The 72089-nt window shown below is 40.0% G+C and overlaps 5 protein-coding genes and 1 pseudogene across 10 annotated transcripts; 3 read left to right on the top strand and 3 right to left on the bottom strand.

Annotated features, from left to right (window-relative positions):
• Nucleotides 1–23120: 23120 nt before the first annotated feature.
• Nucleotides 23121–23662, bottom strand: LOC127756385 (uncharacterized). Its single transcript, XM_052281729.1, has 2 exons — nt 23277–23662; nt 23121–23196 (listed from the first exon to the last, which is right to left on the bottom strand). The coding sequence occupies exons 1-2, from the start codon at nt 23660–23662 to the stop codon at nt 23121–23123; spliced, it is 462 nt and encodes a 153-aa protein (XP_052137689.1).
• Nucleotides 23663–41701: 18039 nt separating this feature from the next.
• Nucleotides 41702–45134, bottom strand: LOC127756384 (protein SPA1-RELATED 4-like; annotated as a pseudogene).
• LOC127758146 (FBD-associated F-box protein At5g60610-like) lies at nt 42552–48042 on the bottom strand. Its single transcript, XM_052283767.1, has 5 exons — nt 47222–48042; nt 46610–47122; nt 46392–46523; nt 45850–46262; nt 42552–44964 (listed from the first exon to the last, which is right to left on the bottom strand). Exons 1-4 carry the CDS (start codon nt 47510–47512, stop codon nt 45885–45887), a joined length of 1314 nt encoding a protein of 437 aa, XP_052139727.1. The 5' UTR covers nt 47513–48042; the 3' UTR covers nt 42552–44964; nt 45850–45884.
• Nucleotides 48043–50961: 2919 nt separating this feature from the next.
• On the top strand, nt 50962–56075 carry LOC127757749 (putative pentatricopeptide repeat-containing protein At3g16890, mitochondrial). Of its 6 annotated transcripts, none has more exons than XM_052283319.1 (4): nt 50962–53227; nt 53368–53484; nt 53830–53943; nt 54056–56075. In XM_052283319.1, the coding sequence occupies exon 1, from the start codon at nt 51048–51050 to the stop codon at nt 53136–53138; it is 2091 nt and encodes a 696-aa protein (XP_052139279.1). In that variant the 5' UTR covers nt 50962–51047; the 3' UTR covers nt 53139–53227; nt 53368–53484; nt 53830–53943; nt 54056–56075. The 6 variants fall into 6 exon arrangements, with proteins under 6 accessions (XP_052139279.1, XP_052139280.1, XP_052139278.1 ...); XM_052283320.1 differs by having other exon boundaries at nt 53368–53516; XM_052283318.1 differs by having other exon boundaries at nt 53368–53943; nt 54056–54750; nt 54891–55644.
• Nucleotides 56076–57858: 1783 nt separating this feature from the next.
• On the top strand, nt 57859–61370 carry LOC127758217 (uncharacterized). Its single transcript, XM_052283841.1, has 3 exons — nt 57859–58069; nt 58871–59087; nt 61102–61370. Exons 1-3 carry the CDS (start codon nt 57879–57881, stop codon nt 61324–61326), a joined length of 633 nt encoding a protein of 210 aa, XP_052139801.1. The 5' UTR covers nt 57859–57878; the 3' UTR covers nt 61327–61370.
• Nucleotides 61371–63947: 2577 nt separating this feature from the next.
• Nucleotides 63948–66440, top strand: LOC127756233 (uncharacterized). Its single transcript, XM_052281630.1, has 3 exons — nt 63948–64281; nt 64431–64650; nt 66014–66440. The coding sequence occupies exons 1-3, from the start codon at nt 64073–64075 to the stop codon at nt 66227–66229; spliced, it is 645 nt and encodes a 214-aa protein (XP_052137590.1). The 5' UTR covers nt 63948–64072; the 3' UTR covers nt 66230–66440.
• Nucleotides 66441–72089: the final 5649 nt, after the last annotated feature.

The following is a 72089-nucleotide window of genomic DNA, read 5'->3' as shown; positions in this document are numbered from 1 at the left end:
TTATTTGCTGAAACATGCGGATCACCGATACATTTCTAAAATAGTTAACTTAAGTTTAGGTACATCAGCCAAAGATAACGTAGGCTGTAGCAAGCTGGTGTATAGATGATGTGACATTGCTAAATGCCCTAGAAACAGAAACAAATAGCTGCAAACTGTAAAAATGAGGCAACATAAATTTTTTTTATATCAAACATAGAGCAAATCATATATGTTCGTTTTTTTTTAGCAAAATGAAGCGACATTCAACGAATGAAACCATTACGAAACATTGATTTTACCTCAATCTGTACTGCTGCGCACTTTTTTTCAGGTGAACAGATGAAATTATCCCTGCAAAGTTACTTTTTGATGAACTAAATAAATTATGCAGCTTTTGATTGATGCATTGAATCGGTAACCAAGGAAAATGCTGATCCAAAAAGCATAAAAAGTTTATACACATATACTTGTACACTATACTCAAGAAAAGTAACAATACCTCATGAGAACATAAAAGCGGGTTAATAGTTCTGAACTGAATAATAAGGAGTACCTTTGTAGTACTGTTGCAGATTGTTATCATGGTTGATCAAATCACATCATTGAATGAATATAATAACTGATATTGTGCTATAAAAAGGAAACAGAGTGGATTCTTCAAATGTTCTCGAACCACAGTATCATAATCTGAGAAAAGACAACATAATTCTCATTGCCGATAAACAAATAAAGTAGAAAGATTGAGAGCAAGGGTATTGTAAACTCGGTGGCTATTAAGGAAAATACATGTATTGAAAATCCAATGAGAAGTAAGAATGCATAATCTCGTAAAAGAGGAGAGTCTTCCTAGGGGAAAAAAAATACTAAACCTTGTGGGGGACAAAAAAAATCAGCTGATAAAAAAAAATCTGCTATCAGGAAGGAGTGAGAGAACCTTATGGTGGTGTTTGAATCTCCTGAAGATTAAGATGAAGATAAAGATTAAGTGTTTCACATAAAACGAAGTGATAATAACGTGTGATTAATTGAGTTCTAATTATTGTCTAACACGGTCGATGACGAAGCAACTGAAGCTCTCGAGCAAATTGGGCAGATGTTGAAAGGAAGAGCGCGCTATACTACAGAAGTAGAAAGATGGACCCCAAAATTCAAGCTATCCCTGGGGAGCTACTGAATATGTAGCTGTTAAAGCAGGGCTGTCATTAAGGTGGCCTTCTCAGCTGCCTGCTTCGGTTTCCTTTGATTTGTGGCACGCTAATTAGCATGGAGGCGAGAACGAAGCTGTTCAACTGTCAGGGCGCTAGGAGGTTGCATTATTTTCATCGGTTACAGGGGTTAGTGGAGCGATCAGAATGGAAGACCGAGAAAGAAAAGCCAGGGAGCTGCATGTCATCCGTTGTGTTTTCCACCAACGGAGGAATCAGAAACGACCTAATCTCCTGCCGTGCAATTTTAATCGAACGATCCAAAGCAATCTTAGTGACGTGGAGCAACCATATCACAGGAAAATCAAATTAATTGCACTTAGTGTGGATCAACTATATAGATATATATAGGAATATAGGATTCCAACTCACATTATTTTTCTGTTTTGAATCAGATCAGCTGTCATGACTCATGGTGATACCAGTATCATCCATATATTTTGAAGTGATTCATGCGATTGACGCTAGATTAATTCCATGTTGAATTGTTAAATTTGTTTTGAAACATCTTAAGAATTTACTTACCACCATAAAGTAGGCGGGATCCACGAAGACGGTAGCACTGCCCACACACCTCGTCACGTATCACTGCGAAGAGCTGCTTCTATCCCTCACAATCTCATTCCCTGAATTGAAGGTACGACCAATTTCTTTACCGCTCCCTTCTTAACTTTGCTATGGGATCTGAAGCTTTTAGTTTTTCCATAATGATTGGTTTCGAAACTAGATTTTGGGGAATACTGAAATGAAAGAGTTTGTTGGGGGCGCTGCACCATCAAGTACAACATCATGTTTGAGTTTCTTAGCTTAGCTATGTGCATCTTATTTAGCCATATGCAAAAATTCTTTGCGTGCTAATTTCGACCATGTGTTCCTTTCTTAGACCCTCTTGCTGATATAACAAATACAAGTGGTCTCGGTTTCACTAATAGACGGGGCAAGGGTAGAGCCAAGTCGTTATGTGTTGTTCGAAGAAACGACGAAGAGTGTCACGGCTCTAAAGAAAACACTCCAACTGCTTCAAATGGTATACTTATCAGATTGTTTGATTTCTAATAATTTAATTCAATCTCCATCTATATCCACCAACACCAATGTACAGACTATATGTGTGTGATGTGGGCTAGACTCAAAGCATTAGCTGGTTTCTTTCTGATCATGTTCTTTTTAACTGGTTAATGTGCAGCAAATTTTAATGCTTTTTATTTCAAAGTACAATAAAGTTTTTTTGCATGCTAATTTCAGACATGTGTTCCTTTCTTAGTCCCTCTTGCTTCTGGAGCGAGAAATACGCGGGCTAGGGGAGATAACTGTGACGCCTCTGAACAAAACACTCCAACTGCTTCAAATGGTATGCTTCATTAGAATGTGTGTTTCCTAATTTAATTTGATATATCCATCTGTATTAACCAACGCTGAATATATTCTTTTGATGTGGGCCATAAAGTTGTGCATCGTATAGTTACGCCTAATAGTCAGCCATTTGCGGATGACCGCGATACGTCCTTCAGTGCACCCAGCAATTTGCCCATGTGCACAGGTTCGCATGGAGATGTTACTAACCTTACCCATGCTGAAGTTGTAAGAAAGCGGGCTAGAAACTGGTACGCATCATTGACCCAGGAGAAAAAGGATGAGAGGAACAAGAAGGACCGTGAGAGAAGAAAACGGAAGAAGGAGGAAAGTCATGTTTTAAATAAGTCTGCTACCAATAGTGATGTAGGTAAGTACCTAAAAGGATCCAATATTTTGTTTTTAGCATCCGCTTTAGCTTGAGTTGTAATATATATATGTACTAATAAAAAATATCTTCGGTCGCTTTTTCGTCGTGTGAACAGCCCCACTTTGCGAGCTTTCCAAAAAAAGTGCTGCTGATTTAATGACGTGCCAATTGGAAGTGAACGATTCTTCTACATTGCATCAAGGTAAGACCAACTCATCTCATTATTGTTATATATGTACACCTTGGATGAACAGTGTATTATTCGACATAATGGAAATTGATATTATAAGCAATACATCTGGTTAAATTTTGACATTGACAAGTGAATTGCTTGTGTGGTAATTCCGATATTCTAGACTGACCGATAATCATTTCCTTTGAATAATTTTCACTGTTATTTGTTTAAGCAATAAACATTTGTTCTGCTATGGAAAAACACCTGGCCCTTGCGTACAGCAGGCTCAAGCTACGATGATCTTCATTTTATCTTGATGAACCTTAGAGCAAATAGGTGTACATGGCCACGATTTTCTAAAATACATGGAAAGAGTGGTTATTACCAGGAGGGAAAGTCTCCTACTACAGCATATCTGACTTAATCAATTCCCTGGAAGAAACAATGCATTTGATCTGTTCTTCACACGTCTTCCTGACCAATTTGTTAAACAATTCAAAGAAATACCTTCTTTACCTATATGCACACTCTTTTTCTGCTAAATATTAATTGCTATTGTATACGAGTAGTGCACTATACTTACTTTATACTCCATCATTCAGATAAACCATGAGCCAGTACTGTGTTTTACTACTCTGATTACCAGCTGTTTGGTTCCTTGATGTGAATGTAAACTGGAAGGAGCAATGCAAGAAGCTTCCTTATCATTGCCAATGGCACTGGTTGAACATGCTCTGTTGTCTTCCTGCAGAAGTGTTGCTGGCATTTGTGATTTCTGTAGTTGATTTTACTGATAAAAAGTGTGGATCATGCAATTTATTGATAGGGGCAATGTTTGCTGGTTGAAAAAATGAGATGTGATTTCTTAATTGTGATCGTTCGGGATTACATTTTAAACAGATAATATGCTTTCAGAAAGGAGATCAGGTAGGTTACATCAAAGGAATTATTCTCTTGTCATGAAAATGGGAATTAAAATGAACGTAGAATATTGTGTGTTCAGCTGGTAGAAAATGCTACCAGATAACTGATGAAACAGAAACAGTAGAGTTTCAAGAGCTATTAGTGTAAGAGTAATTGATATTGTGCAAGAAACTTGATTATCTCTGATGAATTTCAAAATAGAATTTTTAAAGCACCTTTGCCAAGAAGATCCCAGCACCGAGACTTTTGGTTCTGAGTTGAATGACAGCGAGAAGTTTGGTGTATGTCTCGACAGCAGTCCCTGAGTTAGCCCTGTGCAGCCTTGAGTTCTGGGTTTGGATCGCAATAAATCTCCTTGACTCCATTTCCCAGTCTGATCGAGAGCCGCATCAATAATGGTTTTAGCATCAGCAAACTGTGTCTGAGCAGATAGTATTCGAGCTAAAAGAAGCCGACTCCTCAATTCCTATCCAGCCTCTAATTTCACCAATTTCTTGGTATAAAAGGCTGAGACTGTACATTGCACGTGGATCTTTCCCATGCTTTTTTTTTTCAGCATTTTCAAGCACCTCCAGATCTTCACACTGCCAAGAAGCTCTCTCTGTATCAGATATGTGGCACTCCAAGCAGCAGATCTGCAACACCCGCCATGGAATATTTTGCCGCGCCATGGAATATTTTGCTTGGTTATGTGCACGAATTAATTAAGAAAGGAAACAAGCTATGGACCTTATGGGCCTAATCTCTGTGCACCCGTGGAATTAATTGAGAAAGGAAACAAACTATGGACCTTATGGGTCTAATCGGCCCGTATAACATCTGACTGTTACGGTTCAACTAAGCAACCAGCCAGCCAATGGATTCATTGTTTCGCTTTTGACGGCACGGCTCGATCATGTTAATGGTGATTAGTTACAATTATCAAATAAGTCGCAGCAGCAGCAACCGAAGCACTTTATTGGCAACTTTCTGTGACAAGTCGACAAGCACGATCATAGCACCTAAACGCCTTGCGGTGATCTTATAGTCGCCAACCACCTCGATATAGCCAAAGGGCCAAATCAAGATGGGTTTTGTAGAAAAACAGCTAAACCGGCTAGCGGAGTCGATTTAGAGATCAAAATCAGCCTCTAGGCCGATTTAGATCAATATGAGGATAACTACCCGTCTCGTGGGCAAAACGGAAGGTTTTCATGACAAACCTACAAAGAGGTATCGCACTCTCGCAGCGGCGGCGGACGGTTTACGGCGCAAACCGACAAAGATGGACTAAACTAGGGTAAAATAGAAAACATAGTAAAAGAAAGATTCAAGTAGATTGTATTCGGGGGTTTTACAATGAACCGGCGTTGTCCTTTAAATAGGGGTTGGTCTTGCCCTCTACAGACCCTTCTCCATGCCCAACTTGGGATAGAAACCAAAGGAAACACGAAACATGCCTTTTCGAACAAGGAAACCCGAGACTCGACGAAAACACACTCGGACTCGGACCCTGCCGGTCTGACTGCCCACATACCTGCGGTCAAATCTGTCCTACTAGCCGATCAGACCGCCCACATACCTGTGGTCTGACCGGCCCTAGTGAAGGAAACCCGGCACTTTCCAAACTTTGACAATTTTCCCTATTTCGTTCATAGGTGCCAAATTTGGGTGTAAACACATGCCCCCTGCCTTTTTGGTGAACATACGTGAACCTAAAAGCATAGAACATGTTATCTCAGGGCGATAATCCAATTACCGGCCATAGGACTTCCTAAGCATCTTACCAAATGCTCGGGAAGTATTTCTTCAAGCTATCTCCCATTAATTGCTCTCTTAAAACACCATCTTGAAGTGTCTTCATCTCCTTCAAAGTCTTCAAACGCTTGTCGATGACGTCTTCAAAATTGCTTCCCATCAAGGTCTTGTAATTTTCAACCGACAAGTCGTCTTGCTTGAAATACCGAAGAGAGCCAAGATTTACCTCAACTGGCAAAACGGCAATTTCAACAATGTTTTATTACTCGACTCGGCTTATCCATTAGCCTGAGCGTAGTAAAGAGAAGAACTCAATAATTTAATATCATAAGATTCGGCAAAACTTCTCATTTCCTTGGACATAAAGAAGCTCCTTTAACGTTTGAGGAATACCGAATCTATGAACAATATGTTTCAAAATAAAGTCAATTACCTCCGTACAAGTAATATTCTCGAGCGGCACGGCTTCGGCCCACTTAGTGAAGTAATCCATTGCAACTAGCACGAACCAATACCCTTTTGATGACGAAGAATAAATTTGACCAATAAAATCCAAAGCCCAACCTCGGAACGGCCATAGTTTAATGATAGGATTCAACACAGCGGTAGGCGCTAATTGAACATTGCCGATCCGTTAACAAGCTTCACTCCCTCTATAACATTTGAAACAATCATCAATTATTTTCGGCCAATGAAACCCCACTCTCCTAAGCAACCAATTTATCTTACGGGCCGATTGATGAATTTCACAAATCCCTTCATGTACTACTCTCCTAGCAACTTCAGATTGATCATTATCCAATTAATACTCCATTTATTTTTCGGCGATACAATATTTGAGCGCTTGCCGCCGAATCTTCCGATCAATCCCAAGACTAGGATCTTTCAAATATTCTTTTCGAAGGGATTCTCCAATCTATCTGACTTATGGGCAGAAATGTCCGAATTCACAATTAATCCGGTCTTTAAATCAATTGTAACGTGCCCCCTAGCTCTCTGCCCGAGATCGGTCAGACCGGACATGCAATGCCAGTCAGACCTCCCTGTCTGCCCGGTCTGACCGGCCAGGTCAGACCGGCCATGCAGAGCCGGTCAGACCGCCGGTACCACCGGTCAGACCGGCCGTGCAATGCCGGTCAGACCGCCCCTGGTCTATGACTTTGCCAACTTCGTCCAAACTTTTAAAATCAAGCATCGGCCTTTAGTATATAATTTTTCTTCACATAATAGCCAGATGCTTGGTGTATCAAATTATTGGATCAAAATTCCTTCTCTCTAGACATATGAAAAACTATAACATCCAACTAACATGTCTAGATGAATACTATTTCAAATGGCTTTTGAAACAATAATCATCATGGCATCAAAACACTTAGCCAATTGAAGTATGATCAATAATGAATCACCAAAGTCATATGTATCACATGCATAGATTCCAATAAACTACAAATGTAAGTAATCGGCTTGAGCATGTATGCAAAATATTAACAATGCCAATGTTCCTAAATAAAATAAGTCTAGAACAAATCATCACATTGACCATTGACATTAGCCGAATTACTAATAAGCAAAACTTTCATGGTGCAATAAATATGATATCTATATCTATATGGTGATCCATAAAAACACATACGATTTGGCTTTAAATAAATATTAAAGACTCATGAGCCAAATCATACTTGAAACAAATTATATGCCAACCTACCAATTCCATTACTTAGAACTGGCATTTGCAACATTTATGTATAATATGGATTTGATAAGCAAAACACACATGTGCTAAATATCAAGCAATGTTCTAACATGGCATAGGCATATAATATGATGATGAACACAATAAACCCATACCTTGCCTTAGCATCCAACAAACGGCGGCTCAAAGATGTGATGTTGTATCCATCGCCGTTCATCTTCTCTTGGTTTCTTCACGAGCATATTAATGTCTTGCCCCCAAGCAAAGTCGGCTTTCTTGATTGCAGGATTTCGAAGGCAAGACGAACACCGCACCAACATCCATAGCATCATGTGAAGGAGACTTATCTCTAATGACCGATGATTCTTCTCTCATCGAATTGAATCCATCGCTACTCTGTGAAATCACCGATCTTTTAACTTTTACTTCTTTAGGTCTCCACACTCGCTTAAGTGTCATTCGAGGCTCTAAATTATTACATGTTTTATTCTCTACATCTTCGGCCTCTTTTTCCTTTTGACCTATGGCTCAAAGACGCTGTAGCCTCCTCTTTTGAGAGTGAGATAAGCCGGAAGTATCCACTTCGGCTGTGGTTGTTTTCCAGGAGGTAAACAATGATTCTTAATATTTTTGGTCGAAGTAGAAGCTCCTGTGTTGCTCTCAATTTTCCCGCTCACTTTTAATGCCCCACGGTCTGATCGGCCTCTGGGCCCGGTCAGACCGGCTGCAAGCCGTCGGTCAGACCGGCCGTAGACTGGCGGTTAGACCGGCCAGCTGTCTCGGTTAGACCGCCAATGTTGACAGTAACGGCGCCAGCCTCAGTCTTCTCCACTTGTATAATTTTTGCCGCATCTCCGGTAGGTACTCGAACATCTTGAGACTTTTCCTTGATAGTAACAACCTCCGGAGCTTTAGCTTCTTTCCTCACCCACACCTTCTTCACCTTTTTCACCTTCGATTCGCCCAACCCGTCCTTTGCTATTCAAAACGTTAATAATCATTGTGTACATGCATATGCTACTTCTAGTTTTGCTCCTATACAATATGCTTATAATGCTAGGGGGGGAGTCAATGGGTGATTATACAGCCGATTACACAGGAATCGGCTATATGCAAAACCTAGCTAACGGTATGACCGGTCATGACACCGGTCTAACCGCATCCTATGCCGGTCAGACCGTGCCTACCATAGCCGGTCAGACCGTGCCCTATTCTGGCCAGATCGGACCTCCTGTGGCCGGTCTGACCGCACCACTGACCACCGGTCAGACCGGGCCATGGGCCGGTCAGACCGGTTCCCTGGGAGTTTCTCCAGGTTTTCATACCACGACTAGCAGTACTAATTTTAATTATTATTCATCACCTGTTAATACTGTTAGTCATGCTATTCCACATATCCCTAATGCCTACAATGATATTAATAGGGGATATCCTCCCGATACTAGGTATGGCCAATATAACAATATTGTGCCGTAACAACCACCTTTTAGGCCACCAAGTCCACCACCAGATCCACCAAAGCCTGAAACTATGGAGGATTGGTTTAGAAATACTATCAGGGAGAATTTCGCAAAGCTAAGGAATCGTGCTAGGGAGTACCAAAAGCCGTATCCTGATTTTTATGATATTATCCCATATCCTCGTGGTTATAAAATTCCTGAATTTACTAAGTTTAGTAGTGAGGATAGTAGGACCACATGGGAGCATGTAGATCAATTTTTAGCACAATGTGGTGAGGCTAATTGGGATACATGTAAATTGCGCTTGTTTTCTTTATCTTTGTCCGGTACTGCTTTTGCATGGTTTACTTCTTTACCGGCAAATTCTATTTCTTCCTGGGCTCAATTAGAACAAAAATTTCATGATTATTTCCACACTAGTGAGACTGAGCTTAGGTTGTCTGATTTAACATCGGTTAGGCACAAATACAATGAATCTGTTGCTGATTATATTGAAAGGTTTAGGGATGTTAAAAACCGATGTTTTAGTTTGAAAATAACTGACAAAGATTTGGCCAACATTGCATATGATGGATTGCTTGATTCTATTAAAGAGAGATTGAATGGTCAGATATTTCTTGATGTTGATCATGTGTTGAATGAAGCTCTGGCTCAGGAAAGCCGAGTGGATGACAATAGCTTACATGCTAGTTTAGATGATAGTGCAATATCATGTATAGCCGAATCAAGCGATGGTTCGGATTGTGTTAATAATTTGTGCAGTGATGCCATAACGATTATAGCCGAACCAAATGTTGGTTCGGATTGTCTTGCTAGCTTGGATAATGATGCAACAACCATTATAGCCGAACCAAGTGTTGGTCCGGATTGTGTTATTAATTTAGACAATAATGGAATAGCCAAACCAAGTGATGGTTCGGATTGTTCGGATTGTGTTGCTAGCTTAGAGAATAGCATCAATTTCTAAATATTTGCTACATACACACAGTAGCATACCGACGGAAATCAAGGACCGTATATTAATCTATTCGGTCAGCAATTTCGGCTATGAGTTATATGGCCGGCTTTAATCAAGGAATTTCTTCATCAACTATGACGAGCGGGAACGAGTTCAACGTGATTACTACACAATACATTAGGACTGATCAAGGCGTCATGAAAGGAAACGTCCCACTTTTTGGTCTTTCCTCACCCACACCTTCTTCACCTTTTTCACCTTTGATCGACCGGACCGATTCTTTCGTGGGAAACGGTCTTGTCTTTGGTACCGTCCTAGGTGATTGCTTCAATCCTTGATGACACGGCATAGGTGGTTGAGGCATCCATGGCATATAATACATAAAAGGATAACCATATAGTAACATTGGATATGGATACCATGGCATCACAACCGGAGGTTTATATGGAGTTGGTATAGTTGATGGCTCCGATTGCTTTGGTGTTTGACCAAATCTCTTCCAACGAGATGATCTTGGTATTTTTGAATCACTAGTTTGATTATCAAATCATTGACCGGCTAATCCTTTCTTGTACTTAGCCATAAGCATCTCAAAATCGTGTTGGCAACTTTTTGTGACAAGTCGACAAGCACGGTCACAGCACCTAAACGCCTTGCGGTGATCCTAGTCGCCAACCACCTCGATCTAGCCAAAGGGCCAAATCAAGATGGGTTTTGTAGAAAAACAGCTAAACCGGCTAGCGAAGTCACCAAAAATCGTGTTGGCAACTTTTTTGACAAGTGGACAAGCACGATCGCAACACCTAAACGACTTGCGGTGATATGGAGTCGCCAACCGCCTCGATCTAGCCAGACGGCCAAATCAAGATGGGTTTTGTAGAAAAACAGCTAAACCGGCTAGCAAAGCCTATTTAGAGATCAAAATCAGCCTCTAGGCCGATTTAGATCGATATGAGGATAACTACCCGTCTCGTGGGCAAAACGGAAGGTTTTCAGGACAAACCTACAAAGAGTTGTCGCACTCTCGCAGCGCGGCGGACGGCGTGATGCGTAGATTAATTTCGGCCGCTTGGCAGAAACTATTAATTCGACGAAACGACTAGGTTAAAGCAAATTCGGCCATAATATGTCCGAATAGATCGATTCCCCAGTGGAGTCGCCAAAAATCGTGTTGGCAACTTTTTGTGACAAGTCGACAAGCACGATCGCAGCACCTAAACGCCTTGCAGTGATCCTAGAGTCGCCAACCACCTTGATCTAGCCAAAGGGCCAAATCAAGATGGGTTTTGTAGAAAAACAGCTAAACCGGCTAGCGGAGCCGATTTAGAGATCAAACTCAGCCTCTAGGCCGATTTAGATCAATATGAGGATAACTACCCGTCTCGTGGGCAAAATGGAAGGTTTTCAGGACAAACCTACAAAGAGGTGTCGCACTCTCGCAGCGGCGGCGGACGGTTTACGGCGCAAACCGACAAAGATGGACTAAACTAGGGTAAAATAGAAAACATAGTAAAAGAACGTTTCAAGTAGATTGTATTCGGGGGTTTTACAATGAACCGGCCTTGTCCCTTAAATAGGGGTTGGTCTTGCCCTCTACAGGCTCTTCTCCATGCCCAACTCGGGATAGAAACCAAAGGAAACACGAAACAAGCCTTCCCGAACAAGGAAACCCGAGACCTGACGAAAACAGACTCGAACTCGGACCCTGCCGGTCTGACCGTCAAACCACCTCCAAACTCCGTCCATCCGTACTTCCGGACGTCTATTGGATTGCCCGATTTTTTTCCAGTTATCAACAAAATTTCTCATAGCAACGCACGGGTACCCTACTAGTAATTACAATAATCCATTGAATAATCATCTCGGCACAATATTGTGTCTTCATATATATGAATACATAAGATAGTAACAATCCAGTTTTCATTTAAATGAATATAACCCGGGACAATATTGTGTCTTCATTTATATGAATACATGAGATAGTGAAGATTACGTCTCGTAGCAATGATTAGGATGGGCGCCGTAGCATATGTGTATCGCTTTGTCATCCTCCGGTATCTCATCATACTAGCTAGTTCAAATGGCTCCTGAAAGAAATGGAGAATATATATAGCCTCTCATCACTTACAAGAAGATGATGTTTATCACTCACACCATAGATAGCAATAAACCCAGGCATAGTTATCATGCGTTTTTTAATGTAGCTGGACTAATGTGCATGAGTTCTATCTAGTATCTACCAGGCATAGTTATAATGTGTTTTTGAATATAGCTAGACTAATGTGCATGAGTTCTATATAGTATTATGTGGGACAACAACCGTACATGATATGATAAGAAAAGGCATGTGGTTAGCCCCGAATCGAGCAGAACATGTTCCTGCTTACCTTTCAACAACCATCAAAGAGATGAAAATACTGTGATCAGAAAACAAAAATTAAATAATAATCGATGTGAGGCACTGATAAAAACATGTATAAAAAATAATCGATGTATATTTACGAGGCACTGATAAAAACATGTATAAAAAAACTGTTATCTATCGCTGATGCATCTTTGATATATATGGAAGAAAAAAGTGTTATTTATATATCATTTGTGATTCCCGAATTCTGGTAACAGTTGAGAATAAAAAGGTCTAGCAGTGAATAACTACACCTCCCTGTAGAATGCCTAAATTGTCCCCTGTCTATGGACTACTTGCCGTTCAAGTCAAAAGAGATGGATAGGCAAACATGGATTTATATCATTTTGTTAACCAAAATGTCACGATCAGACTGGTGTGATGAACAGGGTAGGGTAAGGCTAATGGGCGGGTGATGTAGACTAAACAATCCCATGGTCTCGCCGCCAACACCTCCTCGCCGGCGGCTGGGGTTCCCGAATCCGATGGCTCCCTCATCAGATCCATCTCAGCTGCTGCTCGGTCGGCGACGGCCACAAAAACCTGTGGCGTTGTTGATGCTGTTTTTTTCAATGTTGTGCTATTGTTCAAAATGCTTGTATGCATGTACACTTACATGTTAATTGAATCTAATAAACTCTTTTGATGGGGATTTGAATTGTTTCCTGAAAATTTGGATGTGGATTTGAATCTGAACATGTTGCAAGTTGGATTGTGATTGGGGATTTGGGATTGTGATTATTTGGGACAATGATTTGGAATTTGTGAAACTATTTTGGACCTGGATTTTCATTTTTGTTCGCTCCAAAAAAAGTTTTCGCTGGTGGGTATCTTAACATTGCCACCAGGGAAAACCAATTTTCGTTGTCAGTCGTCGTTGCCGCCAGAGAAAACCTATTTTCATTCGCGGTTGGTTGTCCGCCAGCACAAATGAATTATTTTCACTGGCCTTTTGACGCTGGCGGCACCGTAGGCCGCTAGCAAAAATCATTTTTCTAGTAGTGAGATGCAATCTAAAAATTGCGAATAGGTGATGAAGCACAAAAGAATAGTTGCGATTGAAGTGGTAGATCCAATCGACCCAGCAAATCAACACACCAACTATTGGAGGCTCTGAATCTATAGTCGCCGACTAATCGAACAAGGACTAGAGACAATGTGAATGACACTTGGCAAAATTCAACTAAATAAAACTCAATTGTTCTAGAGGGTGTACATAGACATTTATAGAGGAAAATATATCTAGGGTTAAGTACGTGGCGAATTTCCTATATATCTGTCGTGTGATTTTTTCCTTTGTATTTGATATTTTTTTAACCGTAGGGTCTACACCATGATTTGTGCGGATTTCATGCTGGATTAGGGCGCGAGGGGCGATGAGGCTGTGTGGGGCCATGTGAATATTTTGATTTGCACGCCCATGTTTTCTTGCTGATGCCGTCTTCTCTCTATTTCTTTCCTTCTTTTTTTACTAAAATTTACAGTGTATTTGTACTAAAATTACATTGCACATACGCCCGCGCCGGGCCTCTGCGCCGAGGAAGATAGAGACAGAAGAGAAGATAGATGGGAGGGCTGATATTTTTTACATTTTAGGCGATTTCTCTCTCCTCTTCAACCGGAAATTATTATTTTAATGAAATAGAGAGAAATATCCAACATTTGAGAGTGTCTACACCAAAAGAAATTTGAGAGTGTCTCCCTAAAAGAATATTTGAATATTTGAGAGTATCTTTTCCAAAAGTCACCCCGTGCGCTGTGTTACCACCAAAACCATGAAGTCGCGATGTCCTGTAAAAAAATTTGCCTTAGACATTATAGGAACATAGGAAATAAAATAATGATGGTTTTGTTAGCTTGAGCACTATTTATCTAGGCATCGTTTTGGCTCTCTCCAATATCTCATCCTTCGCTGAATAAAGTTTGAAGGTTTGATGGCACCTAAACATGGAGGCAGATGTAGCCTCCCTCGCACGAGAAGATGTATGTTTTTATATGGAGAAGATCCCTATCAATATAATGCCAGTCAAATCTGATAGGCCATTCGAAAATATATATTTATATATGGATAAGATCACAGTATAGCAACCAACCCACATAGTATCATGCATTTTTTGAATGTACAATGGGGAATGCTGTCATGTGTTCTGTGAGATAAATATGATAAGGAAAAGTATGTGGTTAGCTCCAATCGAGCAAAGTAGGTCCTGCCTCCATTTCAACAAGAGTAATTTTTTCTTTCATGAAACAAATAGAGATAGGCTCTATATATAGGCATGAAATACATTAACACAAAATCTAAACTCCAAAGTCCAAACCCGACTTCAATATTTGGGAGAAATAAAAAAAAAGAAAAATTTTAGGTAAATAGTATCATATATGATGCTATTCACCTGAATTTTGTCTTGTTTGTTACTTTCAAATAAAGTTAAGTTTGGACTCGAGATTTTGTGTGTATATTTCATGCCTTTAATTTACCCTATATATCTCTAGTAAAATTTTTCATGAATTGAAAAACTTTTAGATCATGTTTTTATGGGTTTTCACCATATATGTTTCTTAGTTGCAGGAAAGGAAAAGAATAAATGTATAGATCGATCATTTTATTGCTTCAAAGAAAAAAACACTCCTCGAGCTGATTGATTCATTTTTTTTCTCCTCTTTCATAACCAATGTAAAAGGCATAAACAGATGCAGAGCTCACCCTATCCAGATCCAATCTAAAAATGTATGAACAGATGCAAAACTCACCCTCACAGGATCATACTCAAGACTAAGCCAATGACCATTTTGAAGTGAAACAACCTTGCAAGAATGCTGAAAAATATTGATGAGTCACACATAACAAATGCACAAAATTAGCAAAGCACCACATAAAATTAAAAACTACATAAGCTTAAAAACAAATTCAGAATCCGTGTTACCTTTGAACAAGGAAAGCTCAATATATTATTGATTTTGACTTTGGTTTGGTGGTGATGATCATATTGATATTAGCCAACGGGCATATCCTTAGGTGTCGAGGGTATCAGATGACATGAACCCAAAAATGTGCCGTTGTTGGTTCAAACTGCAAACAACTTCGAATCGTGCATAAGACAGCGTAGTGTGTATTGTAGCCTCTCCTCATCTACAATAATATACCAATAGCTGAATATTAGACAACATAGTGTATATATTGCAGCCTCTCCTCATCTACAATAATATACCAATAGCTGAATATTAGAGATAAACACATCTAATTAGCAAAGTTATGGGAATTTTCTTTGGTAGTTTGGGTTAGAACTCCTGAGAAGTATTTTGCTTATGGTTAGGCCAACGCACATGGAAAAGTTTGTATACCTTGGCGGTTCTATGGAACCCTCTATGAGTATATCATTGGTAACTTAGTTATGATTGTCAAGATAACGAGTTATGTTGGTGGCTTTGTTTTTAACCACCAAGAAAATTAACTGGTCGCTGAAAATATTATAAACTAATTCTACGTCAGCAATATATGGTATAATGGAGCTATATAACCTTACTCTAACAAAAACAATATGGGTATATATAGGAAGAATTATTATATATATATGGTAGCATAAACCATATGTAATCGTCATACGTTACTCGATGCAATGAACTGATCATGGACACATCACACATATAAAATGAACGAGGCATATATTGTGTAAGTGAGAGAACAACGATTAAAATAGAACAATTCAAACTCCTGGAGTTTGCAGAGCTGAGGGGATCCAAGCAAGTAATCGACGATGAAGAAGTGGTTGTAGTCCAATGTCCAGCAGAGGGAGAATCAATGGACACGGCCCCTGTGGGCTTGAAGCATGGTCTGGATGGTTGTCACATCCTTCCCCACCGTCCTACTATCGACCATGGCCTCAAGATTGAGAGGCGCCGATTGCCAGAGCGGTCGCCACTGCCGTGAGAGCATCTATGTGCGGGCAGCATCCTTGCCGGGGAGGATAGTGATGATGCTGGTGAGGATATCGTCCGGGAGGCGGCTTATCAGGTCTTCTCCTCCTCTGGGCGCCAATTCTGGGTTGCTGGATTCCTCATCCAGCCTCCTCTTTATGGCCCTTGTCACTACACCCATTTGGTTACCACCTCCTCCTTGTGATCCAAAGAAAAGTCAGGCACCTGAATCTTGAATCTTTCTGCGAAATTTGGATCAGGCATAGAACCTAACCAAGAACCCCTTCTTTAATTTGTTGAAATCATTGCAGACACTAGACCCTAAACCCCTACAGGTTTGGAAATGCAAGAATGTAAAATAGGGCAAATTAAACGAATTTCTGCGGTATTAGGGGGTGAATTCTCTCGATGCATATAGACATGTGAAATTCGAGAGATGGTTAGGAGCAAACCCTAACAAGAAAATTTGCTTGCCTTTTGCAGTCGTGTCCTCCCCGATCGACGAGCCTGGGAGTTCACCCAACACGTACACGACCTTGGCTTCTCCCACTGCTGCGCCCTCCTCTACCGTCGCCGCCGAAGATGAGGGGAGAGAAAGTGGCAGCGTCGGGATGGAAGAGGGTCAGCCCACTGACCCAGAACATAACGGATAGATGGAAACGTAAAAAATTGCACTGCTGCACTTACCATTTATTACAATTATTATTATAATTGTAATATCTTAATCACATTGTGGGAATGAAAATGATAACAACACGATCACGCTATGAGAATCAAAGTGACAATGACATAACACTTCTTCCTTTTTGTTTTTGTATCATCTCTCATATCAGATATTTTGATACGCATATGATATTTCTCTACTACTGTGAGACTCTAATTTGTTACTATGTATGGAATAGACTTTTCCTTCATAATAAGTTAATTTAGCACCCATAAACTCATCATAATTTAATTAGATAGCCTATCTACTCCATGTCTTCTACATCTTAAATCAAAGTCCTAAATATTTATATAACATTGGCTCACTTCAATATCTCTTTTTTTTCATTGTTGAATCAAAAGATGGTACAGGGAAACATGGATTCATATCATTTGCCTAACAAAATGTGTCTATATATAAGGGAGTGAGGAGTGCAAAGCCACTCGCCTATACACTGAATGCATACATATATAATTGTCATGCCTTCTGAATGTAGGGACGAATTGATCCTATATGGCGTGTGATAACGGGCTCATCTTGTGTGAAAGAAAGACCATTGAATAGAAGGAAAATTATGTGATGAGTAATACTAGCTATGTTTTCTATATCTGATATCTCTGTTAAAAGAGAGTGGCACGCCACTCCATCATCAACTTTTTTGCTTTATTTTCACGAAAAACGGACAGGAGGCTAGAGGGTCTACATGTCAATCAACCCGGCCACCAACTCTTTTTTAAGGAAAAAGAACATATTTTGAGGCTAAAGGATTCTCATACTATTAAGTATTAACAAATATATGCAGCAGAGATGATACATGCAGAAAAAAAATAGCAATAGTGGATTAATGATAATTTCTTTAATCAAAATCTCGTTGCAACGCAAGCGCCAAATGCTAAGTTATTGTAAAGGTCACTAAGATATACTCCTACATAAAAGAAAGAATCATCTCTGTTTCATATTATTATGATAAGACATTTTGGATTATCATATATTGTTGAAATGGGTATCGTTGTCTAGTACTCCCTCCGTCCCAAAATAAAGTAATTTAGGATTGGATATGATATATCCTAGTCCAATGGACGAGGGGTTGTCTAGATTCGTTGGACTAGGATATGTCTTATCCAATTATAGGTTGATATATTTTGATATGGAGGTACTATTTCTTATAAACAAAGCATAAGTTTTTCATGAACAAAATACTCCTTGCCTAAGACAGTAATTAAGCCCATTGTCTATATGGACTATGGAGTAATTAATAGTAAAAAATACTTTAATTTACTCCTTACTTTAGAGAGGAGAAAACTGATATTTTGCCATCTTCGATACTGGGTTTTGCTCGAATTCCTCTCCATAGAGTGGTTTCCTTGAAATGCCACTCTCAAACAATGCCGACTTGTTGAAATACCATTTTTTTACATTTTAGGTGAAATGGAACTTCGCCTAAAAATATCTTATGCTATTCATTTGACTGAACCAAATATTTGACTATTACATAATATCATGGTTCAATTTACATAAACTATTAAAAGGTGGCATATTTACTGCCACCATCACTAAAGCTTTTTAAAGGAGTACATAGATGCTCTCTCCGTGCACACCGTTTATAATTTAAATAAGCGATTGGGCTATACATCATCAAAATCATCTGTTAACAATGTGATTAGCAGCTCAAATGTTATTATATCCTTTCTTTAAATATGAAGTGAACACCAAAGGGGATCCTACATGATGTCATAAAATTTCCGTCCCTAATATACTCCCTCCGTACTCGTAAAGGAAGTCGTTTAGGATAATGTTTAAGTCAAATCTTGGGAATATAAATCATGAATAACTCTTAAGTTATTGAGTTTAAAAATATAAAAATTATTTGAATAGATTTGTCTTGAAAAATACTTTCGTAAAAGTATACATATATCACTTTTTAATAAATATTTTTATAGAAACAAGAAGTTAAAATTGTGTTTTGGAGACCATGTCGCTGTCCAAAACGACTTCCTTTACGAGTACGGAGGGAGTATTTCTCATAGATTGTAATTAATTGGCAAAATCATTAATGTATGACATATGGATATGGTTTTGGCTTATCTAATTAATTACATGCATGATGAATCACAATAAGATGGCAAAGTGAACGTATATTCTATATTATATAAGGATAAGTTGAGAACCACACCACTACACCAGTAGTAGAGTTATTGTATTAGTGGGATAGTGTCTATCAAAATTTATAAAAATTTATATATGTTGATGACTTTGATTGCTACCACCGAAAACATACTTATATTCGTGCATGATGCCCAAGACCTGATGTCTGTGAGCAGTATAGCCTACCGTTGGAAACTACATGCGCAGTAAACCAGTGTTTCTTTTAAACTTCGTAGTAAACGTATGAAGTGGCCAATAATAAGCTGGGGACCCTAGTACTCTTTAGCGTAGGTTTATTCCTAGCGCACACTTCAAAAAGTTCGTCCGAAATATTTTATGTGAAAGCTTTCATCAAAGAACTTTTATATGAAAGTAAGAAAACTTTCACTTATGGAAAAAAAAAGTGCGCTGAAAATACACATACGTTAAATAGCAATTGTGATAAGTTGGTAGAATGGAAACATTGTTTCTCATATATGTTAGTGGGCTGGTGTGCGATACAAATTTGTGTCGATCATTGTTCTTCTCATATATATTAGTGGGCTGGTGTACGATACAAATTTGTGTCTATCAATTTGGCCCTCTGTAAATATCCTACTGTATGCTTGTTGTCTAACCTATTTACAAAGAAATCACATCTTTTAATTTATACACTCATTATAATTTTTAAGCTTCGCCATCATCATCTATGTTCTTGGACTGCCGGACGTATATCCCAAACAGGTAACATGCATCCTCAGAGCCAAAAAACACTCCGACTTACTACATCTCAACAGTTTGAGTTTAGGGTTAATTTGATACGTGCCTGTAAATGTGCCTATTCAGATAAATGACTTTATAATTCATCTATTCGTAGCTATGTCGCTCAAATTTTACAAAATTAGAACCATGTCATTACTATTACGTTTTCCACCTTCTTCTCCATCTGCACTGGGACCCACCCGTCAGATTCATCTTCTTCTTCATCCTCCTTTACCATCTTCCTTTAACGTCTTCCCGCTGAGGTCCTCCCCTTGGCTGGTGCCGTCCCGTCGCTGCCATGGAGTCGAGGAGTCCGGGTGGGCCTCCTCCGAGCCTTGGGATTGGAGCAGGAGCCTGAGGCGTTCGAGCCGGAGGCGGACTCAATGAACGCGACGTGGACGAAGGGTGGAGACACGACAAAGCAGGACGGGGGCGTGCTACCGATGGCCACCCCTTGCACGTGCACAATGGGCACCAACTCTGCCACCTAGCAGAACACGTGCAGGCGCTCCGGCGTCTCCATAGCCCAGACAGGCCGGTCCAGCCACTCCTGCGGGCTCACCTCACCCCCAAGGCCGAGCGCTTCCTCCGCGCCGTCAACAACCCGCGCCGCCGTTTGGGGCCCATGTTGCTGTCGGCTGGGGGATCCTGCACGTGTGGGCGCGGCCGCACCGGCTGTACCCCACCACTCCTCCCGTCAAAGGAAGAAGATAAATGAGGATGAGGAAGAAGATGAATATGACGGGTGGGTCCTGCGTGCATATGGGGAAGAAGATAGAAAATGTGACGGCGATGGTACGGTTCCAATTTTGTAAAATTTAAGTGGCACGGCTACAAATAGATGAATTGTTATGGCATTCATCTGAATAGGTACATTTGCAATGACATGGATCAAATTAACCTTTGAGTTTAAAGAAGGTGCGGATTCTCTTAAAAAAGCATGTACGGTAGAACATATATGGATCAATGGATTAAATAATCTCTGCAAAATGAATATTCTTTGTTTTTATAATTGACCATCCTTGGTGAATAACTCTAACTCATAGGATGAAATGAGAAACAAATTCTCCGTTGTTGGATGCTCTTGTTATTTTCTTTCCTGGCATGGTTTTAGAAATATTTTTTAGTTCTTCGTACTAATGAGATACATCAATTTAGATAATAGTAACAGTCTGATAAGAGTATAAATTTTCATGAAGGGAGAGAGACTATATCATATGTGTTGTCTAGATTTCACATAAGAATAATTTTTCACAAATTTTGAGTCATTTTTCATAAATTTGGAGAAAATATAAAAATGTTGGTGGACATTTCTCTTTGTGTTGATTTTCAGCATATATGTACAATTGTTTATACTTTTCTTACTTCTAATCAATAGACAACTTACTATAATATAATCTATCAAAGGATCAAACGACGGCAATTTTGTCACCACATCCCCAAGAACATCAAACAAAATGATTGTCGATATAGTTCGCGTTGTATGCGGCAATTGCTTTGCCTGCTTTGCCTCTCTCCAATATTTCATATCTCCTACTACCTCCCTCCAATATCTCATCCTAGTGCTAAATATCCTGCTAAATAAACATCAAACAAAATGATTGTCCATATAATTCGCGTTGTATGCGGCCATTGCTTTGACTGCTTTGCCTCTCTCCAATATTTCATATCTCCTACCTCCCTCCAATATCTCATCTAGTGCTAAATATCCAGCTAAATAAAGGCTTGTTGGTACCCTCCTTTCTCTCTAATGAGAGAGATGTATGTTTACCTATCAAGAAATCACATCATAGCAATAAATATATAGTCATCATGAGTTTTTCAAGCAATAAACCGATATATAGTCATTATGAGTTTTTGAATGTGCAACGAACTGATCATGGATGGATACATGCATATATAACAAGAACGAGGCTTGTATATATTGTGTGAGGGAACAAGGATGTCATATGATTTAAGGAATGAAAAAGCATGCAGCTAGCTCAACTCCTTATTTATCGAGTAACAGATCTAGATGATTCTGTTTCGGCGAAAAAAATTTAGAGGACTCTACCTGTTGTCAACAACAATTTCATTAGGATTGAAGCGTCACGAGAAATGTTTTATTCGTTTATACCTAGCTCCCGGTTTCTTATTTTCTTTGGATCTCGAATTGGATTGATATTAGAAATGTGTATTCGTGCTAACAAAATATGACAGCAACACTGATTTAATTACTACTCCCTAAGAGCGACCATAGTGGGTTGCATTTAATTAGAAGGGTCCTAATAGGAGACATCGAGCTAGGACCGGTGGTGCTACACACTACACACGTTCTCTCAACCAATCCTAGCATAATACTGCATGATATGCAAAGGACAGGACTCTCGGAGAGAACATATCTGGATCATTTTGGATCCTTTGTTTGAGTTGCGTCATGAGATAAACGGATAGAGAAAGGAATTATATATGTTATTCTACGTACTAGCAAAAGTACCCGTGCATTGCAACGAGAAATGTAAATACCAGAAAATTGAGGAAAAGTTGAGAAAGATTTACATTATGTAATTAATTGAAAATACAAATTTTCTGAAATATTTGGGTATTTTTTAAGTAGGTAGGTGTATAATTAAATTAGTTTACAAGTAAAGTAAGTGTGAGAAATAAAATGATATGGTTGGATTTAATTTTATTAAATTCTCCATGATTAATTATGCTCTTTGGAATTTTATTGGAATTTCCATAGCTTAATTGCTAATTTTGATAATACAAACATCATTTCAGCATTTATTTAAATAAAAATCATCCTTTCTCTCTGGGCCTTTTTCAGCCCATTTTATTCTTTAGCCCGCAATTGAGTCGGCCCGCTTTCCCCCTTCTCCTTCCTCCGCCTCAGCCCGCAAGAAAGCGTTCAGCCCAACATGAAGTCTAATTGGGCTCCTCCTACTTCTCCTTTCACTGTTGTGTGGTCTCCAACCGAATGTCTAACCTAAGTGTTTTGTTGGACCGTCGGCCCGCACGTGGCCCATGAAGTGTGCGCGGCCCAGCAGTGATGCGGCCCGACAATGGAGGCTAGCCCGACATGGGATCGATCTGAGCTGTTCGTTTTTATAGACGGCTCAGATCGTTTCTGAATCCATCAAAACCGCCGGGGCGAAAAAAATCCATAACCCTAATTCATTTTTCCCCTCCCTCCCTCCACCACAGGCCACCTCTCTCTCCTACCGGTGGTGCCCCTCCTCTCTCCCCACCGGCAACACTGCTCCTCCCACCGCGTGCTGCCCCTCCCGCACTCCCCACCGGCAACGCCACTCCTCCCACCGCGAGCTGCCCCTCCCCTCTCCCCAACGACGATGTTGATGTTGGATAGGGTGAGCTACTTGAGGTGTGGGAAATTGGGCATGCAATCAGTCTCCATGGGAAACTGAAGTGTGTCACACGTTGAACAAATCCTAAGAACACATAGAGTATGCGCTAGACAGAATACAGACAACGGAACCACAGATTTTGAGCGTCAATATTAAAATAGAACAGTTCAAACTCCTGGAGTTTGCAGAGCTGAGGGGATCCAAGCAAGTAATCGACGATGAAGAAGTGGTTGTAGTCCAATGTCCAGCTGAGGGAGAATCGACGGACACGGCCCCTGTGGGCTTGAAGCACGGTGTCGATGGTGGTCACGTCCTTCCCCATCGTGCTGCTATCGACCATGGCCTCAAGATTGAGAGGCGCCGATTGCCAGAGCAGTTGCCACCGCCGCAAAAGCATCTGTGTGCGGGCAGCATCCTTGCTGGGGAGGATGCTGATGAGGATATCATCCGGGAGGCGGCTTATCAAGTCTTCTCCTCCTCTGGGCGCCAGTTGTGGGTTGCTGGATTCCTCATCTAGCATCCTCTTCTTGGCCCTTGTCACCACACCCATCTGTTTACCACCTCCTTCTTGTGATCCAACAAAAAAAATTGGGCACCCAAGTCTTGAATCTTTCTGCGGAGTTTGGATCAGGCATAGAACCTAACCAAGAACCACTTGTTTAATTTTGTTGAAGTGATTGCAGACACTAGACTGTAAACCCCTGCAGGTTCAGAAATGCAAGAATGCCAACTGGGGCAAATTAAACAAATTTCTGCGGTAGTAGATTTAGAGTGGAAAAAAAGGTCTCTCGATCCATATAGACATGTGAAATTCGAGATGGTTTGGAGCAAACCCTAACGAGAAAATTGCTTGCCTTTTGCAGCGGTGCCCTATCACCGATCGACGAGCGGCCGAGTCTGGGAGTTTACCCAACACACGACCTTTGCCGCAGGACGACCACCGCCGCTCCTCCGCCGCCGCCGCTGCCGATGAGGGGAGAGAAAAGCGACAGCTTCAGAAATGAAATCGTGCGTGCGGCGGTGGGGATTCCAGTGGTCAGCCCACTGGCCCAGAAGATCACGGATAGATGGAAACGTAGAAAAATGTAACTTACCATTTATTATTATTATTATTATTATTATTATTATTATTATCACGGAAGCAAAACATTTTTTTCTCCTAAAATGTTTATTTTTACCCATGTTACTAATTTTGTGTCTCTACAATACCTATCGAATTACGAAGAATTTGACATAACGATGTGGACACCACTTTTATATTAAGCTTTATTTTATAGCGCTTAGTATCAACAGTGTTTTATCACATTGTGGGAATGAAAATAACAACAACAAAACCACAGTAGCTGTAAGAATCAAAGTGACAATGGCACAACTTGATAGTTAGTTCTTCACTGTTTAGTCTACATCATCTCTCATGTCATGTAGACTTGTTAACTTGATAGTTAGTTCTTCACTGTTTGGTCTACATCATCTCTCATGTCATATAGACTGTTGATGTGCATATGATATTTTTCTACTTGTGTGTGACTCCAAATGGTTACTATGTATGGAATAGATTTTTTCTTCATAATTGGTTAATTTAGAGCCCATAAACCCATCATAATTCATGCAGATAGCCTATCTCCTGCATATCTCCTAAATCTTAAATCAAAGTCTGGTTTATTAGAATAAATATTTATATAACATTGGTAGAACTACTAGTAGGAGCGCAGCGTGCTCCTAATATTCCAAGCGTCAAACATGCATCAGCCTAGGCCCGCCCCACCCCACATCCTGTCATCCCACTCCTACCAAAGTCGGAGTAAACGATTTACTCGTATCGCGCGCCTCAACCACCCACCTTTATTCAGGTAAACGATTTACTTCGATAATAAAAACAACTCCCCTGCTTCCGATCCAACCCCACGTGCTCCCACCATTATCGGAGTAAATGATTTACTTCGATAAAAACAACTTCTCTGCTTCCGGTATAAATTCTATTTTTCCCATACCCAACCAACCACTCTCGCCCCCACTTCATTTTTTTCCTTTTTTTCGGATCTGAATCGATCCACCACCCCAGCCCACAGATCGGCGACACAGACGACAACACCGTGGCGGTTGATGGCGGTGGCCAGCGGCGGTTGAGGTGAAGGCACTGCTTCGGGCCTCGTTGCCGGACGCTGGGCAGCACCTTAACCAGCAAGGAGGTGTTTACCTAGGCCAATAGCAACAACCAGCGGCTGCTCCACATCGCCAACATTGATAGAACAAGCAAGTAAGGAAATGACACTCTGATTTGCATCTGCATACTCTCCTTCAACTTCACGCATGAAACCCCAATTTTTTTTTCTTTTTTGCAAATCAAATTAACGTGCAATCTCCAATGTTACCTGATCTCAATTGATGGGCTGCACAGGTCCTACATTTGCACATCGTGCTCCATGTGGCTGGCCGCAGAGGATAGGGTGGAGTCCGCCGGTGATGGATGTTGTTTACTATTTTTCTTTTACTCGTCATCTCTATTGACATGAACGAGAATGTTTTTGTATTTTTTTTCGTGCTTGCTAGATGATGGATGGCTAATATTGTGCAACGTCGAGCTCATCTCTATACCACACCGCTACATCCTTCCATGATTCCATGGCCGACTACTGCTTACCACCCGGTTGCCCTCTCCACTACCAGTCACAAGACACAGACTGTGCTCTTCATCCTTATAGCAAGATCCAATAAAGCCACCAGATGGATTTTTGACTGAATCATTTTTTTTTTCTAGTTTGATTCACCTGTGAGTAATTTTATTGATTGTGTGTGATTGAGCCTGTAATTTTTTCATTCATATGACTATTTTGTGATACAGATCAACAATACTCTTAGTATCAATTTTAACTCTTATACTGTGTATTGAACACATCAGTAAACATATTATTACACGGTGACTACGAGATCATGGCTATATCGAGAGGAAGGTGGTAATTGTTTTATTCGCAGACCACGAAATCTCAGTTTTTACTCTTATATTATGTATTGAACACATCAGTAAACATAATACTACACGGTGGCTACGAGATCATGCGCTATATCGAGAGGAAGGTAGTAATTGTTTTACTTACAGACCACGAAATCTAAACAATATTTATAATATTGGTAAAAGAATTACTAGTGTTGTAAGGTAATAGTATTTTTTTTACGACATGGCGTCATACGATGTGGAGGTATCCATGCGAGTAAATTTGTTACTTCTGAATGAGGATAAATTTGTTACTTCTGAATGAGGAAATGTGGGAGGCTGGGAGTAAATGAAAAACGAGTAAATTTGTTATTCTGAAACGTGCGGAGATAAAAAACAAAAAACTCAGAAAGAAAAACTAGACGGTACTAAAACCGCGAAAACAGAAAAACTATATAGAAGGAACGAAAAATAGAAAAATCTGGATGGTTGATATTTTATTGGGCCCATTGATGAAGAAAGGATGAGATGGAAAAGAAGAAACACGGAAGGTGAAGTGGTAAAAAATGAAAAAAACGAACTGAGAAAAGGTGGGATGCATAGGAAAGATGAGGTGGTAAAAAAGGGAAAAACAGAGGACGCTGTGCGGCACTCGAACTAATACAGCGCGGAATAGCGTTACCGATAACATTGGTTCACTTCAATATCTCATTTTTTTCATTGTTAAATCAAAAAGATAGCATTGGGAAACATGGATTCATATCATTTACCTAACAAAAATGTGTGTATATATAAGGGAGTGAGGAGTGCAAAACCACCCGCCAATACACTGCATGCATACATATATAATTCTCATGCCTTATGAATGTAGGGATGAATTGATCCTATATGGCGTGTGATAGTGGGCTCATCTTGTGTGAAAGAAAGGCCATTGAATAGAAGGAAAATTGTGTGATGAGTAATGCTATATTTTCTATACCTGATATCTCTATTAAAAGAGGGTGGCATGCCACTACATTATCAACTTTTTGCTTTATTTTCACGAAAAAGGGACTGGATGCTAGAGGGTCTGCGTGTCAATCGATCGACCCCACCAAACTCTTTTTTTAAGGAAAAGGAACATATTTTGAGGCTAAAGGATTCGCATACTATTAACAAATATATGCAGCACACAGATGATATAGTGGATTAATGATAATTTCTTTAATCAAAATCTCGGTGCAACGCAAGAGCCAAATGCTAGTTTCTCGTAAAGGTCACTAAGATATACTCCTACATAAAAGAAAGAATCATCTCTGTTTCATATTATTATGATAAGACATTTTGGATTATCATATATTGTTGCATGGAGTATCGTTGTCTAGTACTCCCTCCGTTCTAAAATATAGCAATTTAGGACTAGAGATGATATATCCTAGTCCAATAGACAAGGGGCTATCCAGATTCGTTGGACTAGAATATGTCCGATCCAGTTCTAGGTTGATATATTTTGAGATGGAGGTAGTTATTTCTTATAAACAAAGGATAATTTTTCATGAACAATATACTCCTGGTCTAAGGCAGTAACTAAGCCCATTGTCTATATTGATTACGGAGTAATTAATATTAAAAATAATTACTTTACTCCTTATTTTAGAGAGGAGAAAATTGATATTTTTGCCATCTTCGAGATTGGGTTTTGTTCGAATGCCACTTTACAGTGTGGTTTCTTGAAATGCCACTTTCAAACGATGTCGACTGGTTGAAATACCATTTTTTTCCATTTTAGGTGAAATGGAACTTCGCCTAAAAATATCTTATGCTATTTATTTGACTGAACCAAATATTTGACTATTAATTACGTAATATCAGAAAATATCATGGGTCAATTTACATAAACTAAAGTTTTTGAAAGGAGTATAGATACTCTCTCCGTACACCCTGTTTAATTTAAATAAGCGATTGAGCTATACATCATCAAAATATCATCTGTTAACATGATTAGCAGCTCAAACGTTATCATATCCTTTCTTTTAATATCAAGTGAACATCAAAGGGGATCCTACATGATCTCATAAAATTTCCGCCCCTAGTATATTTCTCATTGCTTGTAATTGGCAAAATCATTAATGTAGGACATATGGATATCAAAATATCATCTGTTAACATGATTAGCAGCTCAAACGTTATCATATCCTTTCTTTTAATATCAAGTGAACATCAAAGGGGATCCTACATGATCTCATAAAATTTCCGCCCCTAGTATATTTCTCATTGCTTGTAATTGGCAAAATCATTAATGTAGGACATATGGATATGGTTTTGGCTTCCTCTAGTATCTAATTAATTTCATGCATGATGAATCACAATAAGATGGCAAAGTGAACGTATATTCTATATGTATGTGATGATAAGTTGAGAACCACACCACTACACCAGTAGAGTTATTGTGTTAAGTGGGTTGGTATCTATCAAAATTTATGTCACTGACTTTGATTGCTACTCCCTCTATTTTATAATATAAGTCATTATAGCATTGTCCACATTTAGACTATGTCTAGATTCATTAACATATATATGAATATGAGTAATTTTAGAATGACTTATATTATAAAATGGAGGAAGTACCACCGAAAGCATACTTATATTAATCCGTGCATGATGCCCAAGACCTGATGTCTGTGGGCGGTATAGCCTACCGTTGGGAACTAGGAGTATTCGATTTTTGTGTGAGGCTTGATGTGCCATGCTTTCTACTATCAGTAAACCATTGTTTTTTTAAAAAAAAAAACTTCGTAAACTTATGAAGTGGCCAATAATAAGCTGGGGTACTACTGTTTAGCGTAGGTTTATCCCTAGCACACACTTCGTCCGAAAAATTTTATGTGAAAGCCTTTCATCAAAGAACTTTTATATGAAAGTAAGAAAACTTTCATTTATGAAAAAAAAAGAGCGCTGAAAATGCATATACGTTATAGTAATTCTGATAAGTTGGTAGACCAGACAGGGGCGAAGCCAGGATTTAAGAATAGTGGGGTGTGGGGTGAGCATAAGCCATGATACCGAATAACTAATATTAATAGCAAATGAGGTCAAATAGTAACCGTCAATAACAATCAATACGTAAACTAGTCCTTTAAAATAAACTTGAATTTTAGCTCTTTAATAATATCATTGAAAGTTTGAAACTAGTTTTTATTGCTAAATTCTTTCAATGTAAACTATTGAATAATCTCACAAATAAGTATTATCTATTTTACTTCGAAAAAGATGAGAAATCACAAACTAATTTTATAGATCATGTTTCTTGCTAATATTTATAGACTTGCTAACTAACTAAACTGATAATACTTTCAAGCTATACAAATAAACTAGATAAATACCTATCTTAGTTAACTTTAATATAGAGTAAAAACTAGGGGCTGGTGTTTGGATAGGGGGGTGTTGGCACCCTCTGGCTGTCACGCCCTAAAAATCGTCTAATGTAAAAATACATTGTTTAAATCATTCTTTAGAAATTAAATTAAAAGCCTACAAGCTAAACTCTAATAATCTAGGAAAATTTTCAACATAAAAAGGAGCTAGATAAAATTTTATTAAATACTTTGCTTGTTCCTCTATTTTCTAGAATTTTCTGGGAATTATTTGAGCAAGGGAAGTATTTTTTAATAATTGGAACAATATTTCACAAAATATTTTAATTAAAAAGTTCAAAAAAAAACCCTTCCTTAAGTTGTTGGGCCGTTTTTGGCCCAACACTCCCTCTCTCCCGCGCGGCAAAGCCGGCCCAGCCCGCCACCACCGCCCCTCCCTCACGTGGAGGCCGACAGGTGGGGCCCACCTGTCGGTGGTGTCTCCTACCTCCGGCCGGCTGCAAGCCGAGCCCGAGCCGGCCGAGCCGCCGCCTTCCGCCTCTGATTCCGCCCCGATCTCTCCACCCCGAGTCCGGGTTTTTGAGGGGTTTTTATCCCCACATCTTCCTCTATCTTTCCCCTCAAGAATCGGAGCAAGAGGTTGAGTATTTTGCCCGAATTGAACTCGTTTTCGAGTTTATCTCCAAAACCGAGTTTTTGATTTCCCGAAGCGATTTCTTGCGGGAGGAGTCCGATCTCTTCAATCCAAGGCTATAAATAGGACCCCCTAGTCCTCCTCTTCCGTTTGCCCCCTCTCCCGTGGTCTCTCGTGCCTTGTAGCGCCGTCGCCACCCGCCTCAACCCGCCGTCGCCGCCGGTCATCCTCTATCCGCGCCGCGCCGCCGCCTCCGCCGTCGCCGTCGCTTGCCGTCGCTGCCGCTGGTTTCGCCAAGAGGTGGGGAAGCTCGGCCGCCTCCTCCCCTTCGCCGCCGGCCGCCGTAGCCTCGTCGCCGCCGGTCAACCCGAGCCGCCGCCGCCGCCTTCTCGACGCCGGCTAAGGTCGGTGGTCGTTCGGTGTGTTGATAAGTACCGTTGCGTTCGTCTCGTCGTCCTCTACGTGTACATGTCCTCCAAATTCGCAGCCGACCACCCTAGCTCCGGCGAGGGTGCAAACCGAGCCGGCCACCATTGATGATGTCATCATGACATCATCATCTTTTCTTTTTCCCGTTTTTCTAATAGATTAAATCTTTGGAAAATCATAACTAAATAACCGTAGATCCGTTTCAGGTGGTTCAAGTTGCTAAATTTTTCTAAAATCAATATCTACATGTTAAAAATATCCACATGTACTGTTTATGCTTGTTTTTGTACTGTTTTGTTGATTTTTGTTTAATTGCTTTAGTTTCCGACGTTCCGGAGGAGAGCGTTTCCGTTGAGGAAGGGTCCGAAGCGTTTGTGGAAGCCCAAGGCAAGTCACACAGATCCCAAACAACCCTTTGAGCATGTTGAACCCATTTAAAGCTATTATTTTATTTCAACTTATGCATTATTTTCGAATGTCATCGGGTGGTGAACCTTTTCCCAATTAATTAATGGCCAAAGATGATCTTATTTTCCTATGGGTTATAATGTGATTAGCATGAACCTTATATATTGGATTGGTTCAGCTAAATGCCATATGTATGTTTGCTTAGCCATGCTTAGAAACATTAGCTAACTAAAGGGGTTAAATATAAATTATATAATTATTCTTGTTAATTATGGTTACATTAAATGGTAGCTCACGATGGTTAATCGTGTGATGTTAATTAATTGCTAATTAAAACCTGGTTAAGGTGGGTTGTGAGCATATGGTTTTGATGGTTGTGCTCATGACAATTAAGGACCGGTTCGCGAGCTACTGTTGTGAAACATTTATCGTGCCAACCACAAGCTAGCGTGGGCAACGGCTTTATCTTTTGTATAGCATGATTCATTATAGTGTGCCAGACTGTGAAGCGGCGAGAAGTCCGTGGGGGTCGCTGGGGAGTCCATTGCCTCTGGTTTTGAGGGGGAGATTATGATCCAGGAACGGTGCACTGTGGTGAGTTGTGTTGTGCAAGAGGTATTGTCACAGTTCCTTTCCGAGGTACCGTGGTGGTACTAAGGCGCATGGTAACATGTTGTGGGATTGTGTCTTGTGGGTACAGTGGTACACCTCTGATCAGAGTTTAATCTATTCGAATAGCCGTACCCGCGGTTATGGGTGAATTGAGCAATGTTTTTCGTGATTAGTCTCATATTACACATTAAATGGTAACGGTGTTAGTTAATGTAACTCCTAGTTTGGAATGGTATATTCCTAGTTTGGAGGTTTAATTTGTTCAACTGGGGTTGGTTGTTCAAATGAGGTTGGGCCTATGCAACACGGGTGTGTTGTATGGTGTTTATTTAATATTGATTAATTATACAACTGTTTCACTATTCTCTTAAATATTTGTTAAATGCTGTTATGCAAATGAGCTATATTATGCCATCCTTTGTTATCCTGTGCACTTGCATATTTGCTGTGTGGCTTGTTGAGTATGTCATATGCTCATTCTTGCAATATTCAATCATCAGAAGAGGAGTATTTTAGCGAAGGTGATGATCTGGGGGATTGAGCTTGTTCTGGTTAAGATGCCTGTGGAGTGGAGTCGCCATAGCTGTTCCGTAGTTTGTTATAGTTTTATTTTTTCCGCTGCATAGAATGTTATTCTTTGAGAGGAACTATCTACCTCTGTGATAATTTATTATTTGCGAATATTAAATAGTTATTTATTTGTACTCTATTATCAATTTGTTATTGTGTGCCTCGGTTGATTCCTGGACGAGGGTTTAACACACATGTAAGCGTTTGGAATTTTGGATAGAAATTCCGGGCGTGACAAGTTGGTATCAGAGCCACCTTGACCTTAGGATAAGCCAAATGGTAAACCTTAAGTAGCCTTCAAAATATTTTGAAAAAAATAGAACTGCTCTTCTCTATTCTTTTACAAATTAATTAAGTTGGCAGCACATGCAAGGTTATGCACAAAATTAATTTAATTCATTTTCTTTTCTTTTAAAAGAAAAAAAATTGTTCTTCTTAAAATGTTTCCTATTCCACCTTAGTAAACTTCATTGATTAGTCGGCACTGTACATCTATTATGGTATCGATAAAATCATGATAGCACTAGTACTACTCATCCTTCTTATGGTGACACTGTACCGTGCTTATAATAGATCATAAGTATTTTAGTTTTATTTTAGTTGTTTGTCAAAAAAAATTATTTGTCTCTGTCCAAAAAGTTAAATTCTAAAAATATATATATATATAATAGCTTAGTATGTGTCTTTTCTTTTATTTTTTTTTTTCTTCCTCTTTGGTCAAATCAGTTAAGTCTAGAGGGTGCAGCTAACTTAAAAATATGCATTAATTCCTCCCTTCTATGTTTCTTTAGATGCCGCCCCATTCACCGAGAAACTTGATCAAGGTGTTAGGATTCGTCAGGGAGCTGAGGTTGATGGCTTTTGAGGTAGGTTATGAAGTTGCTCCTGAGTATCGCCGGATTTCCCATGACCCCAACGAGGAGAAGTGTCGTGTTCGTGTGACGTTGGCTAGTGATCGTGAAGACCTTCCGTCCATTAAGTTCGAAGCTGGAGGAAGATCGTACAACCATGCTTGTCAAGAAGCAGCTTTGGTGGCCATTGGAGAGTTGCGTCAACGCTTTGAAGAAGAGTTGGATTCATCAGCTTTCCAGTATCATCCTCACAAGCCTCATGGTCAAGACTATGGAACCTATACCTGTCCTGATGGTGAAGAGAGTGCCACTCTGATGCATGCGGTGCATATGCTTAGTGCTATGGATGCAGTAAGTGTGGAGCGAGACAAAGCAGCTCATGACAGGGAAAACTGGAATCGAGGCAAGATTTGCAAGTTGGAGAGCAAAGTGTACCGTCTACAGAAGGAATTAGCTGAACTTAAAGGAGAAACGCCGCCGCCAACACCCAAGCTTCGCCTCACTGCAAGAAAGAGAACCTGTCCGCCACCTCGTCTCCAGTTAGCTTCGAAGATTCGCGTGATGGGTGAAGCTGTGCCCGATCGTGCTGAACCTGTCATCGACATCGTAAGTGATGAGGAAGAAGAGGAAGACCCTGAAGAAAGAGAGCCAGCTACTCCAGAGGAAGAAGATCCATCGCTTCGTTCCGACGCAAGGCGGGATTAGTCGCTTAGTTAGATCGTTGCCGTAGTTCGCTGTGTTAGATTGCTTGTTCAAGTTTGCTTGTGAGTGTGTGGGTTTTAGTTGTTGCTTACATCATTGGTGGGATGTAACAGCATGAGTCTAGTTCTTTTGCTTGTCAGAGTGTAAGATAGTTGGTGAGATAGTGTTAATGCAATTTAAATGTAATCATACACAGTTAAGAGCAATATAGAATTTAAATTAATTAAATAACTCCGTTCTAAGGGTGTCTCTCTGTCGTTCTTTCCTGTTGTCTCTGCTTATCGTCAGATGGTGAACACGCGCACCGGAAGTGGAAGTGGAAGTGGAAGTGGAAGTGGAGCTGCTAACAATGGAGGAGATCCCACGCTAGCTCAGATTCTGGCCCAACAAACACAACTGATCAATCTGTTAGTGCAGCAGGCACAGAATCAGCAGGCAAACAATCAGAACCAGAATCCACCCCCACCTCCCCAAAACAAGCTGGCAGATTTCTTACGTGTGAGACCCCCTACCTTTTCAAGCACCACCAATCCAGTAGAAGCAGGAGATTGGCTGCATGCGGTGGAGAAGAAGTTGGATTTGATCCAGTGTACTGAGCAGGAGAAAGTTTCTTTTGCTTCGCATCAATTGCATGGTCCTGCTGCTGAATGGTGGGATCATTTTCGCCAAGGCAGGGCTGAAGGAGAGCCTATTACTTGGCAGGAATTCACGGCCGCTTTCAAGAAGACACACATACCAACGGGTGTTGTAGCCCTAAAGAAGAGAGAATTTAGAGCACTCAACCAGGGATCTCGTTCGGTCACCGAGTACCTCCATGATTTCAATCGTTTAGCTCGTTATGCTCCGGAAGATGTTCGCACCGATGAAGAGCGTCAGGAGAAGTTCTTGGAGGGACTGAATGATGAGTTGTCTTATGCCTTGATGTCTACGGATTTCCGGGATTTCCAGCAGTTGGTGGACAAGGCGATTCGTCAGGAAGACAAGTATAACCGGATGGAGCAGAAGAAGCGCAGGGCTGCCCAATTCAAGGCACAACAGGGCAGTAACCAGAGGCCGCGTCTCGTTACGGGACCTCAAGCTCCATCGTACCCTCAAGGAGGATCTTCATCAGTTGTCCGCCCCCAACGCCAGTTCTACAACAACAATACTGGTAATCGTGGCAATGACAACCGCAACATGGTTGCTCGTCCTGCAGCAACTCCAGCTCAGAACCAGCCCGTCAGGAAGGAACAGGGAAGCAAGCCAGGGGTGTGCTTCAATTGTGGTGATCCAGGACATTATGCTGATAAGTGTCCTAAGCCTCGGCGCGTGAAGAACGCTCCAGCCCCGAACAACTCCAATGCTCCAGCACCAAAGGCACGTGTTAATCATGTTGCAGCAGCAGAAGCTCAGAATGCACCAGATGTGGTTTTGGGTACGTTTCCTGTTAACTCTATACCCGCATCTGTGCTTTTTGATTCCGGTGCTACACATTCCTTTTTGTCTAAAAGTTTTGCGAGCAATCATGGGATGGAAGTTATTAGTCTTGGGAAACCTTTACTAGTTAATACCCCAGGCAATCAAGTATCTTCGACACAGTATTGTCCTTCCGCTACTATAGAAATAGAAGAAGTTCCTTTCCCATCCTCGCTTATCTTGCTAGAATCCAAGGATCTAGATGTTATCTTAGGGATGGACTGGTTATCTCGTCACAGAGGAGTTATAGATTGTGCCAACCGTAAGGTGACTTTAACCAGTAGCAATGGGGAAACCGTTTCTTTCTTTGTGTCCTCTCCTAAATATCGTGGTGTGATCTTAAACCAAGTTGCTCTACAAGAGATCCTCGTAGTACAAGACTACCCAGACGTGTTTCCCGAGGATTTGCCAGGTATGCCACCTAAGAGAGACATAGAGTTTCGGATAGACTTGGTACCTGGAACCAACCCTATCCATAAGAGACCATACAGAATGGCAGCTAATGAGTTAGCTGAGGTGAAGAGACAGGTGGATGATTTGCTTCAGAAAGGATACATCAGACCCAGTACTTCGCCATGGGGAGCACCAGTCATCTTTGTGGAGAAGAAAGATTATACTCAGAGAATGTGCGTGGATTATCGAGCGTTGAATGAGGTTACTATCAAGAATAAGTATCCTCTACCCAGAATTGATGACCTGTTTGATCAACTGGAAGGTGCTACAGTTTTCTCCAAGATAGATCTCCGTTCTGGATATCATCAACTTCGAATCCGTGAGGAAGATATACCAAAGACCGCCTTCACAACTCGGTATGGCTTGTTCGAATGTACCGTTATGTCATTTGGACTCACTAATGCCCCAGCCTTTTTCATGAATCTGATGAACAAGGTGTTTATGGAATATCTGGATAAGTTTGTCGTGGTGTTTATTGATGACATTCTTATTTACTCCAAGACGAAGGAAGAACATGAAGAGCATCTTCGTCTAGCTTTAGAGAAACTACGTGAGCATCAGCTTTATGCCAAGTTCAGTAAATGTGAATTTTGGTTGTCCGAAGTGAAGTTTCTTGGTCATGTCATTTCATCTGGAGGAGTGGCAGTAGATCCAAGCAATGTGGAGTCAGTGTTAAGTTGGAAGCAACCCAAGACGGTTTCAGAAATTCGTAGTTTCCTGGGACTTGCGGGGTATTACCGCAGGTTTATTGAGAACTTTTCAAAGATCGCCAGACCAATGACTCGTCTGCTTCAGAAGGAAGTGAAGTACAAGTGGACAGAGGATTGTGAACAAAGTTTCCAAGAACTGAAGAAAAGGCTAGTGACTGCGCCTGTGTTAATTTTGCCTGATTCGAGGAAAGGTTTCCAAGTGTATTGTGATGCATCCCGACTCGGTTTGGGTTGTGTGTTGATGCAAGAAGGAAAGGTGGTTGCCTATGCATCTAGGCAATTACGTCCTCATGAGAATAACTACCCAACGCATGACCTAGAGTTGGCAGCTGTGGTGCATGCATTGAAGATTTGGCGTCATTATCTTTTCGGTAACCGTACAGAGATGTATACGGATCATAAAAGTTTGAAGTACATTTTCACTCAACCTGATTTGAACATGCGTCAGCGAAGATGGTTAGAGTTGATTAAAGATTATGATATGGAAATCCACTATCACCCGGGGAAAGCAAATGTTGTAGCCGATGCTCTTAGCAGGAAAAGCTACTGTAATATGTCAAAAGGTCGACATTTACCTTGGGAGTTATGCCAAGAATTTGAAAAGTTAAACTTGGATATAGTCAGCAAAGGTTTTGTGGCTACTTTAGAAGCTCAACCTACTCTGTTTGATCAAGTTAGAGAAGCTCAAGTGAATGATCCTGATATCCAAGAAATAAAAAAGAACATGAGAAGAGGAAAAGCCATCGGTTATGTAGAAGATGAGCAAGGAACTGTGTGGTTAGGAGAAAGAATTTGCGTCCCAGATAATAAGGAGTTGAAGGATACTATCATGAAAGAAGCTCATGAAACTTTGTATTCCATCCACCCTGGAAGCACTAAGATGTACCAAGACCTAAAGCAACAATTCTGGTGGGCCAGTATGCGACGTGAGATAGCAGAATATGTGGCTCTATGTGATGTATGTCAGCGGGTCAAGGCAGAACATCAGAAGCCAGCCGGTCTGTTACAACCGTTGAAGATTCCAGAGTGGAAGTGGGAAGAAATAGGAATGGATTTTATAACCGGTCTACCCAGAACGTCGGCAGGACATGATTCTATTTGGGTAGTGGTTGATAGGTTGACAAAAGTCGCTCACCTCATACCGGTCAAAACAACCTACACGGGGAATAAGCTTGCAGAGTTATACATGGCCAGAGTGGTATGTTTGCATGGCGTTCCTAAGAAGATAGTGTCAGATAGAGGTAGCCAGTTTACTTCGAAGTTTTGGCAGAAATTACAGGTAGAGATGGGTACCCGTTTGAATTTCAGTACCGCTTATCACCCTCAAACAGATGGTCAGACGGAAAGAGTAAACCAAATTTTAGAAGATATGTTGAGAGCCTGTGTTCTAGATTTTGGTGGAAGTTGGGATAAGAATTTGCCGTACGCGGAATTCTCATATAACAACAGTTATCAAGCTAGTCTGCAAATGGCTCCGTATGAAGCATTATATGGCCGAAAGTGCCGTACGCCGCTCCTTTGGGATCAAACCGGTGAACGTCAAGTTTTTGGGACAGACATATTGCGAGAGGCAGAAGAAAAAGTGAAGATTATCCAAGAAAGGTTGCGCGTTGCTCAGTCACGTCAGAAGAGCTATGCCGACAATCGTCGCAGAGATTTGGCTTTCGAAGAAGGAGATTATGTATACCTTCGGGTTACGCCGTTACGAGGTGTTCATCGTTTCCAAACCAAAGGGAAATTGGCACCGCGTTTCGTGGGACCTTTTAAGATTGCGAGTCGAAGAGGTGAGGTAGCTTATCAGTTAGAGTTGCCTCCGTCAATGGCGGGAATACATGACGTGTTCCACGTGTCTCAGTTGAAGAAATGTTTACGTGTACCCACGGAGGAAGCAGATCCTGATCGTATAGAGCTTCAAGAAGATTTAACTTATGTTGAGAAGCCAGTCAGAATCTTGGAAGTAAGCGAGAGGAATACCAGGAATCGCGTTATACGGTTCTGCAAGGTTCAGTGGAGCAATCATTCAGAAGAAGAAGCCACTTGGGAGCGAGAAGATGAATTGAAGTCAGCTCATCCTCATCTCTTCGCCAGTTCTTCTGAATCTCGAGGACGAGATTCCGTTTAAGGGGGGTAGGTTTGTCACGCCCTAAAAATCGTCTAATGTAAAAATACATTGTTTAAATCATTCTTTAGAAATTAAATTAAAAGCCTACAAGCTAAACTCTAATAATCTAGGAAAATTTTCAACATAAAAAGGAGCTAGATAAAATTTTATTAAATACTTTGCTTGTTCCTCTATTTTCTAGAATTTTCTGGGAATTATTTGAGCAAGGGAAGTATTTTTTAATAATTGGAACAATATTTCACAAAATATTTTAATTAAAAAGTTCAAAAAAAAACCCTTCCTTAAGTTGTTGGGCCGTTTTTGGCCCAACACTCCCTCTCTCCCGCGCGGCAAAGCCGGCCCAGCCCGCCACCACCGCCCCTCCCTCACGTGGAGGCCGACAGGTGGGGCCCACCTGTCGGTGGTGTCTCCTACCTCCGGCCGGCTGCAAGCCGAGCCCGAGCCGGCCGAGCCGCCGCCTTCCGCCTCTGATTCCGCCCCGATCTCTCCACCCCGAGTCCGGGTTTTTGAGGGGTTTTTATCCCCACATCTTCCTCTATCTTTCCCCTCAAGAATCGGAGCAAGAGGTTGAGTATTTTGCCCGAATTGAACTCGTTTTCGAGTTTATCTCCAAAACCGAGTTTTTGATTTCCCGAAGCGATTTCTTGCGGGAGGAGTCCGATCTCTTCAATCCAAGGCTATAAATAGGACCCCCTAGTCCTCCTCTTCCGTTTGCCCCCTCTCCCGTGGTCTCTCGTGCCTTGTAGCGCCGTCGCCACCCGCCTCAACCCGCCGTCGCCGCCGGTCATCCTCCATCCGCGCCGCGCCGCCGCCTCCGCCGTCGCCGTCGCTTGCCGTCGCTGCCGCTGGTTTCGCCAAGAGGTGGGGAAGCTCGGCCGCCTCCTCCCCTTCGCCGCCGGCCGCCGTAGCCTCGTCGCCGCCGGTCAACCCGAGCCGCCGCCGCCGCCTTCTCGACGCCGGCTAAGGTCGGTGGTCGTTCGGTGTGTTGATAAGTACCGTTGCGTTCGTCTCGTCGTCCTCTACGTGTACATGTCCTCCAAATTCGCAGCCGACCACCCTAGCTCCGGCGAGGGTGCAAACCGAGCCGGCCACCATTGATGATGTCATCATGACATCATCATCTTTTCTTTTTCCCGTTTTTCTAATAGATTAAATCTTTGGAAAATCATAACTAAATAACCGTAGATCCGTTTCAGGTGGTTCAAGTTGCTAAATTTTTCTAAAATCAATATCTACATGTTAAAAATATCCACATGTACTGTTTATGCTTGTTTTTGTACTGTTTTGTTGATTTTTGTTTAATTGCTTTAGTTTCCGACGTTCCGGAGGAGAGCGTTTCCGTTGAGGAAGGGTCCGAAGCGTTTGTGGAAGCCCAAGGCAAGTCACACAGATCCCAAACAACCCTTTGAGCATGTTGAACCCATTTAAAGCTATTATTTTATTTCAACTTATGCATTATTTTCGAATGTCATCGGGTGGTGAACCTTTTCCCAATTAATTAATGGCCAAAGATGATCTTATTTTCCTATGGGTTATAATGTGATTAGCATGAACCTTATATATTGGATTGGTTCAGCTAAATGCCATATGTATGTTTGCTTAGCCATGCTTAGAAACATTAGCTAACTAAAGGGGTTAAATATAAATTATATAATTATTCTTGTTAATTATGGTTACATTAAATGGTAGCTCACGATGGTTAATCGTGTGATGTTAATTAATTGCTAATTAAAACCTGGTTAAGGTGGGTTGTGAGCATATGGTTTTGATGGTTGTGCTCATGACAATTAAGGACCGGTTCGCGAGCTACTGTTGTGAAACATTTATCGTGCCAACCACAAGCTAGCGTGGGCAACGGCTTTATCTTTTGTATAGCATGATTCATTATAGTGTGCCAGACTGTGAAGCGGCGAGAAGTCCGTGGGGGTCGCTGGGGAGTCCATTGCCTCTGGTTTTGAGGGGGAGATTATGATCCAGGAACGGTGCACTGTGGTGAGTTGTGTTGTGCAAGAGGTATTGTCACAGTTCCTTTCCGAGGTACCGTGGTGGTACTAAGGCGCATGGTAACATGTTGTGGGATTGTGTCTTGTGGGTACAGTGGTACACCTCTGATCAGAGTTTAATCTATTCGAATAGCCGTACCCGCGGTTATGGGTGAATTGAGCAATGTTTTTCGTGATTAGTCTCATATTACACATTAAATGGTAACGGTGTTAGTTAATGTAACTCCTAGTTTGGAATGGTATATTCCTAGTTTGGAGGTTTAATTTGTTCAACTGGGGTTGGTTGTTCAAATGAGGTTGGGCCTATGCAACACGGGTGTGTTGTATGGTGTTTATTTAATATTGATTAATTATACAACTGTTTCACTATTCTCTTAAATATTTGTTAAATGCTGTTATGCAAATGAGCTATATTATGCCATCCTTTGTTATCCTGTGCACTTGCATATTTGCTGTGTGGCTTGTTGAGTATGTCATATGCTCATTCTTGCAATATTCAATCATCAGAAGAGGAGTATTTTAGCGAAGGTGATGATCTGGGGGATTGAGCTTGTTCTGGTTAAGATGCCTGTGGAGTGGAGTCGCCATAGCTGTTCCGTAGTTTGTTATAGTTTTATTTTTTCCGCTGCATAGAATGTTATTCTTTGAGAGGAACTATCTACCTCTGTGATAATTTATTATTTGCGAATATTAAATAGTTATTTATTTGTACTCTATTATCAATTTGTTATTGTGTGCCTCGGTTGATTCCTGGACGAGGGTTTAACACACATGTAAGCGTTTGGAATTTTGGATAGAAATTCCGGGCGTGACACTGGCCCCCTAGCTGCGCCACTGAGACCGGAAACATGGTTTCTCATATATGTTAGTGGGCTGGTGTGCGATACAAATTTGTGTCGATCATCGTTCTTCTCATATATGTTAGCGGGCTGGTGTACGATACAAATTTGTGTCGATCAATTTGGTTGTGCCCTCTGTAAATATTCTACTGCATGCTTGTTGTCTAACCTATGTACAAAGAAATCGCATCTTTTAATTTATACACTCATTATAATTTTTAAGCTTTACCATCGTCATCTATGTTCTTGGACTGCCGGATGTATATCCCGGACAGGTGTCATGCATCCTCAGAGTGAAAAAACACTCTGACTTACTAGATCTAAACAGTTTGAGTTTAGGGTTAATTTGATCCATGTCTGTAAATGTGCCTATTCAAATAAATACCATTAAAATTCGTCTATTCATAGCTGTGTCGCTCAAATTTTACAAAATTAGAACCATGTCATCGCTATCACGTTTTTCATCTTCTTCTCCATCTGCACTGGGGGACCCACCCGTCAGATTCATCTTCTTCCTCATCCTCCTTTACCTTCTTCCTTCGGTCAGGTGTCCGGCACAGGGTGCATCAACAACTGACAGAATGATGCTTCCTTGGGCCACTTGAGCAACAACTGTGGAGGCAAGACGCACTGCGGTAGGTTCGCCATTGCTCGCATCTTCTCCTCCATCGTCTCGAACGTATAGAACAGCTGCAACAACAGCCGTAGACATGAAGTCAGCAATGAGCCAATGACAAGCAGTGCATGCGGAGAAATAACAATGCATTTATCTCGATCACCGTACCTCGAACAAGAGGACCCCGACATATACATGTCAGAGGCGAAGGTAGCGTTGCTGCTGTCATCAGCCTCCTCGGTTCCCGCTGAGGTCCTCCCCTTGGCTGGTGCCGTCCCATCGCTGCCGTGGAGGCGAGGAGTCCGGGTCGGCCTCTTCCGAGGCTTGGGGTTGGAGCAGGAGCATGAGGCATCCGAGCCGGAGGCAGTCTCGATGAACGCGACGTGGATGAAGAGTGGAGACACAACAAAGCAAGAGGGGGGCGCGCTGCCGACGGCCACCCCCGCGCATGCGCGATGGGCACCAACTCTGCCACTTGCTAGAACGCGTGCAGGCGCTCCGGTGCCTCCATAGCCCGAACGGGTCGGTCCAGCCACTCCTTTGGGCTCACCTCACCCCTAAGGCCGAGCGCTTCCTCCGCGCCGTTGACGACCCGCGCCGCCGTTGGGGGCCCATGTTGGCTGTCCGTTGGGGGAGCCCGCGCATGTGGGCGCGGCCGCACCGACTGTACCCCACCACTCCTCCCGTCGAAGGAAGAAGATAAGGGAGGATGAGGAAGAAGATGGAATCTGACTGGTGGGTCCTACATGCAATATGGGGAAGAAGATAGAAAATGTGACAACGATGGTATGGTTCCAATTTTGTAAAATTTGAGTGGCACGGCTACAAATAGACGAATTGTTATGCTATTCATCAGAATAGATACATTTGCAATGACACAGATCAAATTAACCTTTGAGTTTAAAGATGGTGCAGATTCTCTTAGAAAAGCAAGTACGGTAGAACATATATGGATCAATGGATTAAATAATATCTGTAAATGAATAACAAATTCTCCGATGTTGGATACTCTTTTCTTCCTTATCTCTTATCTTTTCTCTCGTGGGTTGGTTCTTTTATAAATGTTTTTTTAGAAATGTTTTTCAGTTCTTCTCTCTCATGGGTTACTTCTCTTTTCTCTCGTGGGTTGGTTCTTTTAGAAATGTTTTTCATTCTTCTCGTACTTGTTTCTTCTCGTAATAATATGTTTTTCAGTTCTTCTTTTTTCTCGTAATAATATGTTTTTTAGTTCTTCTCGTACTAATACGATACATTGATTTAGATACTTCTCGTAATAATATGTTTTTCAGTTCTTCTCGTACTAATACGATATGTTTATTTAGATACAGTCTGAGTATAAATTTTCATGAAGGGAGAGAGACTATATCACATATCTTGTCTAGATTTCACATTAGAATCATTTTTCACAAATTTGAGTCATTTTTCACAAATTTAGAGAAAATATATAAAGGTTGGTGGACATTTCTCTTTGGGGTGATTTTCAGCATATATGTACAATTGTTTATACTTTTCTTACTTATAATCAATACAGAACTTATCATAATATAATCTATCAAAGGATCAAACGACAGTAATTTTATCACCGCATACCCAAGAACATCAAACAAAATGATTGCCGGTATAATTCACATTATATGCGGCACCGCATCCGCAAGAACATCAAACAAAATGAATGTCGGTATAATTCACATTGTATGCGGGCATTGCTTTGCCTCTCTCCAATATCTCATATCTCCTACTACCTCCCTCCATTATCTCTCTCCAATATTTCATATCATCCTACTGTTAAATAAACATAGCATCCTACTGTTTATCATCCTACTGTTAAATAAACATAGCATCCTACTGTTAAATAAAGCTTGTTGGTACCCTCCCTCCAATATCTATTGGTAACCTCCTCTCCAATATCTCATCCTACCTCTCCAATATCTCATCGTAGTGCTAAATATGATGTTTACTATCAAGAAATCACATGTATCATAGCAATAAACCGATATATATAGTCATCATGAGTTTTTGAAGCAATAAACCGATGTATAGTCATCATGCGTAATAAACCAATATATATAGTCATCATGCGTTTTTGAATGTGCAACGAACTGATCATGGAGACAAGCATATATAACAAGAACGAGGTTTATATATATTGTGTGAGGGAACAAGGATGTCATATGATTTAAGGAATGAAAAAGCATGCAGCTAGCTTAACTCCTTAACTCCTTATTTATCGAGTAACATTCGGGGAAAAAAATTGAGGACTCTACCTGTGGTCAACAATAATTTCATTAGGATTGAAGCGTCACGAGAAATGTTTTATTCATTTATACCTAGCTCCTGGTTTCTTATTTTCTTTGGATCTCGAAATGGATTGATATTTGAACTGTGTTCGTGCGAACAAAATATGACAGCAACACTGATTTAATTACTACGCACTAAGAGCATCCATAGTGGGTTGCATAGATGGGTCCTAATTAAGAGGAGAGATAGATCATGAAAAATAAATCTGTTCATGCGTTAGTTTTTTTTTTCTTTAGACATGTCTAACTGTAATTACCACAGCAATGCACAGGATATATTTTTCTAGTTTCCTTTTCTTAAACTGGCCTACCGCTTACCAAATAATATCACGGAAATTCCTAATATGCTACACGCACATGATCCAAAATGCAGGTTAGGAAATCTAGGAGGATTTTTCCTTTTGCAAGTTAGAACAGTATAAACATTCATCTTTTGCAACTCACCAATGCCTAATCCCATCATACCAAGGAGCATAAACATTCATCTTTTGCAAGTCACCAATCCTAATCCTATCATACCAAGGAGGTTACCGTTTTCGTTGAACCGATAGTATTTAACGCACTAATCCATCAGATTCATACACTAAGTTGTCCATAAAAGCAACTTAAAACTACCCACTACTGATCATTAAGTGGTTATTCCCAGTCTAAACATGAGTACTAGCATGGCCACAGGATTTGAGAGAAAACACAAACTTACTTACTTACTATATATAGAGTACAATAATGTCACAACTTAAATCCCCAGTGAATTGTCCAAAAGGTGGCATTGGGTCTAACAGAATACAAAACAGCACTCGGTTGTCTCCATAGCAGTAGCAGTCCTTTCAGCCTGGCAATATCAATATGACAATATGACCATACACCTGCAAGTAGAATAATACTGCAATTAGGTCTTTCAAGTACCACACATAGCATGAAAACAAGACAAATTTGCAATCTTACTACTGGTACATACACAAATAGTACAGTTGAGAGGATTGCTTTCATAATTCGGTGGTAAAGAATGCAGAGGCCTTAGATCGAGCATCTTCATCAATCCTCTATAAAGGGAATCTCAAACTTACAGACTAATATCTTAACTTAAAACTGAAGTCTCACTAAAGCCCCGTGTGGCACAAAAAGAAAACAATAAAAATAACAATGTTGATGCTTGGCTTACAATGGATTCAATATTCAGAATCTCCTTCCGTGCTTACTGCCATTGGACTAGGTCGTTACATAAATGTTCCATGACAAAACCAAATTAAAAGTAAATATCTATTATTTCTTGACCATTCAAATTTGCTAATATAACTCAGTTACTTACAACTTGTTTGTATCCATTTGAGGTGAAAATATAGTGTATCAAACCGGCACTTGCGTAAAGTTCATGAACCAATATCGATATTCTGACAGCACATAAAACAATATTCTGACAGCATTAAACCAGTGACGAAAAACCTCAAAACAGAAACCAAAATTCTAATGAAATTGTGAGACTGCATTGATGCCAAAATGAGGTACTAAAAACAAGAATGAATGATGTAGCTCAGAGTGGAATGAAAACTACAATAACAACACCAACCTAGCCTAGTTTTGTGTACAATAGGAGAGGAACACAGAGTCATACCACACAGAAAGAGGAATGAAACTAAAATAGATCAATGTCATTCACCTTCTTTGGCACAATAAATATTCCAGGCTTGCAACAAAATATGCCAAAATAATAAATTTTAGGCGTGTAAACTAAAAATGCGCTTCAAACTTACCAAAGTATACAACTGATAAACAGCTTCAAAGGAATTCATATTTCCTCATCACGGCATCTACAGAACGATCTATCAAAGGGATCATCTGTAGTCAAATCACTGATGTGCTTCACGTGTACCAAACTATCCACCCCATAATCAGCTTGAAAATCAAGTGTAACGCCTCGTGAAGCTCTGGAATAAAGTTGTAGCCTCTGATGTTGTGTTTTAATCCATTTTGCATCACATTTGTCACGACAGGCTACAAACTTTATACATTCTAGCACTTGAGCATTTAACACGAAGAACTTGATGAAGTTCAAATCTGATAAGTTTCCATGATAGTTAATAAATTCCACCATCTTGAGATGTAGATCAAGGCACTCAAGTGAAACATATCGCCATACATTCTTGAAGTTTCCCTTATTTAATGCCTAACAAGGAGAAAAGAGAGTTGAAAGAAACATGATATAACCATAGATTCAAGAAGAGGGCCGATGGCATGGCACAATAGAACAAAATGAGTGTGTACTCACTGAATTTAACAAAGAAAAAACTCTCACCACGATGTATAGCTTCTCCACGCACGGAAAGAATTTTAGGAAGTCAATAACAACATCCAGATCAGGAGCGGTGTGAAGGGCTAAAATTTTCATAGCGCGCATCACATTGGACAGACTAACAGGCACCAGTTTCTGAAATAGATATGGTGAATGAAATGTTGTGAAGAAATAACATATCAAGAGAAAGAAATGCCTGCAGTATATGTGTATGAAGCTACCTGGAAAACCATGTTTCCAAGCTGAAGTGTGGAAATTTTCTGGCTTAGATAACCCAATGTCTTCAGTTTTGGTGCCTGAATAACCCGAATAACAAAGCCTTCATGCCATATAACTGGTGGTGTAAGCCTTTCCAGGAGTGGGGCATCCTCGATAATGACTTCCTCCAGCATTCCCTCTACAGAGAAATAAGTATCTGACACACCAAGGCTTTGAAGGGTCAAGGAGCTGATACGGAGACGACTACAACCCCTGTTCGCATCCAGCACCAAGCTCTCCAAGACAATGCATCGTGAAAGAATACCATGGAGAATGCTATCTGCAATGTTGACTTGGGATAAGGTGAGCTCCTTGAGGTGTGGGAAATCGAGCGTGCAAACAGTCTCCATGGGAAACTGAAGTGTGTCACACGTTGAAAGAATCCTGAGAACACAGAGAGTAGAAGATAGACGGAGTACCGACGGTGGAACCGGAGGATTTTGAACGCCAACGCTATCATAGAACAGTTCAAACTCCTGGAGGTGGTCGAGCCTGGGGGATCCAACAATGGAATCGGCGACGGGAAAGTGACCATTATAGTTGTCACATCCCTAGCTGAGGGAGAATCGACGGACCGGACCACTGTGGGTTAGCAGCGTGCTGTAGATGGTGGCCACATCCTTTCCCAACGTGCAGCCATTGACCCTGGCCTCAAGATTGAGAGGCGCAGATTGCCAGAGAGGGCGCCACCGCCGCGAGAGCATCTGTGTGCAGGCGCCGTCCTTGGTAGGGAGGAGGGTGATGATGCCGGCGAGGATATCGTCCGGGAGGCGGCTTATCAGGTCTTCTCCTCCTCGAGGCGCCAGTTGTGGGTTGCTGGATTCATCATCCAGCCTCCTCTTCTTGCCCCTTGTCACCACACCCATCTGCTTACCACCTCTTCTTTGCCACTCAACGAATCTGTTTATCCTTCTACGGAATTTGGATCATGCGCAGAATCTAACCAAGAACCTCTTCAGAATCTAACCAAGAACCCGTGACTCATATCCAATGCAGACACTAAACCCCTGGTTTCGAAATGCAAGAATGTGTCAAATGCATTCTTTGGGGCAAACTAAACGAACTTCTGCGGCATTAGAGGGAAAAGAAAATTCTCTCGATCCATGTAGACATGAAAAATTCGAGATGATTAGGAGCAAAAGGGAAACCCCAACCAAGAAACTGCTTCCCTTGTGCAGCGGTGCCCTCCCCGATGAGCGGCCGAGGCTGGGAGTTCACCCAACACACGACCTTGGCTTCTCTGCTCGCTCCGCAGCCGCAGGACGCCAACCGCCGCGCCTCCGCCGCCGCCGATGTGGGGGGAGAGCAAGTGACAGCGTCGGGAAGAAATCGTGCGTTCGGCGGTGGGGATTCCGGAAGCCGGAGGGAAGAGAGAGTCGGGCCACTGGCCCAAGAGACGGGAAAACGTTAAATAAAATAAAAATAATAAAAAAGTACTACTGCACATACTGTATATACCATTCATTTGTTACCAAGGGATGCAAAACAATTTCCATGCTGAGATAAACCCAAAAAATTTAAGGGTATTGACTCTCATCCAAGAGTTAGCTTATCACATGCTATAAGACAAATACATTAAATATATAAATGAGAGATAGAGAGAGAAGAAACATATTATAGCCAACTTTATAGTTAATCTATTATATATATTGGTTTTAAAATAAGTTAATAGTAAGAAATGTTATCCTTCTCTAAAGAGGATTCACAAATATTTTTGGTTTTATGACCAGACACGTGCATATAGATATGGAAAAATAATAATTAACTAAAAATAAAATATTTTTGTGAGTAAATTTCACACAATTATATATACCGTGACTAAACCATCACAAAACTGTCCATTTAATTCGGTGTGTCACAAAATTACAGATATAACATTAAATTTACCACAAAACTACACGTTTAAAATGAAGTGTCACAAAACTACATACTCCCTCCGTTTCAAAATGTTTGACACCGTTAACTTTTTAGTATGTGTTTGACCATTCGTCTTATTCAAAAAATTTAAGTAATTATTTATTATTTTCATATCATTTGATTTATTATTAAATATACTTTCATGTACACATATAGTTTTACATATTTCACAAAATTTTTTGAATAAGACGAACGGTCAAACATGTGCTAAAAAGTCAACGGTGTCAAATATTTTGAAACGGAGGGAATATTTAATAATAAAACTATCACAAAACTATAAATTTAAAATCAAATTTACCACAAAACTACACATTCAAGACGGAGTGTCACAAAATTATATTTTAGTACCAAAATTATCACAAAACTGTATATTTAGAAACAATTTAGTCACAAAATTACAACACGTACAGCTCCAACGTAACAATGGTGCTAGGATTTGAATTCTAAAATCTGTAGTTTTGCGACAAATTTAATATTATCACATCTGTACTTTTGTGATGCTTTAATTTGGCCTTAAATCTATAGTTTTATGATAAATTTGATGTTAAGTATGTAGTTTTGTGATACATCATTTTACATATATAGTTTTGTGATAGTTTGATCAACATTCATATAGTTTTGTCAAATTTACTCTTGTTTATAAAATTTGACATGTATTGTCACTGAAAATGGACATCACAATTATATTAAGCCTTATAGTGTTTTGTTTCATAGCACTTATAACTTATAGCATCATTCTCGTAGTGATAACGAAAAACAATATAATACTTCATACCCATCATCTCACATCAATCATATACTAGAGTTGTGATATTCCTCTACTTAGGTTTGATGCTGTGAAGCTAACTTGGTTACGATGTATGAAATGAACCTTTTCTTCATGACCTGCTTCTTGTAGTGCCCGATGAGTTATTGGATCGAATACATAGTAAAATAATTAATCACACTGAACGACACTAAATGACGCTGAATGAAGTCATTCTATCTCGCTGTATGAATATCTATCTGCTCCATATCTCCTAAACCTTAAATCATAGTCCGTTTGTTGGAATAAACATTTTTATAACATTGGTTCACTTCAATATCTCACCCTTTTCATAGTTGGAAGAAAAGATGGCACAGAGAAACATTATTTATATCATTTTTAACAAAAATGTGTGTATATATAAGAGGAGAGAGGAGTGCAAAGCCACACTATACACTGCATGTAAACTAAATAGGCTATCTAAATATCTAATTGTCATGCCTTATGAATGTATAGATGAATTGACCCTATATGGCGTGTGATATACTGATATCACGTTAAGGCCATTCAATAGAAGTAAAATCGTGTGATGACTGATGAGTATAACTGTATTTGTCACTAAGGCATACATAAAAGACCGAATCATCCATTCCATATTACTCCCTTATATGCTTGTTAATTGGGAGGATTTTTGACCCACAACAATAAGAAAAAAAATGGAAGAATAGGAATACATGCACGCATGAGTGGATAAAAAATTTCATATGTTTTCTCTCCAAGAGGATTTTTTTTTGGTTTTCCTATACATCATTCCTACAAATTAAATGTCACTTCTAGAAATTAATTCTTAAGAATCCAAATCATCGGTTTTTCATTCAAACCGACTAAGCTCTTAGTTATGAATATAGATAAACACTTTATATTCTTATGATAGTTTTATATAATAAGACGTTTTGGGATTATCCTATATAGTTGGAATGGAGTATATCGTTCTCTAATAGTATTTCTTATAATCAATACTTCCTAAAAATACGTTTCTAGAAGTTGATTTATTATGGGATGAAGTGTGTACTCAGCTAAGTTTTTCATGGACAGTATACTCTTTGCCTAAAACAGTACTTCCTTTGTAAAAAAAAACTCAATACAACGAATCTAAAGATTATTTTATTCAGATTCGTTGTACTAGGAGAGAGGAGGGTGGCATTCTTTCTCTTTTTAAGTTAGATTTTTTTATTATGTACTCTCTCTATTTTACAATATAAGTCATTCTAGCATTTCCCACATTCATATTGATGTTAATGAATCTAGACATATATATCAATCTAGATTCATTAACATTAATATAAATATGGAAAATGGTAGAATGACTTACATTGTGAAACGGAGGAAGTATTCCGTCCATATTTTAATGTATGACGCCGTTGACTTTTTAAGCAACGTTTGACCATTCGTTTTATTCAAAATTTTTATGCAAATATGAAAATATTTATGTCATACTTAAAAAACATTTCATATCAATCAAGTCATAATAAAATATATTATAATTACATAAATTTTTTAAATAAGACGGATAGTTAAACGTTGGAAAAAAGTCAATGGCGTCATATATTTTAATGTAAAAAAAAAAAACTTACTTGCTCCTCCTTGCTTCTCCTTGCTTCAGAGAGCCAGAGAGGCAGTAGTGGCTAGTGAACACCCAGACCAGAAAGGCGGCGATTTTTGTTGGATGCAAACCGCAAATGAGGAGCATCCATCACCCCAATCTCCTCCTCCTCCGCCGCCGCCGCTGCCGCCGCCTCTCCGGCGCAAATCGCCGCCCCGAAACCCCACCGAGATCCAGCCTCTCCACCAAATCCGCCGCGAACCCACCGGACCCCGCCGACCCTGCCCGCGCCGCCTCGATCTTGGCCGAGGATGACTGGTTCCCCCGTCTCAACGCCGAGTTCGCCGCCGCGCTCCCCCGCCTCGGCCCTCGCTTCGTCGTCCGCGCGCTTCGTGCGGCGGCGGAGAGGGAGGGGGTGGGGGAGCCGCTGCTCTGCGTGCGGCTCTACGTGTGGGCGTCGCGGTTCGGCGCCCACTTCGCGCGCGACGGCGGCGTGCGGCGGGCGCTCGTGGGCGCGCTGTGGCGGCGCGGGCCGGTGGTGCTGTCGGGGAGGCTGGTGGCGGAGGTGAGGGGTTGCGGGTGCGAGGTGTCGGAGGAGCTGGTGTGCGCGCTGGTGGAGAGCTGGGGCAGGCTGGGGCTCGCACGCTACGCGCACGAGGTGTTCGTGCAAATGCCGCGGCTGGGTCTGAGGCCCAGCACGGCGGTGTACAACGCGCTGATCGCGGCGTCGGTGAGGGCGGGGGCCGTCGACACCGCGTACCTCAGGTTCCAGCAGATGCCCGCCGACGGGTGCCGGCCCGACCGCTTCACGTACAACTCGCTCGTCCACGGCGTGTGCCGGCGCGGGATCGTCGACGAGGCGGTCCGGCTGGTGAGGCAGATGGAGGGGGAGGGGATCAGGCCGAACGTGTTCACGTACACCATGCTGGTGGACGGGTTCTGCAATGCCGGCAGGGTGGAGGAGGCGTTCCGTGTGCTGGACAAGATGAAGGAGAAGGGCATGGCGCCGAGCGAGGCCACTTACAGGACACTGGTTCATGGCGTGTTTCGCTGCTTGGAGAGAGACAAGGCATACAGGATGTTGAGTGATTGGCTAGGCCATGAGACGTCCCTTCACCCGAGCGCATGCCACACGATGCTGTATTGCCTGTCGAAGAAGGACATGGCCAAAGAGGCAGTTGAGTTTGCGAAGAGGATGAGTGCTAGGGGTTATCTCCTTGACAGCACAGCATTTGGCATCGTCATGTCTTGTGCTCTGAAATGCCTGGAGGTGAGTGATCTATGTGAGTTACTAGATTCTTTCATTAAGAATGGCGGGAATCCAGGATTTGATGTATATATTATGGTAATCAAATCCTTGCTGAACTGCAAGAATTTTTCGAAGGCAAACCACTATTTGGGGCACATGGTTTTAAAGGGACTCTTGTCTAGTGTGATGTCTTACAACATGGTGATAGATTGCTTCGTGAAGGCCGGGGCAGTTGATAAAGCAGAGGAGATTGTCAAGGAGATGCAAGACAAAGGTTTCTTGCCTAACCTTGTCACCTTTAACACACTAATAAGTGGATATTCAAAATTAGGGAATGTACATAATGCAAAGGTTGTTCTTAAGATGCTTATGGAACATGGTTTCATGCCAGATATCATTACATTTACCTCTCTTATTGATGGCCTGTGCAATGCCCATCAACTGGATGATGCTTTTGTTTGCTTTGAAGAGATGGCAGAGTGGGGTGTTAGACCAAATGCTCAGACTTACAATGTATTAATGCACACACTTTGTTCAGCAGGGCATGTTAACAAGGCTATTGATCTTCTTAATAAAATGAAAATAGAAGGCGTTACTCCTGATGCATATTCCTTCAATGCCCTCATCTTGAGTTTTTGCCGGATGAGGAAGGTAGATAAAGCTGAAGATATTTTCAATGACATGGTGAGATTTGGTGTGGTTCCAGACAGTTACACATACAATTCCCTGATAAAAGCTCTATGTGATGAAAGGAGAGTCAATAAGGCCAAAGAAATTCTATTTGCAAGGGAGCGCAGTGGCTGCAGCACGAGCAATAATCAATCATATTGGCCAATTGTTGCTGCACTTGCAAAAATGGGTCAATTCAGTGAGGCAGGAGAGTTAATGGATAAATACCTCAGTAGAAATGCTCAGTCGAGTTGTGGCTCTAATCAGAGCATAGAGTCTGAAGTTGCTGTTCAAGTTGTCAATGCGTGAAGTGTGATCTATTGACTGCATGCTAATTTACACATGAATGATGCCCTATCCTCAGTGAAAGGTGCAAAACAGCCTCATCTTTGCTTAAGGTACATTAGATCAACACCTCAATAATTGCTTCACATAATCTGTTGTGGCAATATTTTCTCAACACTCTGTTTCTTATTTCAGTCGCACCTAATCGTGGTAACAAAAGCTTATGTTTCTCTATGTTGAATATTGTTTCCAGATGAAGGATTTGTACCTTCCAACGCCATAGAGATATTAAGCTCTATGGCATCGATGGAATTTCAAAAATGATATGGATTTAAGCTTTCTCCTCAGGAAACAATTGCAGAACAAATCGGTGCATTCCTTTTAACACTTTCACATGTTCTGGTAACTTTGGTGCATCATAGGCTTCATAAAAAGTTCACTATTTTTGATCTTGTGAATACTGCTAAAGACAAGACATAAGCTAAGAAAAACTTCACTGCATTTGTAATTTTCCTTGTATTTGATTAGCTGTGAAGTATCATCATACAAATTGAAAGCGAAAACATTCAAAAAGATTTTGGTTTAAAATAATTGTGAACAGAAAATAGTCACTGGAAAAAATCAGTGTATCACGATCAGTAGTCTACCAACATGCCCCCACTAAAGATGTAACACCAACTAAGCATTCCAATGAACTTTGAGAACTTGCTCACAGAATTTGGCTGGGAAGGAAACAATGATGCTTTTATACTCACATGGACTGGAAAAGCAGCAGGGATTTCAGCTTGATATTGCTCTTTTGTACATTCTGACATTGTAGGTTCGATAGGTACAGTGGTCCTCCAGTCCTGATTTGTTGTTGCATTCATTAGTCCTGTATTGTTCTCAACTTCCTGAACCATTTGTTTTGGTTTACTAATTGGTTTTTATTGTTTTTACAGGGCAGTTGGCTTATGAACGGTATACGTGCAATGCTTTTCTCTTGGGAAACAAATACCATACAGAAACAAAAAGCTGAGTGGTTCCTCCCTTGCTGAGGACCAGTGGTTCTTGGCTGTTTCAAAGCTCACTGTCAAGTTAGAGATTATCAGTGCTCTAATCCCTTCACACTAGTTCCAAAGTCCAAACCTAAAGGAATTTCCTTTCATGTTAATGATCACATGAAGTAAAGAGCTGCCTCCTCCTGATATTGAGTTCTCTATTATAAATTTTAGATTTCTGTGTTCTGGAGGTGAAGAACACTGATCCACACATGCGCGTACATTTGTTGCTGCTGTTTATATGTAAACATCTAGCAACATTATCGGTGGAGTGATTATTTCGCATCATGGTGATGTGGCTAACCGGCTACAGTGTTGTAGATTTGAGATATACTAAAAGTTACTTGTGCCAACTGCCAAGAACAAAGTGACATCTGGAGAGAGAGAGAGAGACAAATATTTGCCAGCTATATATTTTTTGAATTGAGATTGAAAGAACAGTGACAATTAGAGCTGCATATCGTCAGCTTGTTGAATGTTTTTTTTTTTAAACTTGTTGAATGTATGTTTAATTTGCCATATCCTGTTAGTTATGCACCGTCCATGTATGGGTACCAAACCAATTGAAGGTCACGTGAGATCTCGTCTTTGTTAAGGTACATTAGATCAACACAGTATCTGCACATAATCGTTTTAGACTTTTGGTGATACTTTCTCAATTTATTTTTCTTATTTCAGTTGCATATAATCGTGGTAACAAAAGCTTATGTTTCTCTATGTTGAATATTGTTTCCAGATGAAGTATTTTTACCTTGCCGACGCCTACGAGATATTAAAACTCAGTATCATGGATTGAATTTCAAAATGATATGGATTAGCTTTCCCCTCTGCAAATCAATTGGTAAATTCCTTTGAACACTTTCACATGTTCTGGTAATTTTGCGTGAATCACAGACTTAGTAAAAAGGTCACTGTTTTGATGTTGTGAATACCGGCAAAGACAAGCCATAAGCTAAGAAAAAGTTGAGTGTATTTTTTGTTTTGCGTGTTAGCTGTGAAGTATGACTGTACAAATTGAAAACGAAAACACTAAAACACAGAAGTTTGTGTTGTTCTCAACTTTCTGGACCTCTAATAATTGATGATGGGGCTACAGCGTTGTAGATTTGAGAGGTGCTGAAAATTCATATTTGGCATAATATATATAATGCAAAATTTGCCCTGGGACACCCAAAAATTATGTAGTTGGCCGTGAGACACTGTAAAATCGTGTCATTGCTGATGGACACCACAAAATTCATGTAATTTGCTGTAGGACACCCAAGATAATATTTTATCATTTCTGATAAAAAAGATGAGAGAGAAATTTTAAAAAGACAAAATTGCCCTCAGCGCCGCTCGCCATTTGCCACCGTCGAAGCCGCTGCCGCCGCGCTCGCCGACTGTCATCGACGCCGCCACTGCCTGGCCGCAGCCACCTCCGTCACCATTGCCGCCATCGAAGCCGCTGTCGCCGGGCTCATCAACTGTATGCCACGCGGTGCGGGAGCGGTGGGGAGGAGGGCGTGGCGGTGGCGGGTCCTCCTCGCTCGGAGGCAAGCGGACGCGGTAGTAGCCCGGGACAGCGGCGGTGGAGGAGGATGCGCGAAGGCGAGGGATGCGTCGGAGGTGAAGAACAAGGTGGGTCGGTCCAGGAGCGACGACCTCGACGTCATCTCTTGCGGCGACATGGGCGGCGGCGTGGGCGACGATAATGACAAGGACGCCAAGCACGGGAACCCACGCAAGCACCAATCAGCATTCGATCTCACGCGCTGCTGCGCCCTGCTGTGCTGCCTTCGTGCGAGAAAGAAGTAGAGAGAGGGTGTGTCAACGAGAGAAAAAGGACAAGAAAATAGAGAGGGAAGAAGAGAAGGGGCAAAACTGTCATTTTACATGATTTATCTCTCATCAATTCAGTGGATATTATATTTTAATGCGTCCAGTGTTCTGCAGCAAATTACCACACTTTTAGAGCCCTCGGGTAAATTCACGTCTTTCGAGTGTCTCACAGCTAATTACATAATTTTTTTTTTGGTGTTCCAAGTCAAATTTTGCCTATATACAACGAACACTCGGAACTATACTTGAAAAAACCGGAAATAGCGACTCTCATGGCTTGGTTCCCTCGTAAGACCTTTCATTCAGACAAACTGTTTTGGACCGGATAAACCCTACTTCCTAGGCGCACTGTATATATGTATATATACACCGAAAACTAGTTATAGCCCCTGATTGCATAATCACAAATTGCTCCTTACTCGCTCCCTTGGGGTGACAGCGTAAGTTAAGGTGGTGTTTGGATATAGGGACTTAACTTTAATCCCTATATTTAGACACTAATTATATAAATAAAAGCTAATTCGCGAGACAAATTTTTTAAGCCTAATTAATCTATAATTAGATAATGTTTACTGTAGCATCACATAGGCTAATCATGTATTAATTAGGCTCAATAGATTCGTCTCGCGAATTAGTCCAAGATTATGGATGGGTTTTATTAATAGTCTATTTTTAATATTTATAATTAGTATCTAAACATCCGATATGATGGAGACTTAGAAGTTTAGCCCCATATTAGCTCTACTGTTGGCTTGTTGCGTGCCTCCCAGACTTTCTATTGCCTCTTGTACCTGCATGGAGCCGACAACAAAGAAAAAAAATGGCACCCTAGGGATGGGGAGGAGGACTAGAATTTTTATTTATTCTAGAACAGGGACGGCTACTACCCAAATCCCCAATTCAATGGGTGCAGCCCCATTACATCAGTAATTTTCCTAGTAAATGACTATGTTAGTTATGACTAGGTAATTTTATATTTACTTTCGATCAATTAGGTTGGTGACATACTATGCTCAAGGTCTGTTAAACAGAGTATATGGAATTGGGAAACTATTTTAATCCTTGAGGAGATGTTCCCTCGTTTGCTTAAAAATGATTATGAAAAAATTTGACAACACTTATACAACATATTTATACAACTCCACGAATCTTAGCTCCAAACTTAATTTTTGGAACTTAATTTTTGTGGAACGATAGACATCACTTTTTTTTGGAACTTAATTTTTTTCCTCGGGGAATATATATGATCAGCTAGTTAAATTTATTTTTAAAAACTATTTACTGTATGTTTAATTCGTCCATTCCTATTAGTTATAGACCACCAACTAGTCACATTCATATCATCGCTGTCTCAACTGAAGATGTTAGTTATCTGTAGTGTGTGCGTGACGTGCGTGTAATTAAAAACTATTATTGCTGATTGCCTGTAGCTATTTGTATAACATATTTTCTAGAAAAAAACATATTCTCCCTCCATCTCATTTTTAAGTAGTCATGATTTTTCGTATCCAACTTTGATCGTCCGTCTTATTTGAAATATTTTTATGATTAGTATTTTTATTGTTATTAGATAATAAAACATGAATAGTACTTTATGTGTGATTTATGTTTTTAATTTTTTTTCAATTTTTTTAAATAAAACGAACTGTTAAAATTGTACACGAAAACTTGGCTGCACTTAAAAAATAGGACGGAAGGAGTATCTTCTAAAAACTCATAATCTTGTGCTAACTCATAATCTTGTGCTTATAATAATGGCATTAATTTGCACTATAGTCGCAAAAATTGGTCTTTTAATTTTTACTTCATTCAACCAAAGAACGGGGCCTATAAAAACATATCTGTAAGCCTCCCGAGTTTGCCTCTCCTATCTGTAAGCCGATCAACCAGCTCGGTGCCTATTATGTACGTGCATTCAGTACGGTGGTCGGAAATGCTGCTGCTGCTGCTCGCCGTCTTCTTCCTCCTCGCCGGCGGCGCTGGTCTCGGCATGACGGCGGCAGCGGCGGCGAAGGCGGTGCACCTCCTCTGCTTCGCCACCTCCTGGGGCGTCACCGTCTGGGCCATCCTCGTCGGCGGCGTCATCATGTTCCTGTACTACACATTTTCTCCCTGCAGCTTCAATGTATTTCCTCCGTCTTATAATTTAAAATTTTTTGAAGAGATATATAGAAACCACGAATACTAGAGAATGAACTAATATCAAATAGAAAGGATGAGACCTCAAACTCAGACTAGCCGGTTAGTCAACCATCTTGTGGAACTGGCGAAAACCGCTGGGCGTTTCTTATTTTGGAGAGATTTGTATATTCTGTTTAATTTCCAAATTTGTAGTATTAAATGTATTATATCCTTCCAAAATTTTATATATTACTATAAAAATACCCGTGCGTAGCAACGGATGAAGCCTAATTTAATCTTATTATTGTTATATGATTTAGTTAAGATGAAAATTCACTGTGTGAGTTCGCTTAGATATATATATATTTTTAGAAAGTCATGAGCTGCAGATAGGGATCCGATCGTCCCAAGTTAGCATACGAGTTTTATCAAACAGATTTCTTATATGATTCCTTCTATACTATCAAAAGTGAACGATCTTAAAAACCGCAATATGGATATGCATTTCTAAAAGCAAACAAACTTAAAAACCGACTAATACACAGATGACGTACCAAAATACTGGCAAAAACATCTTTAATTTTTATAATAGTAGAGATAGAGATGAGACGGAGAGAATAACTAACTAGAGGGGAGATTAACGCTGCTTTATTAGTCTAATTAATCGTCGTCTTTCACGTGGATTGATTAATTAATCAGTAAGAGAGATTAACCCTGCTTTATTAGTTTAATTAATCATTGTGCTCACGTGGATTAATTAATTGATTGATTAAGGAACTTGCCGAGGCACGCGATGGGCAGGCTGCGGGGGAAGGTGTTCCCGGCGTGCTTCGCGCTCAACGCGGCGTGCACGGCGGCCTCCGCGGCGGCGTTCGCGTGGCTCCACCGCCCGCCGTGGCCGCCGGCCGAGCGCCGGCAGCTCGCGGTCCTCCTCGTCGCCGCTGGGTACGACCTCGCCAACCTGCTCATCTTCACCCCTAGGACACTCGAGGTACATTCTTTTCAGATCGAAGACATAAATTTTAGAGCCAAGTACATATGCGATATGCGGTAATTAAATTTATATGGGTATATAATTTAGGTTTATAAACTTCTATAATAAAATATTTTGGGTTTTCGTACTTGTCTTTAGTGTCTTTGGGTTTCTAATAACCCGCTCCATACGCTAATGTGGAAAAGCTACGGTGATGCCTAAGTGTTAGTTGGACCCATATATTACTCATATATATAAATAAAATTAAAAACCATATTTTCTCCTCTTATAAAGAGAGGAAAAAATAAAATTTTAAAAAATAATTCTAAGATAAAGAAGAGAAAATATGTTTTTATTTTATTCTATGTGACTCACATGTGGTCCGACTAACACGTAGGCGACACCATGGCATGTCACATCATCGCATGGAACGGGTCAGAACCCATTTAGATATGACAGACAACAAAAGTTTGGAGACGCAAATGTATGTTTAGGGTTTAGGGATCTAGATGACACACTCGTACAAGTTTAGGGACCGCTCATGCACTTCACTCTAAGTTTTACAAAAGTTTTTATTAGCATGTTTCGTACGAAAACTTTCTATATAGAAATTTTTTAAAATAAAAAAAATAAAATTATTTTCAAGTTTTAATAATTAAATTAATCAGGCACTAATTTTTTTTCATGTCTAACCTTAATCACATCCTATGTGGTTTCGAACGGGGCCATAAATATTATAATTGAATTATAAATAATAATCAATCGACAGTGACTCAGTGAGCATTGACCACGCGTTAAATATTACAGACCTGTAGGTTCTAGAAACATTTTCGCAAAGTTAAAAGGGCGCACGCAGCATGCCAGTTTTAAACAATAACACCACGGTTAACATACAGTCTTTAATTAGTACTCCCTCCTAGAATGAATATAACAATTTTAAGCTTTGACACAGTCTTCGAGATACTTTGATCAACAATATCTATAAAAATAAAATGTTTTGAATAAAAAAAAGTTGTATATTATAATAGTTTGTTTAATGACAAATCTAGTAACATCAATTTACATGATTGATCTTTTTTATTTTTTTTATTAATAGTAAAAGTTAAAAATATTTGACTTGTCACTATGCTAAAAATACTTATATTTTGGGACGGATGGAGTACTTATTACTTCCTCCATATTCATATTCGGTGTATGTTTTGCAAAAAAAAAAAATTCTATACAAAAGTTACTTTAAAAATCATATTAATCCATTTTTCAAAAAAAAAATTAGTAAATACTTAATTAATCCTAAGAAAATATGTCACTCTGTTTTGCATGCGCGGGAGGTGAGTTCCCAACCTCACCTGCTGAACACAGGTGTGTTTGAAAGGGCTGGTTCCCAGCTCCCTCCGACTCGTTATCCACACGCAAGCTTCCCAAACTGCTAAACGATGTGTTTTTTGTAAAAAAAAAATCTATACGAAAGTTGCTTAAAAAATCATATTATTCCATTTTTTTAAAAAAATTAGCTAATACACGCGCTAATGGACCGCTCTGTTTTCCGTGCGTACTGTTCTGTTCTGGTTGGGAACCAGCTCCAACGAACACACCCTTGCTCTACAACCGATAAGTGGTTAGAAAATTGACATAGCAACCAAAACTATTCTATGAGTAAAAACTTTATATTTATTTTCTTATAACAAAATTTAAAATCTAAAGCTGAAAAAAAAATAAGTGATAAAAAAATCCCCTCAAAATCAACTCTTACATTTCAAATTTTAAATTTTGATTACAGTTGATATATATAAACCAACGAGCAAACAATGGAGGTGTACAAATTAATGGCTAGTCAATAAACTGTTTGGGAGATTTATTTACCATGTAGTAATTATTAATTCCTCCATCCACAAATACAGTATCAATTAATTCCTTCTGCAAATATAAAGATTTCTTTATCGTCAATATATCACCAACCAGAAATCCCTTGTACTTATATATCAAAATGCATGGCGAAATTAAATAATTGTTCATGTGATCTTTCGATGATCAGGCGATGCGTGAAAGGCACAAAGTGGAGAGAAGCCTCGGCATCGGCGGCGACGGCTCGTTCGTCGGCTGGCGGCAGAATGCTCGGGCAGCAAGGAGCAGCAGCACCCTCGCCGCCGAGAATGCGAGGTTCTGGGTGGCGCACAGCTTCTCGGCGGTGGCCCTCGTCATCTCGGCGGCTGGGCTCTTCTCGCATTTCTGCTACCTCTCCGGGAAGATAGTGATATGAAAAAAGAATCTCTAAAAACTGCATTTGTATAAAGAAATATGTAATTTCATGCTCCTCTGTTTCAGGTTGGTTATAAGACGTTTCGACTTTGATCAAAGTCAAATTGTTTTAAGTTTGACTAAGTTTATAGACAAATATAGTAATATTTATAATACTAAATTAGTTTCATCAAATCAATAATTGAATATATTTTCATAATAAATTTGTCTTGGGTTGAAAATATTACTACTTTTTTCTACGAACTTAATCAAACTTAAAGTAGTTTGACTTTGACGAAATTCGAAACGTCTTATAATCTGAAATGGAGGGAGTACATAAGTTAATTATTTAAAAGTTATAAACTAAATTATACTGTAGTTATTATTTAGTATATTATATTTACATTATAGTTACATTCGCAAGTTTTTTAACTGCCAGTATATTTACCGATGTATACTTTTTTAACTAAGTTTGCTCTCTCTAGTCGAAAGATATTTGACACTTTTAACAAGATTCGGTCCAAGGGAATTTTCAGTCAATTTTGTATGCTAAAGTAATTTTTCAATAATTGTAGTACTTTTAAAGGAAAAATTGCGCATATCATTTTTAAAAAACTAGTCATTTGAAAGGCTATTGATTGTGAAATATTTAAAAGTTTGACCAAATCTTGTCATAACTAAACATCAACTATTTATATGTGATAAGGGAGCTCAGAATTTTAGATAGAGGTTCTATCCACCCGCAACAAAGGGAAAATTCTCTAGAACTGTTGCAAGTATACATTGATGATTCAACTTTTACATGAGTATGACAAAGATCCATGAAACAGGGTTTTATATATTATGTATTTTTATCAATGATAGCCTCTGGGATTCGGAGTCAAATACAATTGAGAATCTATTCCCTTGTTAAAATATGTTGTTTTGGACATCTACATATGGTATCATGGTTTTTTTTTGACACAACATTTACCACTAATATTAATTTTATCTTAGTGTACAACTCAAATAAGTATCTTCATCATCAAAAATATTAGTGATTGTCTTATATTCCGTATAATCCACTAAGTTATACGTCTAACGTACTACTGAAAAAACGGTTTTCCAACGGTCAAATATCGTTTTTCCAAACGGCCAACCGCTCCGGCTTAAGAAAAAAAAAGAATTTGTCCTGATATAAACTAAACGCTACGTACTGCAGACACTCACAACTCACACACACTCACCCCTATGAACATCTTTGAAGACTGGGCCGGCAAATCCTGAAGAGATTGACGAAGTCACTACAGAAAGACTGGGCCGGCAAATCCTGGAGAGATTGACAAAGCTACAGGTGCATCGCTGTCGACGGGTACGTCGCCTACAACTAAAAGCACAACACCGTTAAATCCTGAAAAATTCGCTCCTATGAGGAGTCAAACCTAGGACCTCATGTACTACTGAGGCTCCTGTAACCACTAGGCTACAGACCCTTTCGCAAGCCTTGTTTATGTTTAGTGCCCAAAATAAAAACTGTTCATCCATCACATCGAATGTTTGAACACATGCATGTAGTATTAAATGTGGAAAAAAACCAATTATACAGTTTGTGTGTAAATTGCAAAACAAATCTTTTAAGCTGAATTGCGTCATGATTTGATAATGTGGTGCTAAGTAAACATTTGCTAATGACGGATTAATTAGGCTTAATAAATTCGTCTCGCAGTTTTCTGGTGGAATCTGTAATTTGTTTTGTTATTAAACTTCAAATGTGTGTCCGTATATCTAATATGATAATCATACCTAAAAATTTTTCCCATCTAAACCAGGCACGTCCATCAATTAGCCTCTGTAGTTTCACATTCACAGCGATTTGAAGAGTAGGAATAAGGCCTCGTTCGGAATTGTGTTTGGACTGAAATTTTCGGAGCAAACGAAACGGGAAAAAACCATTAGTGTATAATTAACCGATTATTACTTATTATATAAATTAAAAAATAAAGAGACTTTAATAAAAAAAGTTTTTTACAAAATAACCCGTTTAGTGGTTAAAAAACATGCTCATCGAGGACGGGAAAGTAACCATTTGATATTGCCATAAAGAACCAACAACAGTCTAATTTGGCAGTCTCAAGAAATCAAACCACGATTTTTTGACTTCTCTACTCAGTAAACAAGTCATGCGGTATATTGCCTGGAATTTAGTTCATCTTCAGTTGGGGAAAATTTTTAGGTTTGGTTACCACATCGGATATATGGACACACATTTAAAGTATTAAACGTAGTATAATAACAAAACAAATTACAGATTCCACCAAAAAACTGTGAGACGAATTTATTAGGACTAATTAATTCATCATTAGCAAATATTTACTATAGCACCACATTGTCAAATCATAGCGCAATTAGGCTTAAAAGATTCGTCTCACAATTTACACGAAAACTGTGTAATTGGTTTTTTTCCATATTTAATACTCTATGCATGTACCCAAACATTCGATGCGATGGATGAAAAGTTTCTTTTTTTAAACTGAATGGGGCCTCAATAACAAAGTCATGTAGTATATTGCCTGGAATTTATTTCCAAATTCGGTTTAAATTTACGAATATACCCTTGTTACTTCTAGAAGGGCCAAATTTCCCCTAAAAAACCCACCTTTTCCATACCTTCTCTCCAACTACCTCCTTCCCTCCTCCATCTCGACACCTCCTCCTCGTCTCCGGCCGCCGCTTCCCCCTCGCCGCCGGCGCCTCCTCGAGACCGTCGAGATCGAGAGAGAGAGAGAGTGATGGGGTGGGCGACGCGGTTCCTGGCGGCGGTCTGCTTCTTCGCGGCGGGCGTCGTCTTCGCCCCCGACGTCCTCCTCGGCGCCCGCTCCGGCTCCGGCTCCGGCGGCGGCGCCGCCGCGGCCGCCAAGGTGGCCCACCTCCTCTGCTTCGCTACCTCATGGGGCGCCGCCCTCTGGGCCACCTTCATCGGCGGCATCATCATGTTCAAGTAATCCCACCACTCCCAAAAACCTTGGGAGTTCTTGATTTTTTCCCCCAATTCCAAGAACCCAGATTGCTTCAAATCTGAGATTACTTCAAATCTGATCCGAGAGTTGGATTCGATTGGATGAATGGTTGTTTGTTTGTGTTGGAAAGGAATCTGCCGAGGCACCAGTTCGGGAACCTGCAGGGGAAGTTGTTCCCGGCCTACTTCATGCTCATCTCCGCCTGCGCCGCCGTCTCCGTCGCCGCCTTCGCCTACCTCCACCCGTGGAAGACGGCGTCCACCGTCGAGCGCTACCAGCTCGGCTTCCTCCTCGCCGCCCTTGGCTTCGACCTCTCCAACCTGCTCGTGTTCACCCCCATGACCATCGAGGTCAGCTATTACTTAATTTTGTACAAGATTACTACAAGCTGTCACAGTTTAGGGTTGGTGATGGCAAGTTAGCAATAGTAGATGATTTATTCTTCATATATATCATCCTAATCAGCATAAATAATACTTCACCTGTTATGGAAGTTTGTTAGAAAATGGCGAGACATGACGCAACAATACATAATCAACTCTACTGGTAGTTAACAAGCGTTTCTTGCATTGCTTGATTGTTGATTGGCTAATACTAGTAACTTTTAGTTGCGGGATAGTGATAGTTTTGGGTTGCAAGCTTCTTTTCCTATAGTGGATTCCAGAGTTGAGAGGTTGATATTTGTGCTACTCTAACTTGAATCTAATTTTGGATGCTCTTGATTATGTGGGTAGGGATGTTGCTAATTAGAGAACAGCATCAGCATTACCTTTAATTATTTTGATTGCTTATGTAATTGCTTGACCAAATTGAGACCTCCTATAGCTGCATTATAGTGCTCATTGCTATAACCTATAATGCCAAGTTTTTAAAGGCAACTATGCTTCAGTGTGGTGTTGTTTACCATGACATAACTCTTCCATTAAAATGTTTAATATCTTCTTGAAGATTTTTCTTCATTAAATGGCATATGAAGTGTGCAATTTTAGTACTTTGTTATGGATGTATGAATGTTGATCGACGTTAGACTCCTTCATCCCTGTTAGATCTCATGTGTTACTTTAGGTTATTGGTCAGAATAAGCACATATGTGATGCCATAGTGTTGGTGATTACGTGATGGTCATCATGGATGTAGAAGATTGTATCAGATAGTAGTAGGTTATCTTTGTTGTTCCTAAGCAACATAAATTATACTTTGCATATTAACTTGTTGATGCAACTATATATAGTCACTTGTACTTATAATCTATATGTTAAATTCACAAGCATCCTTATTTTGGTTGATTACTAGTAAGCTATCTCACTGCTGATATTCTTAATTTAGTTCATAATTTGTGCTATTTTCTGCTTCCTTTCAAGTACTGAAACTCCTAATCCTTTGAAGTGCCTCTATCCAGTCATTTTTTTGTGTAAAGTGATGTGCAGTTGAGTAGTTGACAGTGATACGTTGCCATATCCCCTATTTGTTTTATATTCAATGATATTTAACTACCCATACTCTAGCAAAACATGTTTATGATTCTCTTATAAAGTGCAGCAACACTAATGCTTTTCTTTAATAGAATATTTAGTTGTATATGATATGTCAATCATTTGCCTTTTTGTATGAACCAAGACCTATGGTAACCATGCCTAAACAAATTAGAAGATCCCCTTCCTTTCTCTTCATCTCCTAGTGCGACGATAATATTTGGTTGTTTGATCCTCGCAGATGATGAAGAAGAGGCACAAGATTGAGAGGGACCTGAGCATTGGTGAGGAGGTTGGGTGGTCGAAGAATGTTCAGGTGGCAAAAAACAACCCTACCCTTGCCGCAATCAACAAGAAGTTTGGGATGATCCACGGGCTCTCGTCTTTGGCCAACATCATGTCATTCGGCAGCCTAGCCATGCATTCCTGGTACCTTGCTAGCAAGCTTGAGATGTGAAGTGAACAAACACCCTTGACCAACATTCAGTTGAATCAGATCTGATTGCATCACAATATTAATGTGGCAAAGCCTCATTTGGAGAGCTTGCAAATATATTTACGTGTACAATGATTCAGCTCGAGATTAGTTGTACTTAAAATAACGTACAGAATCCACGCATTTCTCGCCAGTTTATTATAAGTTCATGAACCAAAACTATTCAACCCTATTCTCTTGTCTCTGTTTGATATTTTGTTTTCTGTGTGGATATTCTTGCTTTCCTGTTTCTATTTACAATGTGGATTATATCCTATTAATTTAGCAAATATACAGATGCTGATGACAGGTTAACAAAATATCTAGATTATAAGGAAGGATTAAGGGGTATGTGAAATTTTGATCTCTGCTATTTAGGAAGCTGACACAATGCCACAAATTAGAGAGGCAGCGCAATTTATCTGCTTGAGTGTGATTCTTGACATGTTAACCTTTTCATTTGACATGTTCTATAAATGACAAAAGAAACTCGTCGAAATAACATAAACCTTACATTTGGACAAGTTTGTATTTTTCATAAAGTAGTGCGTGGTAATTTTAGGAGTTATATGCTTGTCATTTTTTTTCCTGTGACATTACTGGCAGATAACATACTATCCTCATCCAAAAAGACTATCTTTTTACATGGATCTCTTGTCCATCGATATTCATGTTGAAAAGTTAACTCTTTTTGAAACGGAGGTAGAATCCTTCAAGGAGGTAGTATCCTTCAAGTTTGGATATAAATAAAGCTAAGGAATGTGGGGAAGTGCTTGCCATTGCTCCCTTTCTCTCTTCATTCATCTAAAACATTACAAGGCTCTATCTGACTCTGGCACACACTCCACGCACCCCCGAAAGTAAGGTTTAAACTTAATTCATTAATAAAAATTAAGAATATGTCTAGAACGACTGAAAAGGTCAGTGGAGGAAGATGAGAAGTTGATCTGCTTCATTAATGCATCAATCCCTCAAAGATTACCTGAAATGGTCAGGTAATTGTTCTTATCATGGTTAATTGTTCTTATCATGGTTAACTAGTTGATGCCCCGCGCGTTGCTGCGGGCATAAAAGAGTAGTTCTCGGTATGTAATATTTGTGCAAACAATATAATTAAAGTTTCTTATAATTTGCTTAGAATATATCTTAAAATAATTATGGTCACAAAAATATATTATTGTATATATGAAATATTCAGCTGATGGCCAAAATTTCCAATTGGAAGGACAAAACCGTCAATGTTTCAAATAAAAGAAACAAATTTCTACATAGATATTAACAAAATAAAGGCATCATTTACTAAAAATCATAAACTTGTAAAAATTGCAAACCAAATTTAATGAAACAAAGGCTGTTATAATTAAATTGGATCAAGCATCATAACTAAAAACTAAAAATATGTTTGGACCTTGTCTTTACAGATGTAATTAGACAAATTTCAGTACCCTGTTTTAGAAGGTTTTCAGCTCATATCCTACAGAGAAGTTACCTAATCTCAATGATCAGGATCATATAGCTGAAAACTCATCACATAATTTCATTGCAGAAGAAACTACCAAGTTTCAAGTTTCATGGAGGTTAATAAAAGTTCTCAAATAGAATTGCTAATTAAATATGGAGTGTGTTTTTTTTCAGAGAGCATAAATGTCGGAGAGAAACATAGCCACCTAACTAAAACTTGGCCAAGGAACAAATATATTTTGGATCCATAGATATCCTTCACCTGAAAAACTTGGCTGAACTATAAAGTAAATTAATGATGCATGTACAGAGTACAGAATAATAGACTAAAGGTTGCAAAAGAGTCAAGGTTTTAGGGTAGGGATCAATTAACGTGTAAACTGTAGGAAACATGGATCGTCAAGGAAACTCACCATGGCTTATGCAAGCAACCATTTTCATGAGCGGAATCGATCGCTGCTTAATTACCACTGCAACTACTGGAAGTGCACTTCATAAGTGAGCTGTGGTAGGGCAATGTAGGAGATAATCAACGGTAAAAACATCGCAAAAATGTAAAAATCACTTTGTAAAGCATGGAACAAATATTTCTTGGTGCCCAAACACTGCATCTTATTTAATCAATCAGATAGGACAGTAATATATGTGAGCAGGTTGTACGAAAGGATTAATTATACAACAAAAAAAAACGAATCTCATAAGTAGCCTGAAACAAAGTACAAGCAAAGATGATCAGCTACACGAGACATGAGTATCAGAAGGGCAAGTACCTGTTCTTGGGCGTTGGGGCAGCCGCACAGGTCGCACTGAACTGGTGAGGGCAGGATTGCTGCTGACCCATGGTGAGTGCGTCATTATCAACGATGAAGATATACCGGGATTGATGAATAAAAACATGCGTTAGGTGAAGGAATTAAAATGCATTAAACACGGCCATCGGTTGCCATTTTATTGCGACAGTTTCACTACCGGAGAGGAATCGACCATGCATACCAAAGAGCATGACCGGAATGATCGAACGGTGACATAAAGGCTGGCCTGAATCAATCCGACCGTCTATTTCATAGGATGACGTGGCTTCACCAAATCTCAGCTTTATAGCAGTAAATAACTCTAAGTGGGTACCAACTATATAGAAAAGAAGGATAGGGGAATTGTTGGTTCATTTGGAATTCTTTTTTGCTTGTGAATTTCGCTTATTCTATTCTCCATTCCTTGTTTTGTGTTAATTCGGAATGCAGGGGATATTGAGGTTTGCAAAGAGCTGCAATTCTATGTAGAATGACTAACCGAGGGATGGCATTAAGAGATGAAACTTCACCAAGGAGGTTTTCAAACAGGTACATTGTTCGGTAGTATTCTTTATGCAATACAAGAATCTTATCGCTATAGATGAACATGCTTGTTTGTTTTATTTTATATAAGATTGTGCATTCTTGTTTGTAAGGATTAATACTGGTGACATGTTTTTTTTATGTTCTATTAACTGGTAGAAACTATGAAAAAGGAGAACTGAGCATAGCTCAGTTGGTGTGGTGTGAGGGTGTTCGCCAAGCTCACCTGGGTTCAAATCTCAAAATTAGTACTATGTTTTTTAATGGGATTTTACGACCCCTTATTGATAATTAAAGGATAGTCGGCTTCTCACAATTCATCTTTTCTAAAAACTAGAAGAAAGTCCGTGTGACAATAACATACCCCACTAACATATTATAAATTTGACCAACCACCATGATCAACTGGTTGTGTGACAATATACACACACTCTGCGACTACGGTTATGTAACAATGTATATCCTACTAACACACTATAAATTCTCGACTCTTTATGTCACACACATTCTCTATCGCACACATTCTCTTAAGCAAGTATTGAATATACTCCCTCCGTTCAACTTTATGAGGCATATTTGATTTCGGAAATATAAGCGACGTCTTAGGAAACTGAACAGATGCTCTTGTGTGCTATGATAAATGATCCACACTACCTCATAAGTCGATGAGTTGTGATTCTTTACATTATTACATGCATTACTCCTTTCCCTTGCACATGCATTACTTCTACAGCATTTCCAAGAACTCAATAACACATTTGTTTTCAGCTAATTGACAGAATGACATGTTACTAAAAGCCTGAAGTAGTGTACTCACCTGGCTGTGTAGAATCATGGTCCATTTAGAGGTTGTCCTAAGCTTATTGGATTTTCTTTCTTAAATTTTATTGTGCAAAGCATTGATATGCAGACACCACATGCATAAATTAGTAATGCTTGCAAAACTTGGCTACTACCAGAATGTTTCCCTAATGATTTAAGGAGCCATGCATTAGTCCGGATGAAAGGTCGATATATATGGAGAAGGTCGATATTCGTCCCTTTTACCTCAAATGCAAGACTCTCTTAACATTCCATACCTATTGTTGATGATATTCTAATAACACAAACCTTAAATCTAGACATGAATGAAGATATATGGGAGGAAAACATCTCTCTCTCTCTCTCTCTCTGACTCTGACTCTGACTCTATCTTTCTCTCTATCTCTTAATTTGTCCCTGTGTGTATGCGTGAGTAAACACACAAACACACACACAACCCACATTTCCTAAGCAAAGTACAAACTTAGTTTGACCTCCCACAAAAAATCAAGGAGATGGAAAGTGGTATTAAAACATTGAAATGGGCCTTAGAGGGAAGTTCACATGCTTCATCCAGGAGAATGAAGAAGGAACCTGGAAATGGGCATCTCTCCCTGAGCAAGCAGGTAACATTTGCCTTGTTGATTCATCTAATTGTGTTATCTTTTCTCTTTTGAATCAAAGTGTTCTTTTTAAGTTTGTGTTTGTGTTGGAAGGGCTACTAAGGTTTGCCATGAGCTACAACTCAAGGTGGAATGACTACCACCGGGATAAGACTGATAGAGGAAATTTCACTTAGGAAACAGGTAAATCACTTTACAAGTACAGATGTTCATGTTGTGCGCACACACTTTAACTATCACCATAGACAAGTCTCTTTGTTTGTCTGTTTTTTGTAAGGCAGTGCATTGTTATGTAAAGAATGGTATTTTTGTCATATTTCATAACTTCTTTTCTTGAATGTGTCGTGTTGCATAACTGACAAACAAATTTAGTTGAAAAGGAAGAAAAGCACAAGACTTAAGGATGGGTTTTAGTTGGAGTTGGGAACTCTTCCTTCAAACATGCAAAACGGAACAGTCCATTAGCGTGTGTATTAATTAGGTATTAGGGTTTTTTTTGAAAAATTGATTAATGTGATATTTTAAAGAAACTTTTGTATAATTCTTTTTTTTTGGCAAAACATGCACCATTTACCAGTTTGGGAAGCATGTGTGCGAACAACGAGGAAGTTGAGTTGGTAAAGCTCAAAACAAAAACTCAGGCTAAATGTTGTTGTAAACATCTTCTGGTTTGCAAAGAAAAAAAAAGCATGTTTGGCATGAAGCGTTATTATGGATGAACCGTCTAAATAAGTAAAGCATACGACAATTCTTTCAAGGAAAAAATAAATGCCAATCATGCTCCTTAAAACTAGTGTTATTGGCTGGATCACATTTTGTGCAAGAACCATTATACTAATGCTTTTTGTTTATTTGGTATTGTTCATTTGATTTTATCCAAGAAAAAAAATGTTTTTCATCTGACGTTAACCATTATTTTCTTTGGTCTAACTTAACTATAAAGTGTGTTGTGAATTAGTTGTTATATCCGTTTGGTTGTGTGTTTAACATTAACAAACATGCAACTCCTTCTATCTTACTTTGTCTTTGTGTTATTAATAACTTCATAAAGTGGCAACTAGTGGGCTTGAATCTAACATGATATGACGACATATCCTTGGTTAAAGAAACATAGAGCAAGGCTGCAAAACTAGTTATAAAAAAATTGCGTACTTCATATCTTTTTTTTTACTGGATGATTCTTTTTACTGCAGATGGACTGTTACAGCTTAATATCTTGCTGGAAGAAGCAACATTGGGATCAAGAACTATTGAAGGCACCTTAAGAACAAAGTCCTCTGGATATCGAAGCCTGACGCACATATGAAATCATTGTCTTTCCCAATTCACACAAATAATGAAATTAAAAAGGATATGTGTCAGAGTTATGGATACCACATACCTAATAGTAGTCGACGACTACATCTCGGCAGGACCCACCACATACCATGTCCTATACGGAAACAACCTGCGGATATAGGAGGAGTTCCGGATAAGGAAAGACAACCAGAGTTCTACATGGAAACGACCAGGACTACTCGGATTGTATTCATATTGGTCTCCCTAGTTCTACTCGGACAAGGGGACACCTATGGGTATAAATACAAGACCCCCTAGGAAGAGAGGGGACACGATCAACACGGT

Source organism: Oryza glaberrima, chromosome 12 (assembly GCF_000147395.1).
Source record: "Oryza glaberrima chromosome 12, OglaRS2, whole genome shotgun sequence".
Lineage (NCBI taxonomy): Eukaryota > Viridiplantae > Streptophyta > Magnoliopsida > Poales > Poaceae > Oryza > Oryza glaberrima.
This window is presented reverse-complemented; position numbering and strand designations above follow the sequence as displayed.

Bases quoted from the DNA above. Each gene is read 5' to 3' on its own strand.
- LOC127756233 (XM_052281630.1), top strand. From the start codon at position 64,073: ATGGGGTGGGCGACGCGGTTCCTGGCGGCGGTCTGCTTCTTCGCGGCG. The intron at 64,282-64,430 runs GTAATCCCACCA...TGTGTTGGAAAG, and splicing joins GGCGGCATCATCATGTTCAA to GAATCTGCCGAGGCACCAGT. The intron at 64,651-66,013 runs GTCAGCTATTAC...TGATCCTCGCAG, and splicing joins TCACCCCCATGACCATCGAG to ATGATGAAGAAGAGGCACAA.
- LOC127757749 (XM_052283322.1), top strand. From the start codon at position 51,048: ATGAGGAGCATCCATCACCCCAATCTCCTCCTCCTCCGCCGCCGCCGC.
- LOC127758217 (XM_052283841.1), top strand. From the start codon at position 57,879: ATGTACGTGCATTCAGTACGGTGGTCGGAAATGCTGCTGCTGCTGCTC. The intron at 58,070-58,870 runs GTACTACACATT...TGATTGATTAAG, and splicing joins GGCGGCGTCATCATGTTCCT to GAACTTGCCGAGGCACGCGA. The intron at 59,088-61,101 runs GTACATTCTTTT...TTCGATGATCAG, and splicing joins TCACCCCTAGGACACTCGAG to GCGATGCGTGAAAGGCACAA.
- LOC127758146 (XM_052283767.1), bottom strand. From the start codon at position 47,512: ATGGGTGTGGTGACAAGGGGCAAGAAGAGGAGGCTGGATGATGAATCC. The intron at 47,123-47,221 runs GTCCGTCGATTC...GACCACCTCCAG, and splicing joins TGCTAACCCACAGTGGTCCG to GAGTTTGAACTGTTCTATGA. The intron at 46,263-46,391 runs GTGAGAGTTTTT...TCTCCTTGTTAG, and splicing joins TGGAGAAGCTATACATCGTG to GCATTAAATAAGGGAAACTT.
- LOC127756385 (XM_052281729.1), bottom strand. From the start codon at position 23,662: ATGGGTGTGGTGACAAGGGCCAAGAAGAGGATGCTAGATGAGGAATCC. The intron at 23,197-23,276 runs GTTCTATTTTAA...ATGTGTTCTTAG, and splicing joins AAACTCCAGGAGTTTGAACT to GATTTGTTCAACGTGTGACA.